A 72089-nucleotide genomic window follows, 5' to 3' on the forward strand; every position below is an offset into this window, starting at 1 on the left:
TCATTTTCTTCTGACTACACTGCCTGTCCCCCAGGCCTTCCCACTCCAGTGTGTGGAGACTCCATTTCCTTACCCAGAACCTCAGCCTGCCCTTGACTCTTCTCTTACACACCACAGGCAGTTCATTATCAAGTCCTTTCGACCGTATCTTGAAAGCATGTCCAGAACCGGACCTCCTCTGCTTCTCATCACCTCCACCATAACTACCTTAGTCTGAGCCACTGTCATCTGTCACCTGCACTACCGCAGTGGCCCTGCTAACGGGGCTCTTTGCTTCTGTCCCCACCGGCCTTCTGTCCACTGTCAACACAGCAGCCATGGGGATCACATCCCTTCTCGGCTCCAAAACGTCAGCGCAACGTCATCTCACGCAGAAATGGTCCCATGTGATCAAGTCCCCTGGTACCTATTTGGTCTTATTTCCAATTAAGTCCCTCCTTTTCTCACTCAGCTCCAACCACACTGGCCACTTTCTGTCCCTTAAACATACCAAGATTGGTTTCACCTCAAGATCTTTATGCTTATGGTTCCGTCTGCCTGGAAGGCGCCTTCTCTCAGGAATCTGTGTGATCCACTCCCTCACCTCCTTCCCTTCCCAGATGAAATGTCACCTTTATGAGAGAGGTCTGCTCTGACCACCCCATCTGAAATAGCAGCCCTGCCACTGTCCCCTCCCTGAATCACCCCCCGGCCAGTGTAACTTCTTACTTATTATGACTTCTCTATGGCACTTTTTACCCCCTGAACATACCTGTTTATTGTCTGCCTCTCCAATAGAATGTAAGCTCCACGACAGGAGAATTTTGTTCATTCGTTTCCCCAGAGCCTGGAATGGTGTCTGGCACATAATCAACCCTGAGTGAATATTTACTGCATGAATTACTGACTTCATGCCGTGCGTGGGAAGTGACTAGGGAAGGAAAGTAGGTCTTGGGAGCGTGGCAAGAGGAGGCCCAGAAGGGCTACTGAGGAATACAAATGAGACACCCAGCCCAGAGACCGCAAATGAAACAGAAGGATTTGGAATTCTGGTGATTTCTCTGAGGAAGAGTTGCTACAAACCAGTAACTACTCTGTTTCTCCTACTTATACTCAGAGGCCTGGGAAATGCAGGTTCCAGTGTGATAGGTTTAAACTCTGACATATTTTAGCCATTTGAACAAATGGATATGTTTTATGGGAAAAGCTGGAGATCTCTGACTGTCCATCTTGGGTAAGTGATCAAAGCCACCAGAGAGCCATGGTTTGGAATCTCAGGGAGAGGACAGATTTTGAAGCTTAGACTTCAGGACACAATCAGTGGCGTCCTTCTGTCCCCTGGTGGCAGCACAGCTAACCTGCACAGGAAGACAAATGCCTGGAAGAAGAGAAGGCAAAACAAAAATGTCAGGGTTCTCTCTCTCAAAGCCTGTAGCCACCAGAAGTGTGTGTGCACATGTGTGTTTGCCTGGGATAAAGATCTCGCAGTGTTTTTCCTTCCTGAAACCTGACCGTGCTTCCTTACTCACATGACTTCAGCATCCCAGGGGACTGGTTTTAATGGAAGACATTACCCCGACAGCTAAGTTTTGATGTAAAACACACCCCTTAATCCAGACCGTAGACAACCTCCTCTCATAACCGTCTGCCACATGTGCTTGTAGAAAGGATTTCTGTATGACTTCATGATGAGCCCTTCTCACTCCACTCCCTTCTATCAAGAGTCTATGAGTCCGGGGCTTCCCTGGTGGCGCAGTGGTTGAGAGTCCGCCTGCTGATGCAGGGGATGCGGGTTCGTGCCCCGGCCCGGGAAGATCCCACATGCTGCGGAGCGGCTGGGCCCGTGAGCCATGGCCGCTGAGCCTGCGCGTCCGGAGCCTGTGCTCCGCAACGGGAGAGGCCGCAACAGTGAGAGGCCCGCGTACTGGAAAAAAAAAAAATTAACAAAAAGAGTCTATGAGTCCGGCCATCCCTAACCTTCCCACTTCAGACTTTCACTTGCTGGAGGCATCTCCATCCCCCTTGGATTCTTCACTGTTTGCATCTTACTTCTGCCTAGCAACACATGTTTTACTCTTGCTTTTGTGTGACTGGAGATCTTATGTTTAAAATGTGTCCTGAACATAGTGGACTCCCAAGGCTAATGGTTCCCTTAACTTTAACATGCATACAGATCACCAGAGGAGAATGTCAAAAATGGAGAATTCCAGTTCTCCCCTACCTCACCCTCCAGCTCTGATTCACCACATCAAGCACGCACAGAGCCTGGGCATTTTCCTTTTAGCTGGCACTTCCGGTCTTCCCACTGTAGGTGGTTGGTCTATGGACAACACTTGGGGAATACTGGTCAAAATGGTAATAGAACAGACAGGGTTTTAAGGCCCCTCCTCTGACACTGCCCTGAACCATTAAAGCCAAAGAGTCAAAAATTTGTAAATATCATACGTAGAATTGATATGGGTTTTCTCATAAGATATGTCCTGTGGGCCGACTTGGAGAAGAATATCGTCCAGTGTTGCAAAGGCTTCTGGCCTTAGCTGCTGATCATTCTCCGTCTGTCTTTCCTGTTTCTGGATCACGGCCCGCTTTAGCCAGGCTTGTTGCTTGAACCTGCTCCTTTGCTTGGTGCCAGTCTAAAGCACTGGATTTTCTATTCGTCCCATTTTAGTTCTGTAGAGCCCCATAACATATTATGAGGGAAAAAGTACCAGAGAAGCTTCAGGACAGATGCAAATGGTTGATGCCGTGTCAAATATCTGTTAGATGAGAAGACTCTTGGTTTGGATTTTTTTTTTAGTCCATGATACTAAAGTTTAAAAGGCCCTAACCTGGGTCTTCCCTGGTGGCGCAGTGGTTAAGAATCTGCCTGCCAATGCAGGGGACATGGGTTCGAGCCCTGGTCCGGGAAGATCCCACATGCCGCGGAGCATCTAAGCCCGTGCGCCACAACTACTGAGCCTGTGCTCTAGAGCCCATGAGCCACAACTACTGAGCCCACGTGCCACAGCTACTGAAGCCCGTGCGCCTAGAGCCCGTGCTCTGCAACAAGAGAAGCCACGGCCATGAGTAGCCCCCGCTCGCCGCAACTGGAGAAAGCCCGCGCCCAGCAACGAAGACCCAACGCAGCCAAAAATAAATAAATAAAATGTATTACCTGTTAAAATATATTAAAAATAAAATAAAATAAAAGGCCTTAACCTGCCCTCTTCATTGTAGAGATGAATAAAGTACAGCTGAAGAAAGGTGAAATGATTACTTCAAGATCACGTAGCCAACCGGAGGTAGAGCCAGATCTAAAATGGAGGCCTTCTTACTCCCAGTCAAATGCCATTGTTGGCAGCAAAGAGACAAAGCTACGGGCATTAACGAAGCTGATCCCAGTGAATGGTGTTCCGTGTGATTTTAGATACTTCAACAAACCTTGTTCAGCTCAACCGATGAAAAGCCAAACCCTATGGCATCCTTAGTTTTTCTCTCTGCTTGGCTCCCTAGACCTACCAGTCATGAGTTCCAGATAATTCAAACTCCATTATATTTCTTACATTTACACATTTCCCTCCTACTTCCACAGCAATTGCTGTGGTTCAGGACAGTCATGCAGAAGAAACCCTACTGCAAGTTCTATGCAGCACACACGCATGCACACATGTGCACACACACACACAAATACACATAATCACATATAAAGACTTGGGCGGGTAAGATTTCCTAGGAATGAGAAGAGCAGGCCCAGTGTGTATGATTTTTGTGCTTTGCTGTGATTCCCGATGAATTCCATTAGAATGGATCATTTTAAGGGCTGGCACAGGGTCTCTTTAGCCATGTGTATACATGTATATTTGCACATGGGAGGGGAAATTCCCTCCCATGTACAAATATATTTGCTTGCTGTTTTCAAGAGTCTGAATTACTTTCTCTCTTCTTAAGACAAATTACAGAAGAAATACAATCTATTAAGACTTAAAAGGTACACATCTTATAACCCAATGATTCCAATAATTCCACTTCTAAAGTGTTCTAGAGAAACATTCACACGTGGACACAAGAAGCTTTGAGCAAAGGTATTCATATCAGCATTGCCTGTAAGAGTGGAACATTGGTGGGATGTCCACCAATAGGAAATGGAATAAACTGTGGCCCATCCATACCATGTGATACAATATAGCAGCTAAACTCAACAAGGTGGCTCTGTATATGTTGACGTGAACAAAAATCCCCAAGGCATACTGTTGCCTAAAATGAGCAAGCTGCAGAATAACATGTTATATACGGTTTTCCAATAATACACGCGTATATGTATATAAATGTGGAAAAATCCCTAGACTCATATACATCAAAATGATAGCAGTTATTACCTCCTATTACCCTTGGGAGTGGATGGCAAGATGGGAGATCAAAAGGGGATAAGATAGGGAGCAAGGGGCTTGTTAAGCTTTTGTTATATGGCAAAGCTTTGCATAAAAAATGCATTCATGTATTGTGTAAATTACATTTTTAAAAGTAATGTATAATTGTTTAACTGTTTCTAACCATATAATACATAAAGTGAAATGTGATACTTCCCCTTTTCTTCTCCGTAATTTCTCTCTTCCCCTATTGGTGGACATTTTAGTTGCTTTCTTCTGTTTGTTTAATTTGCTTTTACAAATAGTATTGCAAGGAAAATGTTTGTTTTTATCCATTCTTGTTATTATTTCTGTTGTATAGATGTTAAGAACTGTGTTCGTGGGATATAACACTTAAAAAACTGATAGATGTTGCCAGAGTGCCCTCCCAAAAGAGCATACTGATTCACAGACCAGCAGTTCTGTGGTAACTCTCTAGTTAGTACTATCAAGGGTGCAAGAATAATAGCTGCTCCCAGACATACTGCCTTGGCCTTAAGGCCAGACAACAGCTGACTTAATTTTCTTCCCCTTGCCTGTTGACCATGCGTAGAACAATCACAGTGCCCGACCACATCAGGCGAACGGTGGAGGAGACTGGGATAGGGTGGGAGGGGAAGGTAGAGGCTGGTAGACCATGAAATTGAGGCAGACTAATGACCCATGGGCCACATTAACCCACGGACATGTTTTCTTTGGCCTGTACAAGGTTAGGCTACACACTGTTTAAAAAAAAAAAATCGGAATCAGTGACAAGTGTTAAGGGAGCAGTGCTTCATCCCCACTCATGTTGGGATTTCATATGAAAGGGGTTTCACATGGTTCTCCATGTGGAGAATCATCAATTCACAGAGCATTCCTGATCTTTCTTTACTCTCTCACTCATTCCCGCCTTGGGAAGTGGAGTGGCTTCTTCTTACCTTCCTCTTTATTGATTCATCAGAGAGTATGTTTCTGCTTATGACTGGGTGGTAACTCTAATTCTGGGGGTCAATATTAAAAAGACCAGTTTCCCTCAGTCCCATTCTCCAACGGAAGGGTGATTTTTTTTTAATTAAGATTTTTTTTTATTGAAGTATAGTTGATTTACAACGTTGTATTAGTTTCTGGTGTACAGCAAAGCGATTCAGTTATACATATCCGTATATTTTATATATATATTCTTTTTCATATTCTTTTCCATTATGGTTTATTACAGGATATTGACTAGAGTTCCCTGTGCTATACAGTAGGTCTTTGTTCTTTATCTATTTTCTATATAGTAGTGTATATCTGCTAATCCCAAACTCCTAATTTATCCCTCCCCTACCCTCTTTCTCCTTTGGTAACTATAAGTTTGTTTTCTATGTCTGTAAGTCTGTTTCTGTTTTGTAAATACATTTGTATCATATTTTAGATTCCACATATAAGCGATATCATATGGTATTTGTCTTTCTCAGAAAGGTGATACTTTAAAAAAAATTTTTTTTATTGGAGTATAGTTGTTTTACAATGTTGTGTTAGTTTCTACTGTACAGCAAAGTGGAGTTCCCTGTGCTATACAGCAGGTTCTTATTAGTTATCTATTTTATACATATTAGTGTATACATGTCAGTCCCAATCTCCCAATTCATCCCACCACCCTCCCCCCACTTTCCCCCCTTGGTGTCCATATGTTTGTTCTCTACATCAGTGTCTCTATTCCTGCCTTGCAAACCAGTTAATCTGTACCATTTTTCTAGATTCCACATATCTGCGTTAATATACGATATTTGTTTTTCTCAGAAAGCTGATACTTCGATTTTAACCTGTCTTTCTCCTTGCCTCTTAATTTGTTCAGAACTCAGGAAGGGAAGAGGTGTACTATTTATGAGACCCCCTAGGTCCAAACACCAATGCTGAAAAGAACTGAGGTTTTGAAATTGAGACTTCACACCATGTAAATATGTTACATGGCGAAAGGACTTTGCAGGTGTGATTAAAGATCTTGGGATGGGAGATCATCCTGGGAGGGCCCAATGTAATCACAAGGGTCCTAATAAAGGGAAGGATAGAGGCAGGAGGCTCAGAGTCAAAGGAGGAGATGACAGAAGCAGAGGTCAAAGAGGAGAGATTTGAAATTGCTACATTTCTGGCTTTGAAGATGGAACCACTAACCGAGAAATGTAGGTAACCTCTAGAAGCTAGAAAAGGCAAGATAATGAATGCTCACCTAGAGCCTCCAGAAGGAATGCAGCCCTGCTTAAACTTTGACATTAGTCCAGTAAGACTGTTGTGGACTTTTGACCTCTAACACTTACTGTAAGAGACTAAATTAATGTTGTTTCAGGCCACCAAGTTTAAGCAGCAATAGAAAACTAATACAAAAGTTAACAAGAAAGTAAAGTATTTCTTTTTTTTAAATTGAAGTGTAATTGATTTACAATGTTGTGTTAATTTCTGCTGTACAGCAAAGTGACTCAGTTATGCATTTATACACAGTCTCTATTCTTTTCCTTTACGGTTTATCCCAGGATACTGAATATAGTTCCCGGTGCTATACAGTAGGATCTTGTTGTTTATCCACTCTGTATGTAATAGTTTGCATCTATTAACCCCAAACTCCCACTCTATCCCTTCCCCACTGCCCCTCCCCCTTGGCAACCACAAGTCTGTTCACTATGTCTGTGAGTCCATTTCTGTTTCGTAGATAGGCTCATTTGTGCCATATTTTATATTCCACATATGAGTGATATCATATGGTATTTGTCTTTCTCCTTCTGACTTGAAAGTAAAGTATTTCTTATATCCATATCTATCCCAAACAGGAAAACAGAAACTAGATCAAGATGACTATCTATTTCAGTAATTCCGTGAGAGGATTTCTTTGTGGGAGTGTAGTGGGCATTGTTGATTACTTACCAGCATCCAATAGTCACCTCACCTTTCATACCATGTGACCCAGCAATTACATTCCTAGGCATATACCCGAGAGAGATGAAAACATATGTCCACATAGAAACTTGTTCACAAATGTTCATAGCAGCACTTTTCAGAAGAGTGAAAAATGAGAAATAATCCAAATGTCTACTGACTGATAAACAGATAAATAACTATAAAAAGTACCCTGATTTTTACTGAAATATTTAGCCCTCTTCCATATCTCTGATATACTTTAGGGAACACTAACACTTCTTTGGTCTAAGTGTAATTCTCTCCTTGCTACAGTGAATCATTCAGAAGCTCAAATTTAAGAGAGTCAAGGCACAGAATTTTCCAAATTAAGAGATCAACTCATTACAGAAGAGCTTGGCTTTTCTGGCAACTCACTTTTTCTCTTTTATTATGTCTGTATCCAGTGGTATATCATGGGCAATGGTGGGAGTGGTCTTCCCTGGGTGCAAGCAATAAGAGGGCACATTGTAGAGAATTTATAGACAATAAAACCGACCAAAAGTTGATCTGCTTTTTTATGTTCTTTTATATGAAATTGTCTTTAGTCCATCTTCATTTTTTAAAAATTTATTTATTTTTATTTTATTTATTTTTGGCTGCATTGGATCTTCATTACTGCGTGTGGGCTTTCTCTAGTTGCAGCGAGCGGGAGCTACTCTTCGTTGCGGTGCACAGGCTTCTCATTGCAGTGGCTTCTCTTTGTTGCGGAGCATGGGCGCTAGGTGCGTGGGCTTCAGTAGTTGCAGCACGTGGGCTCAGCAGTTGTGGCCTGCGGCCTCAGTAGTTGTGGCTTGCGGGCTGTAGAGCGCAGGCTCAGTAGTTGTGGCACACGGGCTTAGCTGCTTGGCGGCATGTGGGATCTTCCTGGATCAGGGCTCAAACCCATGTCCCCTGCATTGGCAGACAGATTCTTAACCACTACGCCACCAGGGAAGCCCCCATCTTCATTTTTTAATTGAAAGTTTTATTGATATCATTATAAATTCACATACAGTCATAAAAAATAGTAGAGATAAATCCCCTGTATCCTTTTCCCAATTTCCCCCAATGGAAACATTTTCCAAACCTCTACTGCAATAGCACAACTAGGATATTGACATTGATAAATCCACCCACCTTATTCAGATTTCCCCAATTTTACTGGTACTCGTTTGTGTGTATTTAGTTCTACCCAATTTGATAATGTGTAAGTTTGTGTATCTACCACCAAAGCCAAGACACTGAACAGTTCCAATACCGCAAGGGTTCATGTTGGCTTTTTATAACCACCCCCCTGCCTCCTGCCCCCTTCCCTCCTTCCCCCTCCACTATCTCCAACCTCATTGTTTACACTTTTGTTTTAAACACGTCATATAAATGGAATCATACAGTATTCTTTTAGGATTGGCTTTTTCACTCAGCATAATTCTCTGGAGATGCATACAACTTCTTGTGTGTGTGTGTTTTCTGAGTAATAGTCCACGTATGTACCACAGTTTGTTAAACCATTCACCCATTGATGGTCAAAGTGGTTTCCAGTTTTTTGCTGTTACTAATCACACTGCTATGAACGTTTGTGTACAGGTTTTTGTTCTGTTTTTTATCACCCTATGCTGGTGATTCTAAGCCATCTACCAGACCATTCCCATCAACCAGCTCCCCGCCTAATACACCACTCTCTCTGCCACATTTGCTGCTGACACCATTCTCAACACTGCTGCTGGTGTCGCTGGTACTGGAAGTTTGGTCTGTCTTCCCTGGATTGGAGGGTGGTAGCGAGGGGAGAGGGCAGCTGTGATGACAGTTCTGCTAATAAGAAAACCTGCATGAGTCCTTGACGAGACTTCTGCTTTTCTTTTTATCTCCCCCCCGTTTTCTCCCATTGAATAATGCTCTCCTTATTCTCTGATCCAAAATTCAGAGAGAACTATCAATACTTTGCTTGGCTTAATGTATCCCAGCCACCTTATGGATTAAAAATCAATCTATGGATAAACCATCATTGGGTCAGGTGCTCATGCCTAGTGCAATATGTAGCCATTCCTGGGTAAAGAACATCTACTTCCCCAAACTGTGGGGCAGGGTCATTTCATCTGTGGGCTGTGCAGTTTCGTGTGCGTGTGTGTGTGTGTGTGAGTGATTTCTAAGAGGAGGCATTGAATGGGCGACTGCCATGTCCAGTATGCATGGATGATTCTCTGGGTAGAATAGAGTCCATCCTAGCCACAAGAAAAGCAAAAATCAGTAAATAACAAAACATTAACCTTTTTATAATAACGTTCCTTTAACTAAGGTTGTAAAATGAACTCCAAGATAATAAGATATAAAATTATCTGTAAACTTGTGAAAAGTTAGGTGATATACATCAAAAAAGGAATACTTTAGTTTTGGAGAAGTTGATTTGTAGCCCTTCTTTCTTTTAATAAGGAGAGTATAGGTTTGGTTTACTGGTAAGGTCTCTGAGTCCAAGATAATGAAACATAACATATAAAAGTGCTTTGTGTTCCATTGTTTATAACTGAGAACAACAAAAAGAAAAAAGTTCTCAAATTATTAAGGTATAATTTTTTAAGTGGCTAGGAAACACCTCTTACTCTAATACAGGGGTTGTTAAACTATGACCAGCCTGCCACCTGTTTTTGTAAATAAAGTTTTATTGGAACACAGTCGTGCCCATTCATTTACATACTGTCCTGGGCTGTTTTCAAACTACAACAGCATACTTGAGTAGTTGCAAAGGCCTATAATGTCTCAGATATTTACTTTTTGGCCCTTTACAGAACAAGTTTGCTTTAATTTAATTATTCAGAGACCCCCTACTCTAATCCTCATCATTTTGGGAGGTATTCTATATGAGCATTAACCGTGAAAGCCTATGTTAGCTCATGCAGCTTAATCCAAATTCCTAGCCTACAAAATTACAGGTTAAGAAAAGGTTGGTACATGATACAATCTTAATTTTCACTAGGGATGAAAATAACAGAACTTTCATTAAGTAATAATGCTGCCTCATTTAAAACTCTGCCTTGAGAAACCCAGACTGAAATATCTCGAGTTAGAAGTGGGCATACATAAAAATATCTAAAAAGACACAGCGTTCAGTAAAATAAAAAGGTTTATTTTGGCATGAAGAAAGTTGAATATACATTACTGGATAAGCCCAGGCATCAAATTCCCTGACCTGGTTAGGCAGAACTGCAAAGAAACCTCTCCGTATAGGCTTCACCGTTAAAGCAGCCCAGAGTGGGGATAGTTGCCCACGTTTTGTGTCCTATAGGGAAGATACATACCATCCCGGTGGTACTGTGAGTGTCTGTACAAAGTTCCCGCTTCATCTCTGAGATCCTTAGAAACCATTTTGGGAAGAGATACTCTTTATGAAGCAGTTAGGGGCCATCTCTAATTAGGCCTGGATTGTCAATATATCCTACATATCCAAGGATGACATGGGGTGACATTGACTGGGACCACAGTGAGAAATACGGGATTTGCAATTAGACAAGGTGGGCTAGAATCTCCTGGACCAGTGAGGTTAATGTATATTGATGGTGGCTATCTAAATCTTGTAAAGGCTGAATGCTTAAGATCCTTTTATAGGGAATTTAGTAAATATGCAAAGGTCAGTTTGACTGAATTATTAGACATTGAAACTATAAGCCTCTTTAGCCACAAGTACAGCTCCACCTTCTAGATTATAAAACAAGTTCCCCTTGGGTAGACTGTAGCACATGGAGTGAAATTTTCAATTCATCTCTCAAACTTTGCTTTGGTGTCTGCTATAAAAAGCACCTAGTTCCAGGCTTCCCTGGTGGCGCAGTGGTTGAGAGTCCGCCTGCCGATGCAGGGGACGCGGGTTCATGCCCCGGTCTGGGAAGATCCCACATTCCGCGGAGCGGCTGGGCCCGTGAGCCATGGCCGCTGAGCCTGTGCGTCCGGAGCCTGTGCTCCACAACGGGAGAGGCCGCAACAGTGAGAGGCCTGCATACCGCAAAAAAATAATAGTAAAAAAATAAAAGACCTAGTTCCTTTGCTACAAAAAAAATCACAGATTTTTCTCCCGCTTTTAAAAAACTGTTATCAAGGATAGACAAGGTTTTTTTACTCAAGCTTTAAAAATATAATCCGCAGCATCGTAAGATTACCTTAAAAATGTGATGATGACTGTAGGTGGTGAAAAATGCTTTCAGTGACTCATAATTAGATAACACCCAACGTGGAAAGAAGAGCAAAAATACTTTTTACCACAGGAAATGTAATGAGATGTTGCCATCATTTAGGGCTGTATACAGGTACTTTACAAACATAAAATTATAGCTTTACAAAAATCCGAGTTAGTACTTACATCTGAATACCCTAATTTTACATACTTAAAGTCCTTAATTAAAAACAAAAAAAACAGCTACAACTCAATTGCAAGTTGACAAATAGGACAAAATTCCTTGCCAAAAAATAGTTATTAAAGCTAATAAATAGTTATATAATATATTTTATACTGCCTTTTTTTTTTTTGGCGGTACGAGGGCCTCTCACTGTTGTGGCCTCTCCCGTTGCGGAGCACAGGATCCGGACGCGCAGGCTCAGCGGCCATGGCTCACGGGCCCAGCCGCTCCGTGGCATGTGGGATCTTCCCGGACCGGGGCACGAACCCGCATCCCCTGCATCGGCAGGTGGACTCTCAACCACTGCGCCACCAGGGAAGCCCATATACTGCTTTTTAAAATAACTTTTTGTTAAAAATAATAAAAGGCATGAAATAGGAGCTGTTATTTATGTTGTAATGGTCAACACTGGGTTCGGGTTGCTATTTTAATGGCATTTATTCTGTACAATGTATCTATGTGGTCTGACATTCATTTCTCTTCCTCATTCCTGTTATTTAGAATTTCTTAAAGACAATGCCATTTCTTTAACTATTCAGTGAACATCCAGAAGCAAACGTACAGTGCAGGAAGATAATCTTTATTACATTTTAACTAGAAACAGAACAGATAGCAAGTTCACGAGGTATTTTTGATTATTATTCTTTTAAAATCAGGCTTCAATAACAATAATCAAAAGCAAGCCTTAACTGCACAGATGTATTTTGGTCACTATTATAATCTTCAAGGCACAAAAGCCAGCAGCGTAAACTAACATAAAGGTAATGACTGATAAATTTTGACGTGCCCAAAATGTAGATCACTGCATTAAACTCCATCCTTGTATTTTCTTCATGTTCTTCTTACACACTGAACAATTATTATTACTCAGCAGAATATCAAACATGCACATAGTATTCCTAGAAGAGTACTGTCTTAATATTGTCAACACTAAGCTTTTCTTTCCCCCCAGAATTCAATGGATCATGGTTCCACTCCCTATATATATTAGTGTTAGTGGTAATATGCAAAATTGAGTTTGTTTTCAAGGTTAAATAGCAAATTGACTTCGCATTTGGTGGCCAGCTGTGTACTCTAATTTTTCATCTTTTATTTTCTTAATAAATTTGACTATATTTCATAAGCCCTGAGATATTCGGTAACCTGCTAATGATTGTATACGTTTTACACTTTACCCCACTCAATTTGAACCTCACATAATAAGTATTTAAAGTTATTTACAGATGATTGTAACTAAAGCAATGACAAAATTTACTACTTGTATATTATACTGCTAATAAGGCCTTTAACTAAGAGTTGCATATTTTATGCATTTTTTTGCTTGTTAGGAGCAATTCTTAAAATTACATCTATAATTCTGTCAGCAATAAGTGCTTTTCATTTGCTTACTTCTACCTGGATAACCAGATTCACTTTTTTCCTCTCTTGTAAAACAACTCTTTTTTTTTTTCTTCCCAAACATAAATGTCAGTTGTCCAACTGAATAGGTACCAAAAGAAACTTAGAATTTGAACAACATATTGATAACTATAATTAGCAGAGAAATAGCTCATAACAGACATTCAGTAAACGTTTGTAACACATGGAATGAATGAAGTGTAAGGCAGCTGTTAGAGTCATATACTTTTCATCATACACTGTAACTAATTTTGTTTACCTAGGAAATTCAGGTTACCTGATTTAATTCACCTTCAAGTGTAAATAAGAATTTGAAATTTAAAAAGCTGATTTAAGGGAATTCTCTGGCGGTCCAGTGGTTAGGACTCTGCACTTTCACTGCCAAGGGCGCGAGTTTAATCCCTGGTCAGGGAACTAAGAACCCACAAGCTGCGTGGCACGGCCAAAAAAAAAAAAGAATGGAATTACTTTCCACTAAATCATATGTACAACTAAGAAGGAGAAATAAAAAACTAAGAAGTGTTAACTAATTATTATCATTTTCTCCACATTTACCCTTGCAGTATTTTTGTTCATATATTTATCCCTGTTAACTTTTCTAGCTGAAAGAGAATTTAATTATCTGAATGGTTTTCCCCATCTTCTTAGGCACATATTATTAGTGAAAAGCCGGTGTAAATGTAAGGTCGTATTTCCATGTCATGCCATATTTCTGGATTTGTTTTTTTGCTAATGTTGAGGTTTTCCTATTTAAATGATGCTGTATGGAATATGAGATAATCTGCCAACTGCCTATGAGACTGCTTGCTTGCACTATTCAGTTTTTGTTGATAGTTTTGAAGCATATTGCACACTTGTCATCTAGCACACGAATAAGTAACTGTTACTCTTTTTAGAAAGGATACAGTGACAAATTCTTGTTAATGGTTTTGGCCGAACATTTTTAGCCTGTTACAGGACAATAGCAATGGCAAAGACATTGACAATACAGTTCATGGTTCGGTTTTCCCATCTTACAGTACAGGTTCCTGAAAACACACAACAAAAGGACTTTGAAATACCAGAAAAACATCAGAATTACCAGGAAAAAAAAAAATATATATATATACATTTTTCATAGGTTTTAACATCACATTTCCTGCAATCTGTTAAATCTTCATATTTCCTATTTGTCTGACGGCATACTTGTCACTAGGTACAAAGCAATTCTGTTGATAAAGTCTTGTGGGAATTTAATTAGAGATAAATAAGGATTCGATAACAAGTACACTATTTGACTTTGCTAGAAGTTGGATTTTGTTTGAATCAGCTTAACGTCTCTTACCATCAGACGTGGTGTCCCAAAAACATGAGCTGGCTGTGTGAAAGCCATATGCACTCCTCTGGACCACCGCACAGGTCACTAAACATAAAGTTGCACGGTAAGAACACTTACAAACGAAGGAAAACGTATCTAAGTGTTTGAGTTCGGAGCTCTAAAAGCTATAAAAATAACAGAAAACAAAGCATTCAGCGAATGGACTAGAAAAAAATAAGTCTCTTATCTTGATTATTTACCAGCACGATTCTGACCCCACTGGGTCCAGTCTGTTTGCTGCCCAGTGCCATAACCAATGGTGACGGCACTGCAGGAAAAATCTGGGCGAAATTATGTGCCTTGTCCCATGGGCATAATTCAGACACAAAAACAAAGAAAATATTCCACTTCACAAGTATTGTGTGGCACTTCACAGCCCTACACGTAAGGAGGCATGGCACTAATGAAAGGAAGACAGTAGGGCTGAGGGAATTTCACTGAAGATAACCGATGCAAATGTAAAAGATGATGCTACCAAGACAAGTAGATGGTTGGCAGGAGCTCACACTGCTTTTGAGTTGTGAAAGATCTCCATCTTTTAGGTATTATCACAGATTATTTTTGTGATGAATAAGTCAGAAGTCCTTCACCCCCTATTAGTATCCAACTTGAGTGTCTATCATTCATTTACATTCTGTAAATTCAGAGAAAAACCACAGGAACAAAGGTGAGTAAACTAGTGAAGAAGGACACCGATACTTACCAATATACTTATAAGCTTTTCCCAACTTAACCAGATGTGCTAAGGATTGTTCCACTATGCTTGCGGTCCATTGGTTGATGTTGTTATGATTATAATCTTCACCTCCCAAGACCCCATCTATACACTAAAAGGGCAGAGGACAATTAAACAAAGTTTACACATATCACAACAAAAAATTTATTCAAAACATAAAATACACTTATAACCTAATAAAACATCTTACAAGATATGCATCTGTTAAGTATTTATTATGCATCATCTCTAACTGTTGTAGAATTTTCAAAGCATTTCCGCATGTGTCATCTCACTCTATGAGACATTACAGGCCATATAAAGATAAATGTGACATGGCCTCTACTGTAAAGAACTTAACGGTCTAGCACAGAAGATAATAAAAGAACTCTGTAATACAAGGAAGACTAATCAAGGGTGGTAAGTCATGTCACAAAAGGATCATGGGGGGTGGTGGAGATTTTAAAAGGGTGATATCAATTGGTTAAAGAATGGCTTTGAAACAGCTGGGATTTGAACTAGGTTTCAGATGCTAGAAACAAAGGATGAGACCAACTTAATATATTTCTCATGTCCAATAATTATATCCTATTTCATATTATGTAACTGCTTAGCTATCAAACAATAAGCACACCTGCCACTAAAAGTAAATCATCAACAAACGCTAGTTTTTAGGCACTCTAGAAAGAGAAAGTTAATTTTCCACGGTGTTTACGTGCATCCACTTCTGATACTTGATTAAGAGTACCGGTTTAGTATCACAGTCTTAGGTTTTAAGGTCACCTCAGCCACCCCTGTGTGACCTTCTACAAGTGACTTAATCTCTTGAAACCCCTTATTTTCCTAATCTTTAAAGTAGGGATAACAGCCTCATCAAGTTGTTGTGAGGATGGGGTGAGATAAGGAAAGCCGTGTGCTCAAACACAGTGACTGCCACAGAGTAAACACATAAGTAATGACAGATATTATTACATCATTATAATTATTGCTGCTGTTATCTTATTTTTTCCAGTTTTATTGAGATATAATTGACATACAACATTGTGTCAGTTTAAGGTGTACAATGTGATGATTTGACACGTTATATTGTGAAATGATTGCCACAATAAGGTTAGTTAACACATTCACTCCCTCACATACTTACCTTTTGTTTGTGTGTGTGTGTGTGTGTGTGTGTGTGTATTGAGAACATTTAAAATCTACTTTCAGCAACCTTCAAGTATACAATACAGTACTGTTAACTATAATTATCATGGTGTATATTAGATCCTCAGAACTTATTCATCTTATAACTAGAAGTTTGTACCCTTTGACCGACATTTTCCCCACCCCATGGCAACCACCATTCTACTCTGTTTCTATGAGTTTGGATTTTTTTAGATTCCACATATTGGTCCGATCATACAGTGTTTGTCTTTCTCTGACTTATTTTGCTGCTATTATTTTTTTATTCAAGTGATAGAGCCTGGAGAATAAAGCACTCATTCAATTCATTTATAGAATCCAGCTTAGTAAGACAGACACACACGTGCACGTGTGCAGCTTTCATTTACTACAACTGGACTATAGTAGAGGCACTAATTAATATGGAATCTTAAGCTGAATAGTATAAACTCTTCACTAATCATAAAATGCAAAAAGAGAAATTAAATTTCGAGGGGTTGAAGAAAGTAACAACGTGCCTCAAATTACTCTTCTAGAATGTAACACGAAGAGTTAGGAGGGTCAGTGGCCCAAGGATCACGGGGACAAAGATTTAATCCTGACTTTAACATACCCAAGCTGACGGCCTTTGGGAAACCTCTTCCTCTCCCTAGACTGCTGTACCTTGATGGGAAACTACCAGCCCTTGTTTACTTTCAGGTTATCTAATAGGACTGCTTCAAGTTCTGCTCCAAACAACAGAAATATCAGGGGCCTGTGGATGCCACTGTAAATAGCCCTGCTAATTACTATTAATTAACATTTAGCCTTCTTCATTACCACTTAACCAGGAGGCCCACTAGATAATGAGGTCCTTAACCTGCTCTGTATTCCCAGGGCCAAACTCAGAACTCGGGCACCGAGCAGGCACTCAATACATGTTTGTTGTTGAAGTAATACTGGCTTTGATATACTCTCTGGGCATCCTGAATCAAATATACTTTAGATTAAGCTCCAAGTTAATTCCAGTTGTAACTCACCTTTTATATGAAAATTTGTGGGCAAATTCTATTACTGACAATAAATAAAACATGCATATCACCAGTAAGTGAGTGGCTCTAAGACTTCAGCAGGAAAAATATATTAGCATAGGGGCTCAGAGGAAGGACTCTAAGAAAATAAGGAGATCAGCAAAAGATAAGAAAAACAGAAATGCCTGCTGAAACTGTATAATCATTGGGGAAGTGCTGAAATGTTTTCAAATAGCTCTCTCTCTCGCTCTCTCGCTCTCTCTCTCTCTCTCTCCCCCTCTCCCTCTCTCCCTCTCCCTCTCCCCCCCCAACCCCCCCCCCCACCCCTCACCTTTCAAATACCTCAATGGCAAAGACAGTTGGCTCATGGGAAGAGAGGGGGAGGGAAGAGGATACACAGGTACCTGAAAGCCAGCTGTGGCAAACCTGAGATGTCTTTCGAGTCTCATATTTTATATGAAAATTTCAAATGAAGCTTGCTTTTGACTCCATAATGTATCAGTTTGTTTTCATTTGAAAATGGTGTTAAATTATTTATATTACTTAACTCCCCCTTGCAAGTATGGAAGTAAAATTGATGCTCTAAAATGCACCCAGTGGGGACTTCCCTGATGGTCCAGCGGTTGAGAATCCATCTTGCAATGCAGGCGACACCGGTTCGATCCCTGGTCGGGGAACTAAGATCCCACATGCCGCGGGGCGACTAAGCCCGCGCGCCACAATGAAAGATCCCACGTGCCGCAACTAAGACCCGACACAGCCTAAGTAAATAAATAAATTTTTTTAAATAAAAAAAAATGTACCCAGTGGCTTCTAGGACCTCCCAGCCACTACTCAATATGGGTATCTCATTTTAAGAAGCATGGTTCTTTTAACTGAACAAACCATCAAAGTAACCCATGCACGTGGGTTTAAAAATCCAACAGAACAGAAGAGCTTACAATGAAAAATAAGAATCCCCTCCCCACCCTTTCCCATCCCCAGCCCCCTTCCACAGAAGAAACACTTTTAGGGTACAACTGTTTTTTTCTCTCTTAAGGGTCACTCACATATCTAAATAATGTTTATATCACTATTTCTTGATTTATGAATTCTAGACAACATCCCTAGAGCTCCTGCTATGACAGATGAAAATTTAGTTCCCTAGGGCCACCTGCCACCTCCTGCCCCCCCCTCCCCACATCCCTCAATATAATGAATTTGCTATTTTTACTTCAATATATTTACACTATTAGGAGCATGTTTCTTTTCTACTCCGGATGTTTCCTTCCACGTAGAGGATTTTTTCCTTATCATCCCTGGCCTCTCGTCCCACCTGTTATTATTCCTCCCCATGGAGGTGGAGTGAGCTACTGGTTGGTACCTTTCTCATCTGGGAGGGCCAATCTCCCAAATGCCTTGGACTTGGCTATTTGGTTTCTCCTTCCCTCTTCACCCAGACCAACGAAAGGCACCAGCCTGGTTGAGTGTTTCCCTCTGCTGACTCTAACTTTCCCTTGGATGCCTCTTCCAAGGTCTGAACTGAACAGGTAGGGAGTTAGCAAAACAAGCTCCAATCTCCAACTCAGTTTTTATCAATAATAAAGGTGATATTTGGTTATCTTTCTACTAACTCTTTGTTCTTTTCATATGGTTCGTAATGTGGGTAAAGAAGAAGGTACTATTTAAAAGATTCCTCCAATACCCCAGCATCCTTTGCTTCATGTTCTATCCACCAAGGACAGTCTCTCTTGACTTTCCACTTTGAGGCTGTTATCACTCCCCTCCCATGACCTCCATCCCTTCTTCCCCCCCTCCCATTGCCCTCATTTGTGCTTTTGCATTGTCAAGGTATCGAAAACATTTGCATTTTGTTATAATAATGATATATTCCTGGCTACAAAGTTCTAATACATGATTTTGAACTATTAAAATATGGCGGGATTTTCAGGTGCCTATCCAGCTCTCTCAGACCTCAGGTTGATCCTAGTTTTACGAGGCCAGCCCTGGGTGAGTTCCGGGTGAGCTCGTGCCCTAAGCATTCAGGCAGGTAAGGCATCGTCTCAGGACTGAGACGGTGCTCAGTGCCCAGAGGGCAAGCCAATCCAGCCAAGCCTAAAGGTAGTTGGGGCCTGCTGCTAGGACACGGGCCGCAACAGCCATGCCCACAATACAAGCCTACCTTCCGGGCCAGCTTATTTTTTTCTAGGATTTGGCACAGTTAAAAATGACTCAGGACTATTAAAAGTGTTCATAATACCTTACCCACAGTTCGTCTGTATGTGATACCACTAGAATAATTAAAGTTCCTCTGCCAACATTGAGTCCCAAAGAGAACTTCTTGTCTATTTGCCTAACACGAGGACCACATATCATATTTCAAATATTTTTCTGAAGAATTTGATTTACCGTCATATCAGTGTCTAAAAGATATTAAAAGATATTAAGTGATTGCTTTTCCAATCTTTGTGTGTTGTGTGTGCGCGGCCGTGCCATGAGGCATGCAGGATCTTTGTTCCCCGACCAGGGATCGAACCTGTGCCCCCTGCATTGGGAGTGCAGAGTCTTAACAACTGGAAGTCCCTATTTTTCCAGTTATATTGGGCTAAAAAAAAGCATACAATAACCAAAGCAGATATTTCTAGGGTCTTTTATTTACTTGATATATATATATATATATATATATATACACACACACACACATATATATATATGTATGTATATACTATAATTATATGTTTATTATACTATACATATAATTTACCTATATACTTTTAGGGCATTAACATTTAAAATAATATTTGGCCCCATTGGAATAAAAGTTCTTTTATTCAAAAGACAGAGAATCAGTTTAGAAAACAGCAAGCCAGTTTTCTAGATCAATATTTAATTATCCCTTTCAGGGTAAGCCCCAAGATGCCTGACAGCATCCAACACAACAAACATAGAAGCACCCCTATAAAGAATTAGTGAATAAATGTGGAAAATCTTGCTTTAATACTAAGGTTTCTAACTTTGTGCTGAAAGTCAAAACACAGCTTTTTAAAATTTCAACCAATGCATCAATCTTCAAGATGAACAAGATATGTAACTCACCTCTTTAACGATATTGTGGGCTTCATCAGCATTGAAGCCGACCTAAAGACGGAAAGCAAAAGATAAAGTTGTTTTCAATACAGACTTCCTTTTCCTGGTAGCTATGATGCTACACAGAATAACCTAGGCTGGCCTAGACAGGTTTTAGTGACAGGAGACCACAGTGAAAAGGGGCATTAAGTCTACTGAGGCTACTAATCCCACCTTGATCATCTTTAAAATTGCAAAATGCTTTCCCCACCTACCTCCATGGAGATTTTGATTGATTACTTCTGAAGCAGAGCCTGGGCAACTATGTTTTTTTAAAAAGTGCTTTACTCATATAACACTACTATATATAAAACAGATAATCAACAAGGACCTACTGTATAGCACAGGGAATTCTACTCAATACTCTGTAATAATCTATATGGGACAGGAATCTGAAAAAGAATAGATATGTGTATATGTATAACTGAATCACTTTGCTGTACACCTGAAACTAACACAACACTGTAAATCAACTATACTCCAATATAAAATAAAAAATTTTAAATAGATATGGACAGCACAAGAAAAAAAAAGTGCTTTACTGGTGATTCTGAGGAACACCAGAGATTGAGGATCATTGGACTGTAAAGCTCAGGAAATAGGAGGTGGGTATAAGGATGTGTTATCAGTACGCAGGAAATAGTTGCAGCTAAGTGAGAATGAGGGGGAGTGAGAAAAGAATGCTGAATAGATAAGTTTCAAGTTTGTTTTTAACTTATGCTTGGCAAAAATGTGGCTTTTCTGAGTTAAAGGTTATGAAAATACTTGATCATTCCAAATTAATGTCACTTTATAACATATAAATAATATGTTAGACCTATAATCTATATAGACCTATAATATAACAGGTCTGGCAACTTAGTCTTTCCTGTGGAGTGGCTTGATACAATCTTGAGTTAAAAGCAACCATGAATGACAAGGAAATGTCCTAGAGTCAAGAACTAGGCTGCGTGATAAGATTGCAATCTAAACCAAAGCACTTCAGGTAGTACATGATTTGTTTCCATAGAGACGTTTTTAGGTGCTGTATGACATCAGCATGTTTGTAAATCGCACTATACAACAAAACAGTTCAAAAACCAAGTAAATTCTGAAAATAAGTACCATCTTGAGTACAGATTTAAAATATTTTCAACTCATTTAATTACACCAGGTATTCCCCAACAAAGGAATAAAAATACCCTAAATAATCAGAAATATCATGAAAACAGGTGTCACAACTGCCCCTATTAAAATGGTCATTTTACCTTCAAATAAGGTCCTTATCTATTTTCAAAAGTGGTCTACAAATTAAATAGGATGTCCATTCCACTTCAATTTGGAAGGTCACCCGATAATCAGGTTGTACTGGGTGGCCATGGTAACACATGTAATTTTCTTTTTAAATATAGCTATTTAGGGGGTACTGCAGTACAGAACCTCTTAGGAGTCAGCAGACTAGTGCTTCTTGAGGGTGAAATTGCTTGTGCTTCAATTTCTAAAATGAGAACACTTTACCACTAACCTTGAGGTGTGTATGCCACCTGCAGCATAGAAGTAATTAATTTAAATGTGGTCTTAGCTTCTGCAGAAGCCCACATCCTAGAGATGAATGGTTCAGAAGCCCCTTTCAGGGGTCTAATGATACACCATTTTATGCTGCATCTCCACCACGTGCCTGCCTACTTTTATTTCACCGCACCATTCACCTGTGGCTACCACTGGACAGAAGATGTCTTTGTTTATACTGCCCTGTCACGGGTTATCCTGGGATCCAACAGGCCTCATCCTCATCGTGGTTAAAGTGAAGCCAGAGTTGTAGTTGTGTAGTCAGAGGTCTGGGTTCAAATGGAGCATCTGTCATTCCTGGCAGTTCTAACTTTGGGCAAGTCACTTAGCCGCCATGAAAGTCAGAGTCCCCCATCAGTAACAGGAAGATGACAGATGACATCACGGGATTCTGGTGAGGTTTCGGGAAGCCTGAGTCAGTAAGCAAGGGCTCCTTAATCCATAAGGCGCCTCCTTCCAAACCACCCAGACGAGAGGGCCCGGGAGCGGGACCGGCTCTGCCACCAGGGCCTCGCTTGGCGGGGATGCGGCACCTGCTTTGGGGACACCAAGGGGCGGAGGAAGCAGCCAGGAAGACCGGTTCCCGAGGCCCGCCCTGCAGACTGGCGGCTCCCTCCACCCCATCCCTACCCCACGCACCCCGAGTCAGGCCTTCCACCCCTCGGCCCCGACCCCACTGCCAGCCCCCTGGGCTCCCAGCAGCCCCTGCCACCCCGACTCCCAGCCCACCCTCAGGCCCTCGGGGTGGGGAGCCGAGGATGGGCGGGGCGGATCCCGGGCCCCGAGGAGAGGACCCGGGCTCGGAGGACGCCGCACCCCAACTCTCGGGGCCGCCGGGTGCCGGGAGACCACCCGGCCAAGGCTAAGCGCCAAGGCGGACGGGGGTCGCTCGCGGGCGGTGAAGGGGCGGTACCTCGTCGCAGGGGCGATGGTACTCCTCCATGGTGGCGCCAGCTCTCCTAGGGGGCTGAGGGATGGGCAGGTCTAGCTACGCGGCCGCGTACTGGCCCCGGGGAGGCCCCGCCCCCCGGTTATGGCCCGGGGCGTTCCCCACGCAGGCCCCGCCTTTGCGTCACAGCGTTACCACCTTCCTGCCCTCCCCACCCCCGCTCCGACTCCCATCCCACCCTCCCGCAGGATTCCTGCGACTGGAAGTGACTCTCTGTTACCTCCAACCTTTCTGGAAACCAGGGTTGGGTGTTAAAAAGCTGGGATTTGTGCCGGTGTGGGTCAGATGGGGTGCCCTAGTGTCAGTCCGTCTAAACTCTGCAGTGTTTATGAGTGCCCACTGCCATGGTTATTTGCACGTATTCGTGCATCATCATCCAGTAAATAAGTGTAGTGAATGCAATGGTGAACAAGCTGCTTTGATTTGTCTTCTTACTAGCTATGTCACTTGGAAAAATTAACCTCCCACAGCCTCAGTTTTCTCGTATGAAAACAAAATTACACCTATTTCATGGCTGGTTGTGAGGATCAAATGAGATGCTGTATGTACTCCAACTCCTGAAGCAGATGCTCTTACACCCCTCCTCCTCCATGACTATGTAAAAGAAACCAAAAAACAAAAGAACTTTAATTTGTAGGAGAGAAGGTACAACTATACTAAATCAAATTATAAATATTAGCAGAACAACGGTTACCTTTATTTAAAAATTACGAAGTTTCAGATAATCCTAAGGATTTTCTCATTTAAACCCGTGAGAACCCGGCAGGTTTGGTTCTGTTACCATCATCCCATCTTTCAAGATGAAACTGAGGTACAGAGAGTTTATTTGCCAAAGGTCATATATCCAGTAAGTAGTAGAAGAAGGATTTAAACTTAAGGAGGCTGATAGCAGCTAGCAGCACCCAAGTTCTTAATCACTGTATTAGTTTCCTATTGCTGCTGTAACAAATTATCATAAATTTAGTGGCTTAAAGCAGCACAAATTTATTGTTTTACAGTACTAGAGGTCAGAAATCTAAAGTGAGTCTGCAGGAGTACGTTCCCTTTGGAGGCTCGAGAAGAGAATCCATTTCCTTGCCTTTTCCAACTTCTAGAAGCGGCTTACCTTTCAACGGCACAAGTGTCAAACAATTTGGGGACCATGCTTTAAAACCACCATAGCTGGGCTTCCCTGGTGGCGCAGTGGTTGAGAGTCCACCTGCCGATGCAGGGGACATGGGTTCGTGCCCCGATCCGGGAAGATCCCACATGCCGCGGAGCAGCTAGGCCCGTGAGCCATGGCTGCTGAGCCTGCGTGTCCGGAGCCTGTGCTCCGCAACGGGAGAGGCCACAACAGCGAGAGGCCCCCGTAACGCAAAAAAAAAAAAAAAAACAAAAAAACAAAACCCGACCATAGCGTTAGTAGTTAGTATCCTGGTTGCAAGTAACAGAAGATTCAAGTACGATGAGCTGAAATACTAAGGACATTTGTTTTCTGGCATAGCCAGAAATACAGAGGTAGAGATGTTCCACGTTGGTTCAGTTGCTCAACAACTTTTTGGCGTCTCTGTGCTTTCCGTCTTTCCATTCTACTATCCTCAGCATATCAGCAATATTTAGTCATGGCCACACGTGGCTGCAGCAGTTCTGGTATCACAAGGAATGAAGGTATCACATCCAATGAAGAAAATGGACATTGACTTGGGTTGATCAATTTATTTTAGGAAGGCAAATCTTTACTTGAAATCCTGTGGAGTCTTCTCCTGAGGTCCCTCCCATTTGCCAACATTCAGTCATGTGATTCCTCCCTTGGCAAAACCTATGGGAAAACACATGTTTGGTATTTTCACCTTCAATGGTGAAAAGTGAGTGCTACTGGAAAGGAAAAAGGGATGTGACATAATTGTTGGTAGGAAAGTCCTTACCAACTATTTTCATGCTGTGGTCCATATATAAAAGATAGTAATATTTGCATGATAACATTGGAGTGAACTAGAGGGGCTTTGGGGTATCTTTATGTTGTTTGATTAAAAAATATTTTCTTTAAGTTATATAATTGTAAGGAAAACATAAAATTAAAAAGGTGTTAAAAATTTAATTTGTAAAAACTTCCAAATGAAATCTTTCAAATCTTTTAATGAGACCCTCAATCTTGCTTTCATGAATATTATTTTATATCTGGATTTATGCTTAAAATAGCTATATGCAATTTCTGTTTGAGAGATTTTAATAACTATTTTTCCTCCAAATCTTAATAGATTCTATTGTTGAGAAGTGTTCTTCATAGAAGTAACTGATAAAACATTTAGACCCATTTTATAAACCATTCAAATTATATTTAAGGGCTTCTGTAATGGTGGTCTAAGTAATTAGAACTAACCCTTTCACTGCCAATTAGGAAAGTTGTGCAAAATATAATAAGCATTTGCTCAAAGGAATTGGAGTTTTAATAATATGGGGAAGAATTATGCATCTAAGACCTGGAGAAGCATGCAACCTAGAAGCACGAGCAGAGCTTTTGGGACAAATATTTTCCCCCTGTGGGAGTAGAAGATGCAAAGCCTTTTGCTTATGAGCCAAGAGGTAATATAATCAGGTTCCATGCCCTGCCAAGGAGGAGATCTTTGGTAACAATCATATTTTGGGTTAAGAATCCAAGGATTACACCCTAGGAAAAGGTGTCAAACAATAAAACTTGATCTTGCAGGCACTGAAGCTCAGTTTTAAGTCACTTCAATTCCTGAAATTGAATTAAGGTGATCTGGCATTGCTAATGCCTCTAGCCAACTTCCCAGAAGCAAATGTAAGTTCTTTCTGGAGGAAGAAAACATCATCCTAGGCCTCAAATTAGATACATAATTGTTCACGTATATCATCGGATGCACAATAAAATATAACTAGGCACATACAGAGACAAAACAGCATTATCCTAAATCAACAGACAATGGGAACAACTCAACAAGGGATCTAGATGGTAGAATTATCAGAATAGGCTTTAAAATGTGTGTCTTAATGTATGTGAGATAATATTAAGAATTTCCTCAAAGAACTGGAAAGTATGAAAAATGTCCAAATGGAATTTCTAGAAGTGCAAAACACAGTAACCAAGATTGAAAACTTAAAGCATCGGTTCTATAGTAGTTTAGACAAAGCTGAAGATTTAATTAGTGAAATTTTTAAAACAGGTCACAAGAAAATACTTGGAGTGGGGCATAAATGAATATAAAATATGTAAGAAATCATAGAGGCAAAAGGAACACCATGAGAATGTTTAACGCATATAATTGGGGTTCCAAAAGGAGATGAGAGGGAATGGACGGAAGCAATATTTGATGAAATAATAGCTGAAAAATCTTCCAAAAATGATCGAAGAACTTATTAATCAGATCTTCTAGAGGAAGCAGAGGAACACTCAAAATATAATAATTCAGTAAGGATTTATTTACACTGATGTGTGTTGGGGAGGTGGGTACAGGGGAATCCATAATGAATAGTTCAGGAACCTGATAACAGTCTACCACGTTTGGCCTCAACATTCATCCTCTTGACCAGCTACAGAGGCAGAGACTATCACAACTATTTCATGTTACTTGAGCCTCTTCCAACTCCACCATCTTATATGTAGGACACAAATTATGGCTAATGTTTTTGGTTTCAGGTGGTTGCATGACCAACTTGTTCTCACATTAGAATGATACCGTAGTCGATGGGTCACCTCTATGTGTTAAGCCGCACATTTTTTAAAATATTTATTTATTTATTTATTTTTGGCTGCGTTGGGTCTCCATTGCTGCGCGCAGGATTTCTCTAGTAGCGGGGGCTACTCTTTGCTGAGGTGCGCAGGCTTCTCTTGTTGCGGAGCACGGGCTCTAGAGCGCAGGCTCAGTAGCTGTGGTGCACGGGCTTAGTTGCTCCGTGGTATGTGGGATCTTCCCGGACCAGGGCTCGAACCCGTGTCTCCTGCATTAGCAGGCTGATTCTTAATCACTGTGCCACCAGGGAAGCCCAAGCAGCACATTTTAAACTGCACATCTATTGCATTTATATGGACCTAGTGATTACCACTGTAATGTCACCAATGTCATGGATCAATGTGATGTTGTACAATTATGGGAAATGAGGGACTCTGGCAAACTTGCCCTGGAGCCCTTCTAATTGTTTAGTGCATGTTTTAAATTTTATATTCATAACTCTTAATTTCTGTTTTCCCTATATGTGCTTTCCAAAGTTACAATAAGATTCCAGGTGACTCTCCAATCTTTATTAGTACTTTTGTACTATGCTACAGCTTGACCCCCAATGCCTTGCCCTCCACATGCATTTCACCCTCTGCTGATAATGTGAGTAATCATGATGTCACCTCATGCCATGAATTACTCATGCCTCGTGATTCTCAGCAGGAAGATTATCCATGAACTTCCTCAGAATATGAACATTTAAGGATTTATCTCATGAGGATCTAATTCCTGATACCCTGTATTAGTCAGGGCTCTCCAGAGAAACAGAACCAACAGGATGTGTGTATATAGAGAAAGGAATTTATCTTAAGAAATTGGCTTACACAATTGTGGAGGCTTGGTAAGCCCAGAATCTGATGGGGAAGGCCAGCAACCTGAAGATTCAGGAAAGAGATGCATTTCAAGTCCAAAGGCAGCCTTCTGTAGAACCAGGAGAGCCTATGTTGCAGATGAAATCAGAATGCAGTCTGCTAGAGAATTCTCTTTTACTTGGGGGAGGTCAGCCTTTTGTTTTAGCCAGTCCTTCAACTGATTAGATGAGGCCCACCCACATTATGGAGGTCAATCTGCTTTACTCAAAGTCCACTGAGTTAAATGTACATCTCATTCAAAAATACCCTCACAGAAACATTCAAAATAATGTTTGACTAAATATCTGGGCACCATGGCTCAGAAAACGTGACACCTAAGATTAACCATCACAGGCTACTTTTGGTACTAGTTACTATATCAGTCAGGTTGCCAAGATGAAGAAGATGGCACACTCCAAATGGCATAAATTGAGGTGGGCTCATTTACAAAGGGACAAATTACAAAGGTGTGGGCAGGTGAATGACTATTGATATTACAAGAACCTGGGGCTAGCAGTGCTGGAGCTGTCACCACTTCCAGGCCCGAAAGTTTAAGGGGAAAGAGAGGCTTAAACAATCATGTAGAGAAGGCCACTTTGAGAGGAGCAGTAATCTTTTGTCAAGGGATACAGCAAACCCAGGGTGCCTCCTGAAAAGGGAGCCAGAGGAATAATTACCCTGATCCCTTCACCCTCCCGCTGATCTCCTACTAATGCTCCTCATTGGCTGCACTCAACTTGAAACCAGAGGGCATGGGAGCTATTGTAATCCATATAGGTCAGCTTCTCAAGGCAGAGGGGTCAAAGCATGGATGTAGAGACGCAGAGAATATCTAGCACAGACCTCAAGCCACAGGTCTAAGAATCCCTAAGATTCCCCAAGCGGAATGAATAAAATAAAACCTGTATTTTGGCACATCACGGTATAATGACTGGAAAGCAAAGGAAGCTGAAAAATTATGAAGTAGCATCCCCTCCCAACAAAGAAGACAAATTACCTACAAAAGTCAAACAAGAAGACTGACATCTAACTGCTCACAGAAACAATAGAAAACCAAAGGCAATGCATTTGCCTTCAATGATAATGCATTTTGACACCTTCAAAATACTGAAGAAAATTCTGTGAACTTAGAATGTGTACCCAGCACAAATAACCTTCAAAAATGAAGATGAAGTAATAAAAAATTAGGCAAATAACTGAGAAAATTAGTCACCAGCAGAAGTACACTTCCAAAAATACAAAAATCTATTATTTTGGGGCTTCCCTGGTGGCACAGTGGTTAAGAATCCGCCTGCCAATGCAGGGGACATGGGTTCGAGCCCTGATCCGGGAAGATCCCACATGCCGCGGAGCAACTAAGCCCCGTGCACCACAACTACTGAGCCTGCGCTCTAGAGCCTGCGAGCCACAACTACTGAGCCCACGTGCCGCAACTACTGAAGCCCGTGCGCCTAGAGCCCGTGCTCCGCAACAAGAGAAGCCACCGCAATGAGAAGCATGCGCACTGCAACGAAGAGTAGCCCCTGCTCGCTGCAACTAGAGAAAGCCCGCGTGCAGCAACAAAGATGCAATGCAGCCAAAAATAAAGTTCCCTTTAAAAAAATTTAAAAATAATAAATAAAACGTGATGCTTCTTAAAAAAAAAATCTATTATTTTGGCAAAAGACAAATAATCCTGGATAGAAATCTGGGCAAAATAGAAAGAAATGAAGAGTAAAGGAGTAAATTTGGGGATAATTTAATGATTATCAACTCTATAAAACAATAATGATAATGTCCTATGAAGTTTAGCAGATAGGTCAAATTAAAATACAGGATAACAATATCAGTTGAGAGGAAAAACAAAATTGAGTTAAAGTGTTCAAAGACCCCTTCATTGTCAGTGAAGTGGGTAAAAGTAGCAGTTGTATTTTGACAAGTCAAGGATGCATTTTGTATATGATAAGCAATAAAGGAAAAGTTAAAAAGAAATGTATAGCTACTAAGCTAATAGAGTGGGGAAATGGAGTAATAAAAACACTCACCTCAAAACAAGGCAAGAGGGCTTCCCTGCTGGCGCAGTGGTTGAGAGTCCGCCTGCCGATGCAGGGGACGCGGGTGCGTGCCCCGGTCCGGGAGGATCCCACGTGCCGCGGAGCGGCTGGGCCCGCGAGCCATGGCCGCTGAGCCTGCGCGTCCGGAGCCTGTGCTCTACAACGGGAGAGGCCACAACGGTGAGAGGCCCGCGTACCGCAAAAAAAAAAAAAAAAAAACAAGGCAAGAAAGGAGAGGAAAACATAACAAAGTAGAGGTGGGACAAATAGGTACCAAGTAATAAGATAATATATTTTAACCTCAATATATCATAATTATGATAAATATAACTAGATCATATGTTTCATCTAAAAGACCAGAGGCAAAACAAAATATAACCCATCTATATGCTGTTTAAAAGTGACACATAAAAAATATCAGGGATGCATAAAAGTTGAAAGTAAAATGATGGAAAAGATATACCATGAAACATTACCATATATATATTAATAATATCATATATATACACATATAGTATATATTAATAATATATTTGTGGCATATATAAATTAATATCAGATAAAGGAGGCTCTAAGGCAAAAAGCATTTCTTGAGGAAAAGACACATTTCACAATGATAAAAGAGTCAATTCACTAGGTAGATATAACCGTCCTACATTTGTATGCACTTAACAAATTGCCTTAAAACACAAGTAAAAATTAATAGAATTAAAAGATGAAATAGATAAATTCATAATCGTATGGAGATTTTAATACCGCTCCCTCAATAGGTGACACAACAAGTTGCCAAAAATATACATCAGAAAGAATATAGGAGATTTAAACAACATGATGAATACATTTTATCTAATTGACATGTAGAACGCAATGCAACAACCACAGAATATTTATTCTTTTGAAACACAAACAGAACTTTATAAGAACTAGATTATCTTGCATGGGGAATTTAATCAACATTATTTTTATGAACAATGATTGCAATATGGTGATAGATATTATGCCATTTTGTAGCTTTTGGTCCTTCGATTTCAAATCGGAGAAACACATACTCCCATAAGAACCCTTTTCTAGGATTAGAAAATATTAATTTTACTTCAGAGCTATTCATCTTTGAGAACCAGAGTTCATTTTTCAAGCCACTGGTTACCACTTTGGGAATGAAAAACTCTGTATACTGGATAAGACACTTAAAATCATAGTTATTAATGTTCTCACTAGTAGAGCATCATATGTTATGTAAATAGATGGAACTCTCCAATTTGTAATACTAACCCTGCTTCCCTATAGGTTCTGTTTTGGATATCTGCTTCTATAATCCTTTTGTTTCCAGTATGTAAGCCACTATAAGTGAACACTTTCACATCATAGTATTTTAAAGCCTTTGTGATATCTGGTCCCAATATGACAGAATAAGTTTTCTTCCATAGCATAAGCCATTATCATAAAAGAAAATTGCAAGGTAATACAATTTTTCTCATTACCAGAACTAATTATCAAGAATAGAACACTAATTTTTTAAAATTTTTATCAGAGTATAGTTGATTTCCAATGTTGTGTTAGTTTCTGCTGTACAGCAAAGTGAATCAGTTATACATATACATGTGTCCACTCCTTTTTAGATTCTTTTCCCATATAGGTCATTACAGAGTACTGAGTAGAGTTCCCTGTGCTATACGGTAGGTCCTTATTAGGTATCTATTTTATATATAGTAGTGTGTATATGTCAGTCCCGATCTTCCAATTTATCCCTCCCCCCCTTACCCCCTGGTAACCATAAGTCTGTTTTCTACATCTGGAGAACATTATTATTATTTTTTTTTTGCAGTACGTGGGCCTTTCACTGTTGTGGCCTCTCCCGTTGCGGAGCACAGGCTCCGGACGCACAGGCTCAGCGGCCATGGCTCGTGGGCCCAGCCGCTCCGCGGCATGTGGGATCCTCCCGGACCGGGGCACAAACCCATGTCCCCTGTATCGGCAGGCGGACTCCCAACCACTGCGCCACCAGGGAAGCCCTGGAGAACATTAATTTTTAAATTGGCTTACTTAGGATGAACATGGATCAACAATGGGGCAGGGAATAGAAGATACAAATGGCCCAGGAAGTTACTATGCTGACATACGCTTTTTTCCATTCCAAAAACGCTGATTAATAATGCAGATGTATGAGGAGAAATGCCCTACCTATGAGGATTGCTATGCTATGAAATTGATCTTCGGAGGGTTGAAAAGAACAGGATTTGAACCCAGGCTGCAAATCAGGATCACAGGACGAGGTTTTTAAAAGTCTCTATGCTGGACACCATCCCCCGAGATTCTCATTTAATTGTTCTGAAGAAGGGCCTGGCATCAGTAGTTTTTCAAAACCTTCATCCAGATGATTATAACATGCAGTCACGGCTGAGAACCCTTGGTACAAAATCAATTTTAACCCCACCGCCATGTCATTAAAACAAGGTAAGTTCACTTTTGCCGGTAAGGCTCAAATACAGTTCTGCTGGAAGTTCGGACAATAACATTAATTCTTGGGATTTTTTGTGACCTATGGTTTGGTGATTCATTCATTCATCAAATGTTTGCTAAGCACCCACTGTGTGCTAGGTGTTGTGTTAGAGCAGTGGTTCTCAATCAGGGGTGATTTTTGCCCCCTCTTGGACCCCAGGGATATTTGGAAGCATCTGGAGACAGTTTTGATTGTTATAACTAGGGTGGATGGCACTGCATATAATGAGTACAGGTCAGGGTTGCTGCTCAACATTCTACAATGCACAGGACAACCCACCCCCATGACAAAAATTATTTTGCACAAGATATCAATAGTGCTCAAGTTGAGAAATCCTGTGTTAGATGTGGGTGAATGGGAGAAAGTCCCTGTCTCTCTGGAGTTTATGATCTAGTGGAAGCAGCAGGCCAATATGCAAATACTGTATATATTTGTGCATATACATGTGTGTGTGTATATGACGTCACGTAGTTTGTTATAACTGTTACAAAAATGATTTAAGCAAAGTAAGGAAATAAAGTGTGATTGGGGAGAGTCTCTTTTACACGAGGTGATGAGGGAAGGCTCCTCTGATAAAATGATGTTTAAGCAATCATTTGCATGTCAAGAAGTTAGATGAGAACTTGGGAGTTAGGTTCGAAGTTAGATTAGAAATTGGAAGTTAGTGTTTTCTCAGAGTGAGAGATAATTAATTAGGAAAATATGGTAAGACTTAAGGCAGCTCCATTGGGCTTTGTGGTCGTTATTTCCAAGTGAAAACAATTATTGAAGTTACAGGCTCTAGCCACGTTCAGCTCTTGGAAGCACGTGCAGAAGAGTAGAGTTAAGGGGGGGGGGGTGTGTGTGGATTTTTCCAGGTGATTCTAATTGAGGAGGAGTGGCACATGGGATCCGAAGGCATTTTCAGAGAAGAGACTGTGCAGATAGCTCATGGATTCTAAGCTGGGTAAGTAATGATGGACAGAGGAAAAGTGATAGGGTCTTTGCTTTCAAGGTCCAAATGGGGTCAGAGAATTACTGTGGTGAGGGTTCTAGAAGAAGTGAGATGGGAAGAAAGAGAGTAAGGGTCAGAAATTCAGATGATTGAAAATAAAACCTTTTGAGGCCAAGATCTAAAGAGCAAGGAGGAGCCTCTCCTACTTGGTGCCTCCTTTATAGCCCACTGTGGGCAGCGAAGCCAGGGGACACGGGGATTCCTAGGAGTACAGAAACTTTGTATATATGGGGTGTTCTGAGCGCATTGGCTGTGGGGAGTGGCGCGAGCCGGGCGGGGGGAGTAAGCAGGCACCAGGGAAGAAAAAGAAGGACTTTTCCATACAGGTTGATCCTCTCCTCCAAACTCATAAATTCCATATGAGATGTCGGTCTCTTTTTCCTGTCCTTGTCTCTGTGTGATTTTTTTTTTTTTTTTTTTTTTTGCGGTACACGGGCCTCTCCCTGTTGTGGCCTCTCCCGTTGCGGAGCACAGGCTCCGGACGCGCAGGCTCAGCGGCCATGGCTCACGGGCCCAGCCGCTCCGCGTCATGTGGGGTCTTCCCGGACCGGGTCACGAAACCGCGTCCGCTGCGTCAGCAGGCGGACTCCCAACCACTGCGCCACCAGGGAAGCCCTCTGTGTGAATTTTTATTATGATTTAGTACTTGTTCATGTAGCTAAAGGTGAAATGACATTTATGTCTCTGGTATGCTCTGCTTGTCCTCACAATTTCATGACAACAATAAGAATGTTGGGGGCTAAGGTTTGGAGGATTCATTTATTTGTATGTTTTGCTCCCTCCTGCTCCTGCCATTTCTAGCGAAGGTAGTAACTTTTGAACATTTTCTTAACTAAAAATTCTGTGTATGTCATGGGCAATCCATGCCCCATCTCATCCACAAAGTGCAAAGTTGAAACAAATCTAAAGACTCAGAATATTTCCTTCCATTACAGAGAAAAATAATCTGTTTCTTATTTATTGTCTGTCTCTTAGTGAGAAGAAAGGCTGACCTTTTCATTCAGGGTCTCTAATCTGACCCTGTTGTCTATTATAGCGCTTTATTGCACTGATGGGAACTATAAACGGGTTAAAAAATAAATGTGCTTCATGAATCTGCTCTGTACTGATTTAGAGAAAGTACAGGTGCAAAGAGACCAATTAAGTCTCACCCAGCCCTTCATTTCTGTGATTCTTCTGAACCATGTCTCATGAAGTACATTTCTTGATGATTTTGAAGGCTTGGAGTAAAGTGTTTGCAAGCATAAAATGCCTTCATTAAGTTTAGTCATTTTGCTCATCAAAATTCTGCAGGAAATCGTTCATTGTCCAAGCTTACATGCTAATGACCCTCTTCATAGGCAAAGCGCATTATAAATATTCGCAGGCCAGATGAGAACTTTTAAAGTGGTTAATTTTAAAACAAGTTTTGTACAGGGAGAAAATAACACTGAATATGAACAAAATGAGCATTTGTGTCATGGTTTCCACATAATAAAACATTAGCTAAGCACGAGTACTAATCACACATATATATTCAACACATCATACAGCCTGGTTTTCAAATGCATAATCAAATATAATCATATATAGTTTGACCTCAGTCGACCTTAAGGGATTGTGGATAGATTTTTGTTTTGTGTTTTTATTTTTTATTTTTTTTAACATCTTTACTGGGGTAAAATTGTTTACAATGGTGTGTTAGTTTCTGCTGTATAACAAAATGAATCAGCTATACATATACATATATCCCCATATCTCCTCCCTGTTGCATCTCCTTCCCATCCTCCCTATCCCACAGGACACGGGGAGGGGCAAGGGTAAGCTGGGACGAAGTGAGAGAGTGGCATGGACATATATACACTACCAAATGTAAAATAGATAGCTAGTGGGAAGCAGCTGCATAGCACAGGAAGATCAGCTAGAATTTTTTTTTAATTTTATTGAAGTATAGTTGATTTACAGCGTTGTGTTAATTTCTGCTGTACAAAGTACAGTTATACATATATACATTCTTTTTCATATTCTTTTCCCTTATGGTTTATTACAGGATATTGAATACAGTTCCCTGTGCTATACAGTAGGACCTTGTTGTTTATCCGTTCTATATATAATAGTTTGCATCTGCTAATCCCAACCTCCCAATCCATCCCTCCCCCACCCCCTCTCCCCTTTGGCAACCACAAGTCTGTTCTCTGTCTGTGAGTCTGTTTGTGTTTTGTAGATATGTTCATTTCTGTCATATTTTAGATTCCACATATAAGTGATATCATATGGTGTTTGTCTTTTTCTGACTTCGCTTTAATGTATGATAATGTCTAGGTCCACTCATGTTGCTGTGGGTAGATTTCTCATGATCACGATCATCATTATATTCCATTCTCCTTAGGTAAAGACATGGATGACACAGATGTTGAACAGTGCACTGCAGCAGCATGATTTAACACATTTCTCATTCCTTTATTCCAAGGTATAAAAATTAGGAATCAGCACCAATTAAAATGTTCAGGGTTCAGCTGTCTCCTTCCAGACAAAGACAAGTGCATCGAGTACAATAAAAGCTGTTTATAAAGGGTTTTCTGCCCACGTAGTCTTAACTCTGTTTCGCCCCTAGTTAACGTTTGATAGAATGTAGGATTCAGAGCCTGGAGAATGCCGGCCTTTATGGCGAGGACATCAGGCCAGCGTGGCAGGAATTCGTTCAGATGTGAAGGAGGCCCTCACTGGGGGATTTTTACTAGAGGTGTCTCTCTTGGAGTCACTTTGGAATTTGGCTTTGGCTGTTTCTTTCAGAAGTTATCACGAAGTGAAGAAAGCTATGGTTTCGATTCCTTGTTGACTAACAATTTAACACAGTTGAACGCTTCAAATGATCCAACTCATCTGCCTTTTCTCTGCCTAAATCCAGGCTGGTGGGAAAGCCCTTCAGTGAACGGAGTGGGGCCTCTATAACTCTGTGGTTTCCATCCACAGTGGGGTTTTTGGAAAAGCAGGGGAAACCTCTGTATTATTCTCTGGTCGGCTCAGCTCTGGCTCTCCAATCATGGCCATTACAAACATTCTCCCCACTCTCCGACCCTCTGACTCCAGAACATTCCTGTCAGAATTATCAGAAGATTGCTTCCCACTTCACCAAGAAACTGAATCCATCACATGAGACCTCCTTTAACTTCTTGCCACCTAACGTAAGAACACACTTGCAAGCCAAGCTATTCCTTGCTTCTCTTATAAGAGAAGTGGTTATCTCTCTACCAGTTCTTTGACGTTTATTCTTTCTGTCTTACTCACAGACTATGGTAAGACACTTTTTAAAATTCCCCCTTTGTTTATAATCCCCCTCCTTCTAGGGTTTATTGTAACTGCAAAACTGCGTGCATCTTTCATGCAAGTATAAACCCTGTGAGGGTGTGGACAAAGAAAGTCTCCTGCCATATCAGTAAATAAGGGGTGTTGTGGCCACCACGCCATCGGCTGCTGCTCCCACACCTGACTGTGCACCCTGAGGGGATCCAGGATGGAGAAAAACAGGATACTGGCCCTAGATATTTAAGGTGCATATCAAAGGAGTAATTTCATTAAGCCTCAGACTCTTGCATCTTCCCATACATATAAAAGCAGTAAATTCATTAACTTGAGAAGTATGATCTTTCTTTAATTAGCAGTCATCTTTTGATGTTCAACTACCTGGTTTGTTTTTGTTTTTGTTTTGCAAAAACTTCTATACATCCTGGCTCCTCCCTTACCTCTTTGGAATAGTCCCTCAATTATCTGAGAGGCTGTATCCCAGGCTTAAGTCCTCAGAAATGCCCCCAATAAAATGAAATTCATAACTTTTAGGTTGTGCATTTTTTTTTTCAATTGACAGTTTTGACGGACAATGAAGGGACCCAGGGCAGGCTTCTCTCCTTCGCCTGAACACTACGTGGAACCTGAGCCTTGGTACAAGGAGAGGCCTTTTGTGCATGTCCTCCTCCTTGGAGAGTCCAGACGAATTTGGGTGAGTCTTTCCTGGCTTTCAAATCTCCTGATTATTGGTTGATGATCCTGAGTTTTATTTGGCAGTGTCTAACAGGTGCCTGGCTCCCCAGGTGAAAGGTACTAAGGAGTGCCCCCCAGTTGAAAGATACTGGAAGAGCCCAGTTGAAAGACCCTGGGAGTTGTTTAGTTGAGAAACACTGAGCCCTCTGGACTGGCTGATTGGGTAAGAGGCTGGTCTAACATCTTTCCTAAATGAGGGGCATCAGAAGGCCAGCCTCCAACTAACATCCCAGCCAGGTTTATGTACTTACATAACGTACACTTAAAAGTTCTTAATTGAGGGCTTCCCTGGTGGTGCAGTGGTTGAGAGTCCGCCTGCCGATGCAGGGGACACGGGTTTGTGTCCCGGTCCGGGAAAATCCCACATGCCGCGGAGCGGCTGGGCCCGTGAGCCATGGCCGCTGAGCCTGCACGTCTGGAGCCTGTGCTCCACAGCGGGAGAGGCCACAACAGTGAGAGGCCCGCGTACCGCAAAAGAAAAAAAAAAAAGTTCTTAAATGGGAATTAAAGGAAATCTCGCCTTGAGAATGGCCACTATGGGGCTATTTTATTGCATATGCAGTTAAGTTAGAGAAAGCCAGCTTGATTAAACATCTTTTCAGAATTCTGACCTTAAAGAAACAAAAGCCCTTCTAGGGGGAACTTGCATTTCTCTTCCTGTGTCTTTGAGATGTAAATGTTCTACTTGATCTTCTTAGGTGGTTTTCGTGTGTGTGTGTGTGTGTGTGTGTGTGTGTGTGTGTGTGTGTGGTCTGAGAGCTTGGTCTCTGCCAACCAAAAGGTACACATATGGTGTACATTTGGCAGCCAAATAGACTGAGATTCTCAGCACACTTGTCTGATTGTGCCAACTCTCAAGGGCTTTTGCCATCTTAACCTTCATTGTGTCAACCTGTACTTAGACTATTTTCGGGAGAATACTTTCTAGATCTTGTATAGGTGGCATCCTCAACACTCTCTTGTGGGGCCGCCTCTTACATCTTATTGGTTTGAGTCACTATTTTTTTTATTTATTTATTTGGTTGTGCTGGGTCTTAGTTGTGGCAGGCAGGCTCCTTAGTTGCAGCACATGGGCTCCTTAGTTGTGGCATGCAAACTCTTTGTTGCGGCATGCATGTGGGATCTAGTTCCCTGACCAGGTATCAAACCTGGGCCCCCTGCACTGGGAGCACAGAGCCTTAACCACTGAGCCACCAGGGAAGTCCCTGAGTCACTATTAAGAAATATCTCGTTAATGGCCAGACAATGGATCCTTTAAACTGGAGAAACTTCTAAATTGTAAATTTTTCTTTTTTTTTTTTTTTTTTTTGCGGTACGCGGGCCTCTCACTGTTGTGGCCTCTCTCGTTGCGGAGCACAGGCTCCGGACGCGCAGCCTCAGCGGCCATGGCTCACGGGCCCAGCCGCAGGGCATGTGGGATCTTCCCAGGCCGGGGCACGAACCCGTGTCCCCTGCATCGGCAGGCGGACTCTCAACCACTGCGCCACCAGGGAAGCCCTAAATTGTAAATTTTTAAAAACTCTCATTATAAACAGCTGTTTTATTGGTACCAATGAAAAAACAAATTAGAAGTTGGAAAAAATATATGTAATGGTTAACCTAAGAACGCTCTTAATTTAAAACAACTTAAAAAAAACTGGTTTGGGAAGGCTTATTTGTGGTCTCTGCTTTCCCACAATGAGTCTACAGATAGTAATAAAAACATTAGGATAATTAATGTTAATTAGGTTGATTAACAGAGAAATAAGAAAAAACTGAAGGAAATTCTAGAGACTTCTTCCCAACAAGGTAGAAATTTTAAAGGGACTCATTCCAAGAGGATAAAGAAATCTTTAGATGGTTATTTAAAAATGGGATAAGTAAAACAGGCATTAATGGGATTAAAACAAAAGGTTTTGATACAACATTGCCTAAGGTTGGATGGGCCGAAGGGACCCCTTATTGGTTCCCAACTTTAAAGGGCCCCAAACAAGTCTGCTCTATTTACCTCAGTTTAAATATATATATATATATATTTAAAAGACTGCAAGAAAATTACACTGAGATACCTGACCAGCAATTGCTTGGGGCAACAGGCCAATTAATTAAGTTTTTAAAAAATTAACAAAAGGCCTGAGTCCTGTGGCTCACCCCTCATTCGGGATTCCAAGTATTAAATGGTCAGGATAAAAAGAAAGGTTTCTGGACTCCTTGTAAGAACAAGGGTTCCTGATGGGGTCCCAATAGAAACAAAACTTAAACGTATGAAAGTTGATAGAATTGAGATGAAATCTTATATAAACTGGTATATTTAAATAGGCTTTATATAAGATGGTTACATCTCTTTTGCCTAATTATATTGTGGGGTAGATATGTTTCACTGGGGAATGCTTCCCGTGCTTGATATTACAAGACAGGGCATATAAATCTGCCCCTCAGGAAATATTAATTAAACATAGTAGCTGTTTCTGGATGGAAAAATAAGGGCAAACTAATATGAATACAGAAAGTTGTGGAAAGTTTTTAGTAAGGGAGTCCTGAAAAAAAAGGAGTTTTGTGCATGGTCAGCTGGGATTAGATTAAATTTAATTAGGTAAATGGATTTTGTTATTAAAAGTAGGCTGGTGTAGGACTAGATTTGGTTCCTCTTATGAGAGCAAAGTTTTCTTGGAATACTGCTTTTGATAGCAGGTTGTGTGAGTTTCTTTGCTTTTAAGTGATCTGTATTTGCTTTTGAAATCTTTTGTCATTTTGGTTAAGTGAATGAGTATTGTTTTACGGTGACCTATGATCCTATTTGACCAAGTGCTTTGAAACCTTTTTGATATTTCTGACAAACTTCCCAAATTCTAACTGAAGTTCTTTTCATACTTGAAGAAACCCTGAGGCATCTCAGAGAGGAATGTTAAACTAATTAGGCTTATTTGGTATGTTAAATTACTTTAGAAGCATTGTCAAGTAATCTGAGATAAACCTTCTTAGGTTATATTGTATGGGGAAATGTCATGAATATAGATATTCCTGAAGTTATATGGAATTCCTGAAAGTCTGATATGTCCTGGTGTAATGTTATCCGTCATAATTCTAGTTATTATCTTAAAGTGTCGTATGTCACAGGACTATCCAAGTTTCTTGTCAATGGCACTGTAATCAGATCTTTGACCATGCTATTTTATTTATTTTTTAATTAACTAATTTATTTTTTGACCATGCTATTTTAAATCTTTCGCCATTTATAGATAATCATTGTTTTACTCTGATGCTTTTATAAAATGAAAATCTTCAAGAAGATTAAAAAATGAGACTTTGACAAATATAAGTTTCTGTTAACTTTTAGATCATACCACTGTACTGGGTAAGAAATAACAAAACTCTAATGGAAAACCTGATGACTTCATCCAGATCAACAGAAATTAATTACATGGGACTGAATGTTCTGATAAATATTTATAAACCTTTATGACTATTTCTCTGAAAAATACTGGCTTTTAATCTTTGTTTTCCAGAAAAACTTTTCTCTTATGCTAACTATGACCTACAACAAGTTGATAAAGCATAGCTTTTGTAAACAAAGGTGAAACATTTATCTTTTTGTGTCTGCCTGCTCCCTCTGGAATTTGGCTTCCCCAGCTGGCTCCCCTGTGGTCTTGATAGCTTATTGTGACTAGATAACAACTACTTATACTAATCATTGTTCTACTTTGTTCTCTCTTTTTATTTTCAAATTATTTATGCCTGGTGCCTCTCTCTGCCGCACTATGACTTTATTAACATTACTAGCTGTATTACTTATATCCTGTCTATTTTATAAGAATGTTGTCTCTTGCATTACCAAATGTGTAACCGGGCCTCCAACAAAATTAATGATGGTTAAACATGTTGAGGCAATCTATCTATCTATCTACATATACACACAGACACACATGCACACACACACACATAGAATAATCGTAATAGTGCAACTCTAGATATGGGAAGAAGCAACAAGAAAAAACATTTCCTGGATCATAATAGACCAGTAAGAAAGGCAAATCCAGATAATTGTAGATTATCAATAGGGCCTGATCCAAAAATTAGCACATTGTGTGGCTTATCAACAGAATCTTTGCCTGATCTAGGAAGGAGCCTTCCTAGTGCCATGGGACAAAATTGGTCATGAAATGCCTCTCAAATGTTGGTCAAATGTATGACCAAGGGGAGGCACTGTGGACAAAGAATGTTGCCTGCCATATCAATAAACAAAGGATGTTGAAGCCATCAAGCCTTCAGCCATTGCAATCAACTCCCAGTGGTGCACCCTGAGGGGATTCAGGATGGAGAAAAACAGAGTACTGGCCCTGGGATAGTTAAGGTGCATATCAAAGGAATAATTTCATTAAGCCCACACTCCTGCATCTTCCCATACATAGAAAAGCACTAAATTCATTAACTTGAGATGGCTGTTTTTTCTTTAGTTAGCAGTAATTTTTTGGTCTTTGACTACCTGTTTTGTGAGAGAGAGAGAGAAAGAGAGAAACTTTCAATAAATTTTGAAAATCGGATATGGTGAGAAATGGGAGGAGGCTAAGGGATACTGCAGGTTAAAAAATTTGGGGTGAAGCACTTCAGGCAACGACAGATGGTTGTTGAAGAGCCATGAGGGTAAAGGTTCTTGGCATTGAGAAGGTAAAACAAAACAAAACATCCGACTAGGAAGAATCTTCCACATGGATATTGACATTTCTCAGGATGACGGAAGGGTTTGGGGTTTGAGCAAAGTAAAAAGTCAGTATTGCCAACAAAACAACATCCTTTTCTGTATATTACATCAGTAATGAAAACAAGTCCTGTTGAACATGCTTAAACCCGAAAGAAATTAGGATGACTCCAAAGAAAATCAGACAGTAGGTCCAAAAGAAAGTTAATATTTATTGACTGTTCAATTAGCTGTTGCTAAAAGTAATACCTGAAAACAATAGCCATCTATAATTTTTCAGAAGTCTGTTGATTGGGTGATCTGGGTTTTGCTGATTTGGGCTGGCTCAGCTTATTTCAGCCTGGATCGTTCGTACATCTCTGTTTAGGTGGCAAGTCAGCTGGTGGCTTGCTGGTCTAGGATCGTCTCAGCTGGGATGACTACACTCTGCTTATCGTGGCCTCTCATCTTCCATCAGGCTAGCCTGGACTTATTCTCACACAAAGGAAAGAGTCCAAGAGAGAAAGCAGAAGTGTGCAAGGTTTCTTGCCACCCAGGCTCGGAATTGGAACCATATCATTTCTTCTGCATTGTGTTGGCCAAAGTAAGGCACAGTTTGGCCCACATTCAAAAGGTGGGGGAAAGGACTCCACCTCTTGGTGGGAGGAGCTGAAATATAATGCAAAGGGTATAGATATGGGAGGGGAAGAATTGGAGCCATTTTTGTTAGCAATCTACCACATTTTTTTTTTTTTTTTTTGAGTCATTTACTGAAATTCAAGACCATGGTATGGTAAATCATGATATCTACTTCATGAAAACAAGCATAAATGCTTACAGCTTGACTAAGTGGTTTCTCTTAGATTACTTACATGAGATGATTTGAAATGTCAGTAGTTGGTAGTCATAAATACGAATGGATATAAGCTACCTAGTAGCTGGAATGGTTTCTTTTACTCCAGGTTGTATCGCTAACCCTAGTAGCTACTATGCATCTTGAGGTCTTTTGTCCTTTCTTCAATAATAACTTTATCCTCATCTCGCCAGCCACGTAATGACATACGGACTCATCATTGAATTGCTTGGCTATCATGTGCTTGATTTATTCAGCAACTTGTTATACTGGTGAAGCTCAGGCAGACAGTAAGAAATTTCTACTATTTTCATAGGAGAAAAGGAAGAGAACTTCTCGTAAATCCAGTGATCCTTCACACATCTGAAACAAACAACCGCTAGCCTATTATGCTGAAAGCTGTGACCACAGATTTTCCCCTGACTGTGTTTGCCCCCATCCCGATCACACACAGATCCACCTGTGTCAGCATGGCTCATTCTCTTCCCTTTCCCCCTCTCCAAGTTCGCTCTATGTGAATACAGGTTTGGAAAAGAATGAAAGCAGAACACTCAGCCTGCTTTCTCTGGATGAGTGAGTTTCTCTAATAGTGACACTCCCGAGTGCCACAAAGAAGCTGTTGTCAGGTTGTGGGACCTGAGGCCACAACTCCCTTACCAGTTGTTCTTTGATGCATCACTTCAGGAGCCATGAAACAGACGAGATTTAAGGGCAAGAATAGCTCTTCCCTCAGTTCAATGAAACAATCTGCCCCTTGAAAGTCACTTTATTTCCAGTGGTACTTTCCATGCCAGTGTGTTAAAAATGTCACTGAATCAAGCTTTTTATTAACTTGTCAGTGTCTCCAAAGTGTTCCTCAGAATCTCCGTGGGGGGATTTTTCTTGTCTTTTAAACCTACACATTGCCACATAGGCTTTCCTCCCTAATTAGCACTGACAGGTTCTCTTTAGTGCAAATATCCCCACTCTCAGAGCACAAGAGAGCAGGTGGGTGGAAATAGAGCTCGATCATTTGCTAGACACAGAAAGAGAAACCAAGAGTGCTAACAGCATATGGCTGCGATGGGAATATTGAACGAATGAGTCCATGGGAGTGAAGCCGTACAAGTCAACAGTGGACTGAGATATTAACACAGGCTGCTTATTCTGAGAAAACTGGAACATCTTGGATCCTCTGGAGACTGAGATTTTTCCTACTATTGGAGTGAAGAATCATTTTGGCCACATCCAAGTTTCAAATAAAAAAAACTAATTTGCAATTTCCATATAACACTTAAACATACTATTAAAAGTGAAGATAGGGCTTCCCTGGTGGCGCAGTGGTTGAGAGTCCGCCTGCCGATGCAGGGGATACGGGTTCGTGCCCCGGTCCGGGAAGATCCCACATGCCGCGGAGCGGCTGGGCCTGTGAGCCATGGCCGCTGAGCCTGCGCGTCCGGGGCCTGTGCTCCGCAACGGGAGAGGCCACAACAGTGAGAGGCCCGCGTACGGCAAAAAAAAAGTGAAGATAGTGTACTGTTGGACTGCTGGTTTCAGCTTCAACATGTAAAGAGCTTGGAAGTTGTCACTCTCATCCTTATGACAAGAAAAAGCTGAACTGAAAAAGCAGTGACTTTTCTTGGACCCATCAGAGAACGGAGGTTTCAGGGCAAACCAACACCTGGAAAGAGAGGCACATTCAAGGAGTCACAGCTGAGACCTGTTTACCTGGAGAAGTGATTAGAGCCATAAACTGGTAGGAACACTTTCATAGTGATTTTGAGGAATTGCTGGAGGCTGAGTATGAACTAGGTTGAGAGGGAAAAACTCTTGGGGGATGCAGTCTTGTTGGGTCGGGGGTGGCAATACTTTCTTGGGAATTACCTCTAAAATCCCCTCCAGGTTCTCATGGCAAAAAAGAGCTGGAAAAGATCCCCTGGTAGTTCTGACAGTGAGAAAGGAAGAGTAACCATTGTGAACTGTGCCCAGAGTATTCTCCATGACACGCCTACTCTCCAGGGAGAAATGACTTTACCAGAGACTTATCCCACTTTGAAGAAGGGCACTTTCCCCTACTCTACTCCCCTCTAACCTTCCTTTCTCACCAAAAACGGGCAAATAAGGCTAAGAAATGCTTGTGAAAGTCACAGCCCAGGGGCACAAGCCCATCAAAAGAGCAGCAAAATGCAATGAAGACCCTCTCGGAGGAGGAGTACTTAGGTTAGCCCAAAGTCAACAGGGGAGGCACAGACCAAGACACTAGAGGAATGTGAAGCCTCTGGCACCTGTAGCTACAGCAAATATTAAACATAGCACAGGGACTTCCCTGGCGGTCCAGTGGTTAAGACTCCACACTTCCACTGCAGGGGGCACGGGTTCTGTCCCTGGTCAGGGAACTAAGATCCCGCATGCCACGCGGCATGACCAGAAACAAACAAACAAAATAACATAGCCCGACTCCTAGCCAGATTAACATGAAACCTCCCACTAAAGGTCTACTTCCTGCAGTTTCTATTATCTGATATATCATGTCTGGCTTTCAAGAGAAAACTCCAGCTATGTTAAAAGGTAATAAAAGTCACAGTCTGAAGACACAAAACAAATGTCAGAACCACACTTATCTGAATTATCAGACGGTGGATTTAAAATAACTATGATTAATATGTTAAGGCCTCTAAATGGACAAAATAGACAACATATAAGAGCAGACGGGTAATTTAAGTAGAGGGGTGGAAGTTTTAAGAGAGAAAAAAAGGCTAGAAATGAAAAACACTGTAACGGAAATGAGAAATTCCTTTGATGGGCTCATTAGTGGACTGGACACGGCTGAGGAAGGAATCAGTAAGCTAGAAGATAGATCAATAAAAACTTCTCAGGCTGAATTGCAGAGAAAACCTTCAGCAACATATAAAATAATAATTTTCACCATAATTATATCCGCCAACAATTAAAACATATTTTGAGAAGCAATAGGAGACTACATGACTTTCAAGAGAAAAACTGTATTGGTTTACATGTCCCAATAGGTTGGTAACTTATAAGCAGCTAATTTTGAAAGAGGAGGAGGGTTTCTAGCAAAGGCATTGTAATTAGTGTCTTATTTGAGACAACTGGAATTATTAAGAAAGCAGTCTGTGTATACCGGTTTGGCTGTTTTAGCAGAGACTAAACAACAATGGCTTTAACAAGAAGGAAGTTTTATTTCTTTTCCATATGTAAGTCCAAGCTGACAGAACAAAAGAATAAAGAAGCTCTGGTCAGCAAAGTTACCAAAAGGTTATCATTCCTTTCTTCTTGTTGCTTTGCCAGCCCCTAGGATATTTTCCTCATCCTTGGAGCCTAAGGAAGCTCATCGTCATCACAAAAAAAAAAAAGAAAGAAAAAGAAAATGAAGTAGAGGCCAGGCATCTTCCTTTTAGGGATGTGACCCAAGAGTTGCACGCCAGAACATGGTAGCCACACCTAGCTGCAGGGCATCTGGGAAATGTAGTCTTTAGCTGGGTGGCTAGCTACCCAGCTTAAAAGTGGAGGTTTCTAGTACTAAAAAGAAGAAGAAAGAATAAATATCGGGGACATTTAGCACTCAAAGCCACAGTCCACTCTCTGGTCACCAAAAATCCATGAATACCAATTTCCCCTATGGAAACAATCCAAAGGGCCATGCAGTTACTTTACCTGACTCAGAACCCAGCGTCTCTTGGTGATGCACAGTTCTGACTTTCACATTTGGATGTGATTTCTCATGGTCTGGCGACCTATGAACTTAAAGACAAATCATCAGCCTTCTCATCATCTAATACACCGTGATGAGGAGGGATAGGATAACCATACTTAAAGCTCTTCTTTTGGAAAAGGGAAGAATGGGAAACACATGATACTGTCCACGGCAGTTATCAGATTCTGCTGTACAGCAATTGTGAAAAGTTCTTTCCTGGCAGTGGAGTGCCACTGGGTTCTACTCTGGAAGTAACTCTCTTGTTACTGGAATGCCACATTTGGAACGTATTGGGAAGTGTACCCTTCCTGGGGGTTGCATAGTTTTTTATAGCCTAATTCCTACTGGCACAGATTTGAGGGACTAGGGGTTGTCTTAGGGTTTAAATCGGTTTTGGCATTATAATTCCACCAAAAAATTAGAAAACTACTAGTTTATTTGATTTCAATCAATTCCGTGTAAAAATAAACAGGGACAAGTAGTTTTAAGTTTGCCAACACTTTATTTACTAACCTCTGTGCTCAACTCTTGTCCTCTTCCTTAATTACGTTTCTTCTTCCTCAGTACAATGCTGGCTATCTTGAAGGCACCTAAAACAATGAGCAGAGAAGGTAAAACATGTTAATCTGAATTTTCCTGCTGGTCTGACTCTTTTGGCCTGGCCAAGAACAATCATGTGAGATGCTCTGGAGAAAGGCTGGGAGCCACAGTCTTCTTTGTAGTGTTGGGAGTGTGGAAGCAGTTGGTTTTTCCAAACGTGCAAAACCTTAAATTGTCAGATTCTCAATCAATTTAGATTGTCGGCTACAGGCTGAAAGCATCCGTTCATATAACTGTATTTCATTCCGTCTTTGCAAACTGGTTAATTCTTGCCTGTGTTTAGTTCTTGACAGTAGTACTTTGCTAAAAGAAGCCAAGATATGCCAACCAAATGACTTTTGTAACCACTTCCCCGTGAGTTACAAGTTCAGTAGGCAAATGGCCTTCCTTTCAAATGCACTGACAATAGGTTTGCCAGATGTTTGCTATGACATAGTAAGGGTCACCATCTATCCAGCCCACGTGATCTGTTTCCTCACTGCCTGCTGCCCAAAATGTGCAAATAGCACGTATTTCAGATTCTGTTACGTCAGCCCTGTTCCTGGTAGCAAACTCCATGTTAGTTTGTTTGGCTGCTTTAGCAGAGATCAGACAAAAATGATTTTTTAAAAGATATACAATTTATTTTTCTCTCACAGAAAAGTCTGACATGGAAGGTAGACTGAGGAATAGGGAAACTGTTCTTAAAGGTCATCCAGGGACTTCCCTGGTGGTGCAGTGGTTAAGAATCCGCCTGCCAATGCAGGGAACATGGGTTTGAGCCCTGGTCCGGGAAGATCTCACATGCCGCAGAGCAACTAAGCCCGTGCACCACAACTACTGAGCCCTCGTGCCACAACTACTGAAGCCCGCACACCTAGAGCCCGTGCTCTGCAACAAGAGAAGCCACCACAATGAGAAGCCCACGCACCGCAATGAAGAGTAGCCCCTGCTTGACACAACTAGACAAAGCCCACGTGCAGCAACGAAGACCCAACGCAGCCGAGAATAAATTAATTAATTAAGAAATACAATTTAAATAAATAAAAGTCATCCAGGGACCCAGCTTTCTTCTCTCTTTTTGCTATACCAATCCCCTAGGATGTTGTCTTCACCTCTTTGGTTAAAATTGGCTCACCACTACTTTATCTGTGTTCTGGACTACAAAAACTGGAAAAGGGGAAGCTTCCTTTTAAGAATGTGCCAGAGATTTCACACATTACAGTTAACCCTTGAACAGCACAGTTTGAACTGCATAGGTCCACTTACTCGTGGATTTTTTTTCAGTAGTAAATACTATAGTACTATACGATCTGCTGTTGGTTGAGTCTCTGAATGTGGAACCATGGATACGGAGGGCCAACTATAAGTAATACTTGAATTTTCAACTGTGCAGAGGGTCAGCGTCCCTAACCCCCGTGTTGTACAAGGGTCAGCTGTACTTCCACTTAATGGTGTACCAGAGCTGCCTCGCACCAGCTTGCACAAGCTCACAAGAGGCAATTGTTAAATTTTCAAGAATTTTGTTAGCCAGTTGTTAAACATAGCCATTGTAAAAAATTAAATATATAAATTTACCATTAAACAAATTGTATTGCAAAAGTACATACTCAAAGCTTGTCTTTTCTCAGTTACTTTACTGCACTTTACAATTCTCTCTGTAATTGATGTTATTTGCATCTATGAATCCATACGGTGAGAATACAATATAATGCTGTTGCAAGTCATTTCCAAAGTGCGTTCAGTGACATTGTAGCTTTCAATCAGATATGGTGGGAGTATTTACAACATAGAAATCAGTAAATGCTGCAAATCTGGGCTTCTCCTCCCTTACACCCAAGAGCTGGTGATTAAATATTTACCAATACATAATTGCTTCCACTATATCTCTTTGGCCAGAATTTACTCATATGGCCACACCTAGTTACAAGGGAGGCTAGGGCATGCAGTTTCTAGCTGGATGGCCATATGCCCACCTATAATTTAGGGATTCTGTTACAAGGAGGAAGTGGAGAATGCATATTGGAAGACCATGAGCTCTCTCGTGTTTTGATGTAGAAGAGGAAACTCTGGTCAGGTTTCCAGAACTGAGATGCACTCCATCAGTAGTTCTTTGTAGAGATGGTAATAAACTCAAAATGGAGATTTTAGTGCTTGTGTAGTTCACCATCACAGGATTAGTGGAGAGGGGAGCAATTTCGGTTTATGATAGTAGACTGAGCACATAAGACAAGCCTCCCTTGTCCTGTGTCCTGTTCCCAGAAAATGCAAAAAATATATTAAAGTATAAATAAATGTATAAATGTGCCAGAAAACAAGAAAGTGAACCCTTTGTACCTCCAGAAACTATGAGGAATCACTGAGATGAAGAAAGATGATGTAGGATTTAAGAATGTACCTAAAACCCAAAATATGCCTAAGTGATGGGGGCACTTTGAAAACTGGAAACCACTCACAGAGAACGACTTTCAGGGAAATCCAAGTTAAGACCTTGAGTATACTCTGGAATAAAAGAAAGTCTGTACTTTTGATTTGCTAAGGAATTGGGATATATGGAGATACCTAGCCCCTGCCTCTTCCTTTCTCAATGTGTTCTTATAAAGGGCAGATCTTGTTTTAAAGTTTGAAGTCGGGGAGTATTTTATTTCAGCTAATATACCAAGCTCTACAATTTAGTGCCCAATAGAGACTCCTAAGGCCGGAAAACATATGATGAGCGACTGAATGCAGTGCTTATCTTGGGTATTTGCTTGCAGAGTAAACATTCATGCAAGCTGTTTGCTCTTTCTATATTAAAGTATAATGAGGATATTTGGACTATGTAATATGGTCAGAGACTTGTCTTATGCATACATGAATTATATTAAATGAGCATTCTATCCAAACATTTTATCCTTAAAATCATGTTAGAACCAAGTACAAAAAAAAAACAGAAGTAAGAATATTCCCAGGATGATGGATGTTAAACTTCTTTCTTCCTCCTCACAAAAAGTAAAAAATTGTAGGTGTCTGTTTTTAGCAGCATTTTCCACAGGAGATCAGAAAAGCCATTACAGGGTTATGGATGAATTCTTGGTGTTTGATGATAAGTTCCATGACTAACGCGTCTATGGATTTAACAGAGCTGGAAAAGGCCGTACAGATAAACAATACTTTAGGATATTGGGCATTTGGATTCTGGAAGGAAGAAATATAAAATTACAAAATTATATTCAAATGATTTATCTATTTTTTTTAAGGAGTAAATTGTTTTTATTAAAAAAAATTTTTTTACAGTAGGTCCTTATTGCTTATCTATTTTATATATAGTAGTGTGTACATGTCAATCCCAAACTCCCGATCTAACCCTCTCCCCAACCTTTCCCCCCTGCCGCAACCATAAGTTCATTCTCTAAGACTGTGAATCTGTTTCTGTCTTGTAAATAAGTTCATTTGTATCATTGTATTTCTCATTTTTTGATCATTGGACACATACTTGTAATAATATTAATTGAGCACCTACTATATATAAAGTGCCACTAAGTCGTAAAATAAACACAACGGTGCCCTCAAGGAGCTTGCAATCTAGAGCGGAATATAAGAGAGACATTTCAGGTCAATTTTTTTGTAAAAATATTGACAGCAAGTATTTATGGACTGTCCCACATTTAGAACAGATGCTGTCTTTCTCAACAAGTTGGGAGATTTGGAATACTAGGCAAGAGAGCTAGAATTCCACAATTTCTTCAGTATTCAAAGGGCACAGCCTGAATGTCCTGGTTTAGAGGGAGAGGGAAATCCTTTGTAACAAGCCTGCTTTTCTCTAATTGGGCTGAATTAGCATAGGAGGGAGAGAAGACAGGACTGAACAGACAATTTTCCACAAAAACTTTGCAGTGTTGCCTTTAGCTCTGACGGGAAGCAATTTTAGTAATGTATGCGTATTTCCAGTCTTTTCCCTACTTTCTCCTTTTGAGAATCCTGGGTTGTTGGAGCACTGATGCTAGAGTATGAAGTGGAGAGAAGAATTGGAAAAAGTGAAAACACTAAGTTAATTTACGCATGAAAGGGTATAGAGCTACTCCCAGAAGATGAGAGTAGTCTGGAAAGGCTGGCGGTCTGTGAGAGAAAGGCACCTGGGAGATTTATGTGAGGAGAGAGCATGAGGAAATCAACCACAAAGGAACTAGCAGACTCATGCCTTCAAAAAGGACTTTGGGGAAGTCTTGCTCCCTGGTGAAGCTTAGTTCTTCTTTACTGCTTCGTGAAGAGACATCAGGAAATGCCTTCGCGGCTTTACAAGGCTTTTTAGAATCAGACGTGTGGGGTTTCTGCGCGTGTTTTGTTTGTTTGCTTGTGTTGGATGTCACTCCACTACAATATGGGCCTTAAGCAAGGGGTGAGAATAGTCACGTTAACTGAGAATAAACGGGAAAAATTCTGCCACCCACAAGGGTGCACTCTGAGGGGACTCAGGATGGGAAAGAACTGGATACTGGCCCTAGGTAGCTAAGGTGCCTATCAAAGGAATTATTTCAAGGAGCCCAGTCTCTTGCATCTTCCCATACAAAGAAAAGGGCTAACTTCATTAACTCGAGATGTCTGGTTTTCTTTCATTAACACCGTTATTTTGATGTTCCTACTACTCGGATTTCATTGCAAATCCTATACATCCTGGCTCCACCCTTACCTCTTCAGAACAGTCCCTCAGAGCTGCCTGAGAGGCTGTCTCCCGGGCTTAAGTCCTCAATATGTCCACTGAATAAAACATAATTCTCAACTTTTAGGTTGTGCATTTTTTTCAGTCGACACTGTAATAGTGTTCTCTAACTTATTAGTTGGTACAAACCCGCTCTTCCTTCCAACAGGTAGTTGCATCTTTATATAGAGGACTTCTAAAGATTAAGTATGCTTTGACGCCTAACGGAATGGTAAGATTTCAGCACAGAAACATATACTGCTGGGGAGGTGGAAGGGGCAGCTCTTTTTCAAGTATATCACAGAGGTCTTTCTTGAGGACAAAGCTAAACATATTACTCCAACGTTTAATCTTTCCATTTCAGATTTAATTATGCTTTAAAGAATAGTACCAATTTTCTACTTGAACAATAACTCTCCCCCATCTCACTTCTCCAGTCCTATTTTCATCCTTATGTGATAGATGGACAAACTTTCTCAATTTGACTTTTCAGAGCATTACTCTCTAAGTATATAGAAAATTGAGGGAATTCCCTGGTGGTCCAGTAGTTAGAACTCTGCACTCTCACAGCCGAGGGCCTGGGTTCCATTGCTGGTCAGGGAACTAAAATCCCCACAAGCCGCGCAGTGTGGCCAAAAAAAAAAAAAAAAAAGAAAGAAAGAAAATTGACGTTGGGTAGTTCAAATCATGCCTTTACAGCCTTATACGAAAGTATTTACTGGGACTTCCCTGGTGGCCCAGTGGGCAAGACTGCGCACTCCCAATGCAGGGGGCTCATGTTTGATCCCTGGTCAGGGAACTAGAGCCCACATGCATGCCTCAGCTAAGAGTTTGCATGCCGCAACTAAGAAGCCCGCCTGCCATAACTGAGCCCACATGCCACAACTAAGTCCTGGTGCAGCCAAAATAAATAAATAAAATTTTCAAAAAGTATTTACTATAATTGAAGTAGAAGTTTCAAATCTAGATGAAAATGTTACTGAATGCAAGTGCATGTGCCCAACACATACTGAGGCCAAACAAACTGAAACGTTGAAGTTTGGAGCACAGAAAGTTTATTGCAGGGCCATGCAAGGAGAATGGGTGGCTCGTGCTCAAAAAAATCCAAACTCCCCGATGGTTTTTGGGAAAAGTTTTATAGGCAAAATTTTGGATGAGGCTGCAGGGTGTGTGACTTTCTTCTGATTAGTTGGTGCTGGGATAACAGGGCGGTGCTCCAGGACTCTTGTGCTCAGCCTGAAGTTACCATCCTCCACCTGGCTGGGGGCCATAGTTCCTGCAGAAGAACTTAAAGGTATTAGGTATTGATATATCCCTTCAGCAGGAGCCAGGATCCTGCACTGTCGTTTCTTGATTGTTCCTCCTTTGTTCCTGTATTCCCTCACTTCCCTGATTAGCAACTGTTTGAATCTGCTCTTTGGAACTCAGGGATGTCTAGGAGGCTGAAGCCTTTATCCTGCAAATAAGAAAGGGGGACAGGGAAAGGCTTTTGTGCCCAGGAGGGCCCCACAAAGTCCTGCTCCATTACATAAACACATAGCATAAATGATTTAACTTTTTTTTCTCTCAGATTTAACAGTTCATACTGGACATTACAAGATCCAGGATTTTTATACTAGAAATGCAATTAAAATAAAATATCTCACCTTGGGCATTCTAAGGTAAATTAATGTTGTAATGGATGGGAAAGAGAATGGGAAATTACTAAGAAAGAAGACCAGAAAGCTGCTTTCATGTGCAGCTTTCATGTGCAGAAGATAAAATATAAGGTAGTGGGAATTACAAGTAGTTTATTTTTTATTTATAGTTTTCTAGCTTTTAAAAGTGAGAGTGTATAATTTAAAAAATCATGAGAAAACTAAGTTCATTAAAAATTAAATGTGAATAAGAGATCTACTTTTATAATCTTCATAGAGTTAACTGAATCTGCTAGGATTACTGGATTTAAGAACCAGTTTTAGTAACTGCGCCAATTGTTTCATTTTGGGGATGAGGTTATTGAGGTCAGAGAGGTTCAGCGCCTTGCCCCAGCTCACACAGCAAATGAGTTGGCAAATCTGGATATGGAATTTGGATTTCCTGGTGTCTCATCCAATATTTATTCCACTGTGCCCCCAATCAATTCTACATGTCCGTCTTCACAGGCTATTAAAGACAGAAGATGTGGCAGGCTCTCTGTTAGTTGTATTTTTTTAAATGTTGTCAAATATAGCTGTATTTTGTAATGCAAACTATACTGCGCAATGATAAACACTTCTCTACTGTAAATGTCAAGATAGAAGATATTGGGCTGGCCAAAAAGTTTGTTCGGGTGTTGCTATGCCATCTTATGGAAAAACCCGAATGAACTTTTTGGACCCAATAGAAAGTCAATGTGTGGGGCAGCTGTATTGCTAGCCTAGGTGGTGGAAGAGGGCAGCTCTGCCATGTGCCCTGGGAGTGTTATCAAGAAGTTCAGCCTAGAGACTGTTCCTCCGACTCTTCCAAAGCTCATTCTGTGAGCTTTTCATATTCATTTACAATTCTCTTTCTGCTGAATTAGATTCTGAAGTTTGAATCCCAGAACCTATCAAATAAGCTTGCCTACAGCATCACAGCCAGTAACAGGAAGATCTAGAGCTTGAAGCCAGGTCTGACCCTCTTGGTTGACAGTCTTCAATTCTAAGTTCTTGGAAAGAAAAGGGAGAGGTTTACCCTGACCTTATTCCAGAGTGAATTTCTTTAGTTTTCAGAAACAGTTATGTTGCAGGAAGGGGGACCCCTTCCAGGGCCCAAGAGTGGGCTCTTGTCTAACGCTCGGAAATGAATTGTCTGAGGAGACACACGTGCTGACAAAGCAAGAGAATTTATTGGGAAGGGGCGCCTGGGCGGAGAGCAGGAGGGTAAAGGAACCCAGGAGGACTGCTCTGCCACGTGGCTCACAGTCTCAGTTTTATGGCAATGGGGTTAGTTTCCGGGTTGTCTCTGGCCAATCATTCTGACTCAGGGTCCTTCCTGGTGGTGCATGCATCGCTCATCCAAGATGGATTCCAGCGAGAAGCATACTGGGAGGTTGGTAGGACTTATGGACTGGCATTTCCTCTCTCCTTTTGACCTTTCCCGAATTCTTCCGGTTGGTGGTAGCTTGTTAGTTCCGTATTCCTTACCAGGACCTCCTGTTGTAAGATAACTCATGCAAGTGGTTACTGTCTTTCCTGACCAGGGTGGGAAGTTTCAGTCAGTGGTTCCCCTAGCAATCATACCATAAGTAGAGAAGCTTTGGGAGACGAAAATCTCTAATCAGACACTTTATTGAAAGGATTGTTGGTTCCACTGAAAAAGCTGGAGTTATGAGCAGAATGGGAGAGGATATCTGCTGATTCCTTTGTCAGTGTGGCATCAAGGGAAACCTAAATGGCCTAGATGTTAAAGGAAAGACATTAGGCTGCAGAGGATACTGAATTAACCACAGCAGCCAAGAGTAGTAAGCAGACAGGTAGTGGGAGTGTTTTTGCAGAGTTAGTAACAGGAACTGTAAGTGACCTGGAGAATACTCCTGTTACCGAATGTAATTTTGTGTGCCCGACGCATAGTGAGGCCAAAGAAACCAAAATGTCAGAGTCTGGATCAGAGAAAGGTTTATTGCTGCGCCAGGCAAGGAGAACGGGTGGCTTGTGCTCCAAAAAACCCCAAACTCTGATGGTTTTCGGGGAGAAGTTTTTATAGGCAAAATTTGAGGGGAGGGTTGCAGGGTGTGTGACTTTCTTCTGACTGGTTGGTAATGAGGTAACAGGGCGGTGCTCCGGGAATCTTGTGCTCAGCCTGAAGTTACCATCCTCCACCTGGGTGGGAACCTTAGTTCCTGCAGAAGAACTCAAAGATATTGTTATGTATATTCCTTCAGGAGAACCAGGATCCTGCTTTAATCATTGCACTATAGTTTCTTGGTTGCTCCTCCTTTGTTTCTGCATTCCCTCACTTCCCGGATTAATAACTGTTTGAATCGGCCCTTTGGAACTCAGGGAAGGTCTAGGAGGCTGAATGAAACCTATTTCCTATAAACAAGAAATGGGGGAAAGGACTTGTACTGGGAGGGGCCCCATAGAGTCCTGCTCCGTTTCACTCACCGTGAAGTGGTGGAACACCGTCAGGCCCCGTGGGACTTCCAGTTGCATCATTTGGCTTGTTGCATATTATGTAGTGGAATTATTCTTCTTTACCATAAAAATCCCTTGTGTTGTGTGGCCAGAGCTCTCTACTGAGCAGTCCAATGTAGACAACTATCTAGGTTTTTTTTCTTGGAGGTTCATACTAAGAAAGAAAAGTTAAATTGTCTCTTCTACTACAGATATTGTTAATCTTAGAGATAGTTTTAGATGACACATAGGTTTTAATGTTTTCATAATAAGGTTATATGAAGCCAAACAACTCCTGGATATGGGATAGGCTCGTGTTTGGGGGATGATCATACAAAGACTCTTTATTAGAAACATTTGAAAGCAAAGTACAATTTGCCTAATAATAGCCCACCCAGTAGAAAAGAATTTCTTTAACTTCTCTTGAATGCTTTAATCTCTACTCTGACAAAATGAACACCTGTTGGCAATTTAACAGTTCCTTGGTTTTTAGCTGAAACAAAGTCAAATAAGTGGAGTGCTGTTAATGCTTGAGGTAAATGTGCAGTCTTGCCAGACTGCATTTAACTTGTTTTCCAAAACATATCACTTTAAATATATGTGATAAAAATATATCACAATTATACTTCATTTAGATTTTTTCTGCATTATTTTATCTTTATTGTGTTATACTGATGCCTGATATCCCCAAACCTATGTGTATATTGGCCTTGCCACTGTGAGAGAGAATTAAAAGCGAATCATGTGTGAATGAAAAATGTTGCCTGCCATATCAACAAACAAAGGATGCTGAGACCATCAAGCCATTAGGCACTACCACTGCCCTGACGGTGAGCCCTGAGGGAACTTAGGATGGGAAAGAACCGGATACTGGCCCTAGATAGTTAAGGTGCATACCAAAGGAATGATTTCAATGAACCCAGACTCTTGCATCTTCCCATACAAAGAAAAGGGCTAAATTCATTAAGTTGAGATGTCAGGTTTTCTTTCATTGACACTAATCTTTTGATGTTCTAAGTACCTGGCTTTTGTTGCAAAAACTCCTACACATCCTGGTTCCTACCCGTCCTCTTCCCGAGCAGTCCCTCAGAGCTGCCTGAGAGGCAGCCTCCCGGGCTTGAAGTCCTCAGAAAGTCCGCCAAATAAAACAGAATTCTCAACTTTCAGGTTGTATAGTTTTTCCAGTTAACAATGCGTCCTCTTAAGTTTCATATTTTTATTTTCCTCTGTGTAAGAATCATCCCCAAACACTCCAATTAAAGATGGTCAAAGGATCTAAATAGACATTTCTCCAAAGAAGATATACAAATGACCAATGAGCACATGGAAAGATGCTCAACATCACTAATCATTAGGGAAATGTAAATCAAAACCACAGTGAGATACTACTTCATACCCACTAGGATGGCTATAAAAAAAAAAAAAGATAATAGTAAATATTGATGAGGATATGGAGAAATTGGAACCCTCATAGGTTAACGTAGAGTTAAGCACATGACCCAGCAATTCCACTTCTAGGTAGACACCCAAGAAAAATGAAAATATATGTCCACACAAAGACTTACATATAAATGTTCATAGGAGAATTATTCATAATAGCCAAAAAGTAGAAACAACCAAAAACGTCTATAAACTGATAAATAGAATGTGATATGTCCACACAATGGAATATTACTAAGTAAAATGAATGAAGTACTGACACATGCTACAACATGCATGAACCTTGAGGACATTATGCTAAATGAAGGAAGCTGGTCATAAAAGAACACACATTGTGTGCTTCCATTTATGAAACACCCGTAACAGACCATTCTGTATAGACAGAAAGTAGATTATTGGTTGCCTAGGGCTGAAGAATTGGGAGAAAATGGGGAGTGATTGCTGATGGATATGGGGTTTGTTTTTGGAGTGATGAAAATATTCTAAACTTGATTGTGGTGATAGTTGTACAACTCTGTGAATATACTAAATACTATTGAATTGTATTCTTTAAATGGGGTAATTTTGGGAATTCCCTGGCGGTCCAGTGGTTAGGACTCTGTGCTTTCACTTCTAAGAGCCTGGGTTCAATCCCTGGTAGGGGAACTAGAATCCCACAAGCCATGTGGCATGGCCAAAAAAAAAATTTTAATGGGTGCATTTCATGGTATGTAAATATATCTGATATATACATATATCTGACATATATGTATATGGAAATCCAAAGGGCTTGTCATGAGTACATATGTTTTAAGGCAAATATCACAGATTTACATATAAAAAAGAATGACATGGTTCTCTTTCTCCTTCATGGGCCTCTTGGCAATAATACGCAACAGTCTTTTAGCATCACCTTACTTTTTCTGGGCATCTGATAGATGTAGGGAAAAGGAAATCTTGGAGGAAAGAATGCTTAGGGAGAAAAGTATACGTGCTAAACTTGTCCCAAATTGTTCATCTCTTTGGAGAAATAAGATGTGAGTGAAATAGATGAAGCAATTTATGCTGTGGTTTAATTCATCAACTATACTAGAGCTCCTTAATCAGCATTGCAGTGAGGCAGGAGCTGTGTGGAAACAATAACATGAAAGACAGAGAAAGTACTGTCGAACTGGTTGACGGTGCATGAATAGATGGACGTCAACTATTCATCTGAGAGCTAAATGTAATACAAGCCATAGATGTACCAGGGATGAAGGGGGAGTTTAAGCAGAGCAGTAAAGAATAGGTTGCCCTCTGGGTAGATAAATAACAGCAAAAGGTATAATTTTATTCAGTGCATTTAAAGCACATGACATTGGAGCTGGTCCATGTTAAAGCAATTTCTCAGACAAAGTGATTGCCAGTATGTGTCAAAGGTTTTATTCAAACTTGCAACAAGTGAATGTGAAGAATCTTTCTGGAATTGGAGTTTTTGTATATATTTTTGAAGTATAACGTACATGCAGTTAAATATGTTAATCTTGAGTGTACAGCTTGATGAATTTTTACCCTTGTGTAACCACAATCCAGATCATGGTACAGAACATTCCCACCACTCCAGAAAGCTCCTTCATGTCTGTTCCCAGTCAATACTACTTTGACTCACCCAGGTAACCATTGATGAGTTTTGCTTATTCTTGAACTTTGTAATAAATGAAATCATACCACATGTCTTCTTTTTTGCCTGGCCTTCTTTTGCTCTACAAAAGATGCCTGTGAGCATCAACAGTGCTTTCATGTGCAGCACTAGTTCATTCCTTTTTATTGCTGTGTAGTATTCCACTGTATGAATATACCAAAATTTACTTGTCTCTTTACCTATTGTTGGACATTAGAGTTGTTTCTAGCATTTGGCTATTAGAAATAATGCAGTTGTAACCCTTCTTGTACAAAGTCTTTTGGTGGAATGTGCACTAATTTCTCTTCAGTACATACTCTGGAGTGGAATTGCTGGTTCATAGGGTTTGCATAAGCATAGATTTTGGATGAACTGCCAATTTTCCAAAGTGGAGGTACATATTTATACTCCTTCCAGCGACGTCTGAGAGTACCAGTGGAAGTGTTTTTTTTTTAATAGAGTAAGAGTGTGGTTAGATGCTGATGTTAAACTAAGTAATAGAAAGAAGATCTGGTTCTAGGATACACACAAGAAAGATATTTGGTTCTGTGGTTAATGCATTGGGAGCATAAATTTAACTTCCCAGACAGGGCTCTAAATCTAATCAACATTTATCAGAAAAGTGCTCAAACATTTTTATCAGAACTGTAAATACTTCCTAGGAGAGACTGTTAATAGCATCCTCAAAAAGTTCTACTCCAGTCCACCTTTGCTAAGATTTGAGAAAACTTTTGTTCTCACAGACCTAGGTTCAATGCCAGATATGCCATTTAGTAGTTTTATGACCTTTGGTAAATTAAACTCTTTGTGCCTTTGTTTTCTTAGCTATGAGATGGGGACAATAATATCTATCTCACAGGCTTAGTCTAGAGTTTTGGGGTTTTTTAAAAGATTTATTTATTATTTATTTATTTATTTTTTGCTGTGTCGGATCTTAGTTGCAGCATGTGGGATCTTTGTTGAGGCATGCGGCATCTTTTCGTTGCAGCATGTGGGCTCTTTGTTGTGGTGTGTGGGCTTCTCTCTAGCTGTGGCATGAGGGTTTTCTCTTCTCTAGTTGTGGCACATAGGCTCCAGAGCATGCAGGCTCTGTAGTTTACGGCATGTGGGCTTTAGTTGAGGTGCGCAAGCTCAGTAGTTGTGGCACATGGGTTTACTTGCCCTGCGGCATGTGGGATCTTAGTTCCCCAACCAGGGATCGAACCCGTGTCCCCTGCATTGTAAGGCAGATTCTTTACCACTGGACCACCAGGGAAGTCCCTAGTCTAGGGTTTTAATGCCTGGCACAGAGCAAGTGTTCAGTTGATTCTAGCTCCCTTCCTTTCTTCCTTCCTTTCTTCTTCTTTGAGAGGTTAAGTGAGTTGATATGATGACAGCATTGTGCCCATATAATAATCTTAACAAACACACAAGTATAGGGTGACATTGGGGAAAGTGGGAGAGTATGGCTGGAGATGAGAAAAGAACAAAAAATGTAGGAGGGGGCTTCCCTGGTGGCGCAGTGGTTGAGAGTCCGCCTGCCGATGCAGGGGGCACAGGTTCGTGCCCCGGTCCGGGAGGATCCCACATGCCGCAGAGCGGCTGGGCCCATGAGCCATGGCCGCTGAGCCTGCACGTCCGGAGCCTGTGCTCTGCAACGGGAGAGGCCACAACAGTGAGAGGCCCGCAAACCGAAAAAAAAAAAAAATGTAGGAGGGTAAGACATCACGTCCCCATTAAAAATATAAAGTTCTCCATAATAATGATGACAATGGGGGTGGGGAAGTGGTGAGCAGAATAGAACATCTGATATTCTGAAAATTAAGCCTCATTGTCTATATCAACATTAACCACACACATACACACACTAGAAAAGAGACTGATTCAGCCTTAATGATACGCTATAAGTAGATTTGCATTGAACTGAAAAATACGTCCATGTGGAAGTATATCAAAATTAAAATCTCATCTGCATATATAATATGAGTTAGAGCAAATGTTCACTGCATGATAATCCTCCCCCCAGGAGAGGCCGTTAGGTTGATTTGCATTCATTTAAATGTTCATGTGGGATGTTGATTTTGTCTGTGTAATTACTAGAGCAGTTAATACATGTGCTATTAAAACACTTAGAAGACTGTTCAGAATTTGTAACACACAAATGTGGCAATGGATGCGCCCAACTCAAAGGAAAGCTTCGCACATAAATAGACTCCATTTCTTCAGTGTGGGCAAAGAAACTGAAACTAACTACTCCACACAAATCTCTCCCCACCCAGTGTTACTTTTGTGGCAGGAATTCACGAATGAATGGAGACTCGTTTTTACAGTAAGGAAAATAATAAGTAAATTACATGATATGTTAGAAGATGTGGTAGATTGCAAGTATGGCCATGGATTTTTCCCACCCGTTTGTACACCCTTTTATCGTGTTGTTTTGCAATATGACTTTGCAGCTCTTCTTACCAAGCATTGGAGTCTATCTCTCAACCCCTTAAATCTAGGCTGGTCATGTGAGTGACTTTGGCCAATAGGACCTTAGCAAATAAGACACAAACACAAGCGACGTTTGAAAAGTGCTAGCTCACTGGGGCTTACTCCCTTACTGCTCTTGGAACCCTCAAACCACTATGTGAATGATTCCAAGGAAGACTGCTGGAAGATGAGAAAGCTACATGGAAGAGAACAGAGGTCCCTCAGCCTGCCAACCACTAGAAATGTGAATGAGGCCATTCTGCATTGTGGAGCCATCAGCTGGCCTGCCAGCTGACCACAGACGCATGAGCAAACCCAGGAGAGGTCAGCTGAGTCAGTCCAGGCCAGAAGAACTGCACAGCCAACCCACAGTCTACAACCTAGATAAAATGGCGGTTGTTTTAAGCTGCTAAGTTTGCAGTATTTTGTTATGCAGAAGTAGCTAACTGGTACTGCAGGTTTTAAATACTTGAGAGAGAAAGAGAGCAGAGAAAGAGGGATTAGAAGTGTGTATGTGATACAGCCACTATAGAGGTTCCTTAAAAAACTAAAAATACAACTACCTTATGACCCAGCAATTCCACCACTGGGCATATACCCTGAGAAAACCATAATTCAAAAAGACACATGCACCCCAATGTTCACTGCAGCACTATTACAATAGCCAGGACATGAAGGCAACGTAAGTGTCCATCAATAGATGAATGGATAAAGAAGATGTGGCACATATATATATGATGGAATACTACTCAGCCATAAAAAGGAACGAAATTGGGTCATTTGTAGAGACATGGATGGACATAGAGACTGTCATACAGTAAGAGACTGTCATACAGAAGTAAGTTAGAAAGAGAAAAACAAATATCGTATGCGAGGGAGACGCAAGAGGGAGGAGATATGGGAACATATGTATACGTATAACTGATTCACTTTGTTATAAAGCAGAAACTCACACACCATTGTAAAGCAATTATACTCCAATAAAGATGTTAATTTAAAAAAAAAGAAGTGTGTATGTGGATATCTGAGGGGATATGTTGCCATTTTAAATAACTTTGTCGGGAATTCCCTGGCAGTCAGACGGTTAGGACTCCGTGCTTTCACTGCCGAGGGCCCATTTCGACCCCTGGTTGGGGAACTAAGATCCCACAAACCGCGTGGCGTGGCCTAAAAAAATTTTTTTAACTTGAAAAATAAAATAAGTAACTTTGTCAGGGAAGGCTTTGCTGAGCAGATAACATTCGACTAAACATATGAAGGAGATACAGAAGTGACTCCTGGGGTTATTTAAGAGAATAACATGCATTGCAAAGGAAATAGCAAGTAGAAAGTTCCTGAGGCACTACGTGTCTGGGTGTTTTGAAGAAAAGCAAGGTCAGAGTGTCTGGAGCACTGTAGGAGATGAGGGCAAAGAGGTAACAGGAGGCCAACTATTCCCGGAGTTCCCTATTGACATCTGGGAAGAGCCTTCCAATATATAGGACATGACACCCCTGTGGCTTGCCGTGTCTGATAGGAGACTGCGCTAATGAATCAATCTAGAGGAAGAGAACTGACACAAGCTGGGCCAACCAGGTTCTTCCTCCTGGAAATTTGAAACTTGGGACACAGGAACCCAAGATTGGGAGGTGTTAAGAGCTGAAGTCACCTTATTTGCCGAACCCAGGAGACCCAGGATCCACACCCAGATCCTGTGTTGAATTTCTAGAGCTGGCTTGCTTGTCCATGTCAAGGTTTAGGGGCTGAACTTGTTTGTGAGGCTGTGGAACAGCCCTGAATCATTACAGTGAATTTGCTCTGACTCTCAATCTTTTTTCTTAAATAAGACAAAGTTAATTTCTGTTGCTTGCAAATGAAAGAACCTTAACTAATGCAATCATCTTGTGATTTCTCTCTTGTTGTTTAATATACGCCTTTTCTTCTGAAATGGATTGTTAGATTCTTAGAGACAAGAATAATTTCTTCAATTTGTTTCATATCCTTCATCTGTCTATCCAGCTGTGCTTATAGGACACGATAATAACAGCTAAGTATTCATTCAGTGTCTGTAATGTGGTAAGCACTGTGCTAAGTGCTTATGTAGATTATCTCATTTAAACTTCACAATAATTCTATGAATAACTACTCTGATTATCTCCATTTTTACAGATGAGGGAACAGAGGCCAGAGAGGCGACATGGCTAATAAAGGGTGGAGTGTGGACTCAAACCCAGACAATCTCACCCCAAAACCTACATTCTTTCAGGACCCGGCACTGAGAAGGTACTTAAAGATACCTGTGTATTTTTTTCATTGAAGAGTGCTAAGTACCCACAAAATCACTTTCTGGGGTGATCGCCTGGCCTTCACCATCCAGACAGGGTTTTGCCAGCCTCCCTCCACTGTGGGCAGAGAGGTTTCATTCTAGGAACTTACTATCCGTGACAAGTTAGGGGGTGTGATGTACAGACAGCTGAAAAGCATTCCTGCTCAGAAAGTGTTCCTTACCCCATCAGGGCCAGACATGACAAAAATGGGTCACATTTTGGGTTAATATTCTTGTTAAGATGCAAATAATTTATGCAAATGTGAGTAAGTATAACATGACATGAATTCATTAACATACATCAGTACATATTAATTTACCAGGGGGAAAAAAAAGCTCGGTGAGGGCAAGGTTTGCGGCTACTCTGCTCAGTTTTGCATTACCTCGCACAATGCCTGACTCACAGTATGTAGTCAATAAAAAAACTGCCAAATGCATTGGATGAATGAATGAAGAGTTAGGCATCAGAGAATAAGGGTCCAACTAGGAGGGTTTAAATACATAGGGTTTAAATCTACTGCTAATGGATGCATAGGGATCTTATTGTGTGAATTTTATGATTCTTCTGATTTGTAGGCGTTTCTATGTTGTAAATGTGAACAGGGTGAACTTAGATGAGACCACTCCCCTGTGTTTTGGAGGTAGGTCTCCCCGGAAGGGTGAGATGATAGTTTGAATAATAACCCAGGCAAGACTGACAGAGAGAAATGCAGTGGGAGAGCCATGTTGGGTGGCAAAGCAGGAATATGTCCTTTGACTCTAGTTTGAGGACAGAATAGACATCTACTGTGTCAGCCGTAGGGAGCTCGAATGTGGATGAGAAACCTGTGTGGAGAAGTTGCCTGGTACCATGGGGAAGAGCACTGTGGTGGAATACACTGATGGCTCTAGTCCCTTGTCCCTTCCTATATAGATGGCCATTGCCGTCTAACTTTGCGGTGCCTTCCTGGGATGGGTGCACTTCTCTGTCCCAGTGCAGCCAAAGGATTTTATTTGGCCAAGAGAATGAGGAGGCAATGATGCTGCACAAGTTCTGAGCCTGCCAAGAGACTCTGCAAGTTTTCTCTTGTGTCTTGCCCTTGTACTATTACCATAAGAAGAGTATGCAGGCACCAGCCTTGTAGTCCCGTGTGATAACAGACTCAATGCAGCAGTCACCTCCAACCAAGTTCAGCCTAAATTAGCTGACTCTCATCTAACCCGCAGATACATGAGAGTAAACGATTCTGGTTTTAAGCCACTGACTTTTTTTTTTAACATCTTTATTGGAGTATAATTGCTTTACAATGGTGTGTTAGTTTCTGCTTTATAACAAAGTAAATCAGCTATACTTATGTTCCCATATCTCTTCCCTCTTGAGTCTCCTTCCCTCCCACCCTCCCTATCCCACCCCTCTAGGTGGTCACATGGCTAGGGCTAACTGATACAAGCACCAGACTTATAGAAGAATAGACCTTAGTCTGAATTCTGGCTGTTTCACTGACGGGCTATGTGCCCACGGACAAAGCATTTAAACATGCTGAGCCTCAGTGTTATCATCAGTAAAATGGGCACGATAATACCTACCTTATCTTTTAAGGCTGCTAAGAGGAATATCAAAGACACATGTGAAGATCTTCATAAATAAATACTAGATTAATGCTTTTTTCTTTATTACTGGAGATCACTGATTCTTTCTACAATACTTTTTATTTTTTTCTCTCTTGGTACGTGATAGGATTCTCACTTAAAATTTCACATTGTCACAACTGTTCTACCCCATGCCAAAGTTTTTTTTTTTCATTTTAAGTCATGTATTTATTTATTTATCTTTTATGTTTTAAAATCTCTTTTACTTTTTTAAAATTGAACTATAGTTGGTTTACAATACCGTGTTAGTTTCAGGTGTACAGCACATGCCAAAATTTTAATGAGCGAACAGTGAGCCTCTGGGGGCCACAGTGGTAGTGGGAACAGCTAGAAGATTGAAAGACCCTCAAGAGGAATAATGGAACTCAAGTGGGAAAATTCAATACCTCCCCACTTGATGATGGTGCTCTAGCATTTGGTGTCGTAAGAAATCATTTCCTGATACTTAGGGGGAAGAACCATCTTTTTTTTTTTTTTTTTTGCAGTACGTGGGCCTCTCACCGTTGTGGCCTCTCCCGTTGCAGAGCACAGGCTCCGGACGCGCAGGCTCAGCGGCCATGGCTCACGGGCCCAGCAGCTCCGTGGCATGTGGGATTCTCCCGGACCGGGCCACGAACCCGCGTCCCCTGCATCGGCAGGCAGACTCCCAACCACTGCGCCACCAGGGAAGCCCATCGGGGAGCTTTTGAAGAGAAACCTAAAGCTGTTGAGAGAGCGAGCCCTGATGATATTTGGGGGAAGAGAGTTCTAGGCAGAGGGAACAGTCAGTGCACCAGCCTCACATGTGGAAGGAAGAGCAGGGCGGCCAGTATGAACAGAGTGGAGGAAACCAGGGAGACAGTGGAAGAGGACAGGTTTAGAAAGATGGCAGGACTTAGATCATGTAGGGACTTAGTGACCATTGCAAGAATTGGGTTTTTACTCTGAGGGATACAGAGAGGCAATGGGGAATTCTGAACAGATAAATGACATGTTTGGAATTGTAATTTTGTTTAAATTAATTAATTAATTTTTGGCTGCACTGGGTCTTCATTGCGGTGCACGGGCTTCTCATTGCTGGCCTTCTCTTGTTGCGGAGCATGGGCTCTAGGCACGTGGGCTTCAGTAGTTGTGGCACGTGGGCCCAGTAGTTGTGGCTCGCGGGCTCTAGAGCGCAGGCTCAGTAGTTGTGGCGCACGCGCTTCGTTGCTCTGTGGCGTGTGGGATCTTCCCGGACCAGCGCTCGAACCTGTGCCCCCAGCATTGTCAGGCGGATTCCTAACTACTGCACCACCAGGGAAGCCCTGGAGTTGTAATTTTTTGATAAATCAAGGATTGAATTATTAATAAATTGTAGAGAAGAATTTTAATTTTTTAATAACTCAAGGATTGAATTATTAATAAATTGTAGAGAATAGACAAATTTCATGTTCAGAAAAACTGCAAATAATTTATGCAGACGCCTCACATTCAAGGAGATGGAATATAACTTCCCGCTCCTTGCAAGTGTGGATTGTGGGACTTCCCTGACAGTCCAGTGGTTAAAACTCCATGCTTCCACTGCAGGGGGTGCGGGTTCGATCCCTGGTCAGGGAACTAAGATCCTGCATGCTGCACAGCAAGGCCAAAAAAAAGCGTGGGTTGTGATTTTCTTCCAAAGAATACAGTATGAAAAGGGAAAACACAGTAACTTTAAAGTAGAGAAAACTGCCAAACACTTCCTCAGCCAGGTGACCAAGGTCAACATCAACAACGATAGGTCATATTGATAGTATATACCCTTGCATATACTATCAATACCCTTGTATATACTATCAAGCATATATACTATCAACATGGCATTGTATTTTTAAAGGATCATTCCAGCCACTGTGGGAGAATAGACTAGAGGGGGCAAAGGGCAGAAGCAAGGAGACCAGTTGGGCTGTTTGTAACAACACAGCAGAGATGATGGTGGCTGGACTAGGATGGTGGCAGTGCAGGTTGTAAGAAGTGGCTGGATTCTAGATGTGTCTTGAAGGTAGAATAAGCAGGGTTTGCTAATGTATTGGATTCGGAGTGTGAGAACGAGAAGTGAAAGATGATCCAGCAATCCCACTCCTGGGCATATATCCAGAGAAGACCATAATTCAAAACAATACATGCACCCCAATGTTCATTGCAACACTATTTACAATAGCCAAGACATGGAAGCAACCTAAATGTCCATCGACAGATGAATGGATAAAGAAGATGTGGTATATATACACACAATGGAATATTACACAACCATAAAAAAGAATGAAATAATGCCATTTGCAGCAACATGGATGGACCTAGAGATTGTCACACTGAGTGAAGTAAGTCAGACAGAGAAAGACAAATGTCATATGACATCACTTATATGTGGGATCTAATAAAAGATGATATAAATGAACTTATTTACAAAACAGAAGCAGACTCACAGATCTCGAAATCAAACTTATGATTACCAAAGGGGAAAGGGGAGGGGAAGGGATAAATTAGGAGAATGGGATTAACATGTACACACTACTGTATGTAAAATAGGTAACTAATAAGGACCTACTATATAGCACAGGGAACCCTACTCAATATTCTGTAACAACCTATATGGGAAAAGAATCTGAAAAACTAAATGCTGGAGAGGGTGTGGAGAAAAGGGAACCCTCTTGCACTGTTGGTTAGAATGTAAATTGATATAGCCACTATGGAGAACAGTATGGAGGTTCCTTAAAAAACTAAAAATAGAACTACCATATGACCCCACAATCCCACTACTGGGCATATACCCTGAGAAAACCATAATTCAAAAAGAGTCATGTACCACAATGTTCATTGCAGCTCTATTTACAATAGCCAGGACATGGAAGCAACCTAAGTGTCCATCAACAGATGAATGGATAAAGAAGATGTGGCATATATATACAATGGAATATTACTCAGCCATAAAAAGAAAGGAAATTGAGTTATTTTATAGTGAGGTGGATGGACCTAGAGTCTTTCATACAGAGTGAAGTAAGTCAGAAAGAGAAAAACAAATACCGTATGCTAACACATATATATGAAATCTAAAAAAAAAAATGGTTCTGAAGAACCTAGGGTCAGGACAGGAATAAAGATGCAGACGTAGAGAATGGACTTGAGGACACAGGGAGGGGGAAGGGTAAGCTGGGACGAAGTAAGAGAGTGGCATGGATATATACACACTACCAAATGTAAAACAGATAGCTAGTGGGAAGCAGCCACATAGCACAGGGAGATCAGCTCGGCACTTTGTGACCACCTAGAGGGGTGGGATAGGGAGGGTGGGAGGGAGACGCAAGAGGGAGGAGATATGGGGATGATCTATGTATATGTATAGCTGATGCACTTCGTTATAAAGCAGAAACTAACACACCACTGTAAAGCAATTATAATCCAATAAAGATGTGAAAAAAATAAAAGACCTACTGTTCTTTAAAATTAAAAAAAAATCTGAAAAAGAATGGAGATATATATATATATATCACTGATTCACTTTGCTGTACACCTGAAACTAACACAACATTGTAAATCAACTAGACTCCAGTAAAATTTAGAAAAATTAAAAAAACCAATTTTCTTTGATTGCAGAGGAAAAATAATGATCTAAGGATTTTTACCTTGGGCATCAATATGGATGGAGTTGCCATTTGACAATATGAGGAAGACCTCAACAGGAGAAGATCTGGTTGGAAATATCAAGAGTTGGATTTCGTACAAGGTAAGTTCCAGATTCCTATTCGTCATCCAAGTGAGGATGTTAAGCAGGTTGCTGGATAAGTGTCTGGAATTCAGAGGAGATGTCTGGACCAGAGATAGAAATATGGGAGTCATTAGCAAATGATTGGAATTTTAAAACACAAGCCTGGATTACATCACAGGTGCTTGATAAATATTTGATAGGTAATAAATAAATATACACTATCTCTTCTGGTAGAACACATTTTCTATAAGAATTGTTTATATGCAATTGCAAATAGGGAAGCAATGTCTGTATAATGCGGAAATTGTGTTGGAGTATAATTATAGCCTTCAGCATGAAAGGAAAAAGGACTTAACTTGGCTGCTGCACAGTCAGAAGCCTTCTTAGCTTTATTTTAAGAAAAAAATGAAAAGTGACAGTCTGCACCAAGGGCTTCCTCCCTAAGGAAGCCTTGCTTGGTTCTTGCTCCAGGTAGATTGCACTTCCTCCTGCGCTCACCCTAATGGTAGCCTCACGTCTTCGAACTCCACTTCCGTGTGCGCTGTCTCAGCTCTATCTAGTCAGAATTTCCTCTCTTTTGGTTTCTTGCACTTTTAATATCCCCTGAGGCACCCTCTGGCCATACCAAGCTGTGTGTCCGAGATATTCATTTTTTTATTTTATTAATGCTCTGCTAATAAAGTTGCATAAGTTTTGAGTGATCTGCCCCAACTCTATTTTTTTTTCTAGAAGCCTTGTTAATTAGTGTGTTATTTTGCAAAATGAGAGATTTTTCAGGGCAATGATTGTATACAATGATTGTATACATTTTTCAGGGCAATGATTGTATACATGATTGTATACAGGGCAATGATTGTATAAATGGACTCTCATGAAAGGTCCTGAAGTTTTGAGTGATCTGCCCCTAACTCTATTTTTTTTTTCTAGAAGCCTTGTTAATTAGTGTGTTATTTTGCAAAATGAGAGATTTTTCAGGGCAATGATTGAGGACATGTTATTTTTGTCCCCATCTTTCCTAGCATCTTTTTCTTTAGGAACTGTACATTCCTCGTCAGGTAAGGCTATCAATCTATCCATCACGTTCTCCTCCAAAACAGACTGACAGGAATGGGCACATGACCCAGGGTAGCCAATCAGAATACACTACCTACCTGGCCCGTGGTGATTGGTTCAGGAATTGACACATGGCCCAAGCAGAGCCAATCCCTGGAGCTTTGCTGGAGCTATTAGGAAGGAGAACTCTTTCCTCTCTGGAGCTGTCTTGGACATTATCTGCCTAAAGAAGATGCCATCACAAGAGAAAGGAGGCACAAATTAAGCATTCAAAGTAAATTATTCAACTTCTGTGTATTTCTCCCATCATTATTTTCTTGGAAAACTCCTAGTCTTTCTTCAAGGCTCAGTTCAATTATCTTCTGGTGAAATGTTTCATTCCCACCGCACCTCCTCCATGGAGGGCTGTGAGCTCCCTTCTCATGCCCACACCACTTTGTACACATCCCTCTTATAGTATTGCTGCGGGAGTTTATTGTCTGCTCTCCCTTCCCCCACCCTTTGGTGTATAGTGTATGGCATTCTTGATATTAGTTACTTTGTCTTATTCATCTCTGTAAGCCCAGGACCTAACACAATGTCTAGTACATGGTAGGTGCATAGGAGCTGTGAGTTGAATTGAATGGATGACGTTATGATTCTAGTAATGCTTATGGTTGATCATCTTGCATGAAAAGAGACATTGTCTTAGATACACACACACGCACACATTCTAGGGGAATATAGGATTTATGATAGGTAAGAATTTTGATCCAGGTACCTAATAGCTTAAAACGAAAAAGCAATTCATTGAGATGAACCTTGAAAATAAGATAGCAAGGGAGAATGCAGAGTAGGGGACACTTTGGAAGAAGAGAAAAAATAAAGTCGGAAAAGAAACAGCACCGTACAAACTTAGAGAATAGAGATGGAGAAGCTGAGGGATGATGTTATTCAGGAAAGTAGGTATAGATAAGGAAGAAAAGTAAAAGGAAATAGTTGGGAAAAGATGAAAAGCATAGAGGTGTTGGTGGAAGGCAGGGGTGGGAAGGTCCTGAATGTTAGACCTTTGAGCTTTCAGTAAAAATTTGTTTTCCGCTGAGTGTCAGGCTGTGTGCTGGGTTATTGGAACATTGAAATGAATGTCATAGTCTCTGCCCATTGTGGGGGAGATGTAGGTTTATAATGGTGGTTAAAAAAAAAAAGCAGTGGGATGATGAGAAGGGGTGTGTGTTGGGGGAGATTACCCACTTTTCTGAATGGGCAGCAACATTCCATTCTTGACCAGAGCTGTAGGAAGTATGGCAGCTGAAATGCTGTCCTTAAGTTGGGAAAATGTGCCACTCTCTCCCCATTCTTGTCTCTTTCTCTCTCAATTCTATAATCCCTCACACTTGCCAATACTAATGGGATTCTTATTCTACATGCTCTTCCTCCCAGTTTTGATATGATGGAGGCAGGACTGTGGTCTCATCGCCCCCCTCCACCCAGCAGAGCAAGATTACCTCTACCAGAAAAATGCCAGGCCCCAAGGCAGAATTTCCAATCCATATTTGCCGGAAATATTACTTCTATAAGTCCTGGCACTATATGGCACCTTGACTGTCCCAACAAAGCTTGGGTAGGGCCTAAGCTGCTCTTCCCACCCCAAGTCAGAATAGGAGGGTGCCCCCTTGCACCAGGGTCCCATCATCCCCCCTGCACTCTTCCAGGACCCTGGAGGATCTGAGAGGGTAGAGGTTCATAGCCACGTCTGCAAGGCAGGGGACTCCAAGCATATGGGGGTCATTTGTGCATTGGCTGTGGTGGGCAGTAGGGGGTCCCCAGTCATAGACACCAACTGTAAGAGGGTCTGGGCATTGCTATATCCAGCCGGCAGGTGGAAAGTGTGTGGGATAGGCAGCCCTGGGGGCAAGATAAGGGCCCGTGGAGGGGGGAGGCCTAAAGGAAAGGATACACCTGGGATCTTGAGGCGCCAGCTGTGCTCGTTTCTGGGCTGGGTGGGTTCTGGCGCCACCACAGTGGGGACACCGAGGGTGGCAGGGCAGGGTAGGGGGCCCGTGCTGGGCTGGTGGTGCGTCCCCGGAGCCGGCCGGCACCGCCTGGGGGAGGGCCTTGGCAATGCCGTGTCCAGATGGCACACGGACGGTGTGTTGAGCTCAGATGGGCAGCCCAGGGGAGCGGGTCCCGGGGTGGCGGCGGAGAGGGGAGACCCACGACGGAGGCGCTCGTCCTGCAGCGGTCGTCTCGAGGGGTGGGCTGTGCCTGGCGCGGCTCCCGCCGGGTGGGCTCTGGCGCTGCCGCCTAGGGGCGTCGGGCAGA

General features: G+C 41.2%; 1 protein-coding gene across 1 annotated transcript; it reads right to left on the reverse strand.

Moving 5' to 3' along the window:
- Positions 1 to 12196: 12196 nt before the first annotated feature.
- DYNLT3 (dynein light chain Tctex-type 3) lies at positions 12197 to 22951 on the reverse strand. Its single transcript, XM_065901079.1, has 6 exons — positions 22846 to 22951; positions 20355 to 20396; positions 15094 to 15217; positions 14358 to 14435; positions 13474 to 14061; positions 12197 to 13398 (listed from the first exon to the last, which is right to left on the reverse strand). Exons 1-5 carry the CDS (start codon positions 22873 to 22875, stop codon positions 13985 to 13987), a joined length of 351 nt encoding a protein of 116 aa, XP_065757151.1. The 5' UTR covers positions 22876 to 22951; the 3' UTR covers positions 12197 to 13398; positions 13474 to 13984.
- Between the last annotated feature and the right edge of the window lie 49138 nt (positions 22952 to 72089).

Source organism: Phocoena phocoena, chromosome X, assembly GCF_963924675.1.
Source record: "Phocoena phocoena chromosome X, mPhoPho1.1, whole genome shotgun sequence".
Lineage (NCBI taxonomy): Eukaryota > Metazoa > Chordata > Mammalia > Artiodactyla > Phocoenidae > Phocoena > Phocoena phocoena.

Excerpts from the sequence above, each read along its gene's own strand:
- DYNLT3 (XM_065901079.1), bottom strand. The coding sequence starts at position 22,875 with ATGGAGGAGTACCATCGCCCCTGCGACGAG. Across the intron at positions 20,397-22,845 it reads ACCATCGCCCCTGCGACGAG|GTCGGCTTCAATGCTGATGA; the intron begins GTACCGCCCCTT and ends TTCCGTCTTTAG. Across the intron at positions 14,062-14,357 it reads TTGGGACACCACGTCTGATG|GAACCTGTACTGTAAGATGG; the intron begins GTAAGAGACGTT and ends GTGTGTTTTCAG.